This window comes from Saccostrea echinata, unplaced genomic scaffold (assembly GCF_033153115.1).
Source record: "Saccostrea echinata isolate AGI-Se365-2 ecotype Australia unplaced genomic scaffold, CSIRO_AGI_Sech_v1 ptg000056l, whole genome shotgun sequence".
Classification (NCBI taxonomy): Eukaryota; Metazoa; Mollusca; class Bivalvia; order Ostreida; family Ostreidae; genus Saccostrea; species Saccostrea echinata.
This window is the reverse complement of record NW_026889805.1, coordinates 20,893,082-20,965,170: the sequence shown is the minus strand read 5'-3', so window position 1 is coordinate 20,965,170 and position 72,089 is coordinate 20,893,082. Positions and strand designations below refer to the sequence as shown.

The 72,089-nt window shown below is 33.6% G+C and overlaps 2 protein-coding genes and 2 long non-coding RNA genes across 4 annotated transcripts in view; all 4 read right to left on the bottom strand.

Moving 5' to 3' along the window:
* The window catches only part of LOC133173950 (uncharacterized), a 108,427-nt gene extending 94,063 nt beyond the window's left edge, over positions 1-14,364 (bottom strand). The window contains exons 1-7 of the mRNA XM_061309014.1: positions 14,296-14,364; positions 10,228-10,332; positions 9,657-9,767; positions 7,995-8,163; positions 5,271-5,449; positions 4,576-4,698; positions 1,154-1,284 (exon numbers count right to left, since the gene is read on the bottom strand). Coding sequence (XP_061164998.1) covers positions 1,154-1,284; positions 4,576-4,698; positions 5,271-5,449; positions 7,995-8,163; positions 9,657-9,767; positions 10,228-10,332; positions 14,296-14,364 — 887 coding nt within the window. The remainder of the gene's footprint in view (positions 1-1,153; positions 1,285-4,575; positions 4,699-5,270; positions 5,450-7,994; positions 8,164-9,656; positions 9,768-10,227; positions 10,333-14,295) is intronic.
* A 9,616-nt stretch (positions 14,365-23,980) lies between these two features.
* Positions 23,981-39,049, bottom strand: LOC133173762 (protein SDA1 homolog). Its single transcript, XM_061308789.1, has 21 exons — positions 38,908-39,049; positions 38,008-38,112; positions 36,816-36,914; positions 36,444-36,626; positions 36,281-36,346; positions 35,992-36,084; positions 34,923-34,994; positions 34,680-34,784; positions 34,271-34,343; positions 34,033-34,136; positions 33,888-33,945; positions 32,325-32,383; positions 31,630-31,706; positions 31,009-31,106; positions 30,461-30,537; positions 28,436-28,565; positions 26,541-26,623; positions 26,138-26,310; positions 25,728-25,806; positions 24,471-24,629; positions 23,981-24,093 (listed from the first exon to the last, which is right to left on the bottom strand). The coding sequence occupies exons 1-21, from the start codon at positions 38,980-38,982 to the stop codon at positions 24,046-24,048; spliced, it is 2,016 nt and encodes a 671-aa protein (XP_061164773.1). The 5' UTR covers positions 38,983-39,049; the 3' UTR covers positions 23,981-24,045.
* Positions 39,050-54,500: 15,451 nt separating this feature from the next.
* Positions 54,501-55,101, bottom strand: LOC133173719 (uncharacterized). Its single transcript, XR_009719065.1, has 3 exons — positions 54,902-55,101; positions 54,699-54,799; positions 54,501-54,574 (listed from the first exon to the last, which is right to left on the bottom strand). It is a non-coding gene; the product is annotated as an uncharacterized LOC133173719 (long non-coding RNA).
* Positions 55,102-58,077: 2,976 nt separating this feature from the next.
* Positions 58,078-60,273, bottom strand: LOC133173358 (uncharacterized). Its single transcript, XR_009719031.1, has 4 exons — positions 58,716-60,273; positions 58,520-58,619; positions 58,255-58,352; positions 58,078-58,146 (listed from the first exon to the last, which is right to left on the bottom strand). It is a non-coding gene; the product is annotated as an uncharacterized LOC133173358 (long non-coding RNA).
* Between the last annotated feature and the right edge of the window lie 11,816 nt (positions 60,274-72,089).

Sequence of the window (72,089 nt, the reverse complement as noted above, 5' to 3'; positions counted from 1 at the left end):
AGATTTTTCCTATATATTCCTATGTAAAACTTTGATCGCCCATTGTGGCCCCTCCCTACCCGTGGGGGTCATGATTTGAACAAATTTGAATCTACACTACCTAAGGAAGATACCATGTACACATGTAAATATGACCAATCATGGCTTTGCTGTTCTTGAGAAGAAGATTTTTTTCTATATACACATGTATTCCTATGTAAAACTTTGATCGCACATTGTGGCCCCACCCAATCCCCTGGGGTCATGATTTGAACAAAACTTAAATCTACACTACCTGACGATGCTTAAATATAAATATGACCAATCATGGCTTTGCTGTTCTTGAGAAGATTTTTAAAGATTTTTTCCTATATTTCTATGTAAAACTTTGATCACCCATTGTGGCCCCACCCTACCCTGGGGGTCATGATTTGAACAAACTTGAATCTACACTACCTGAGGACCGTATAAACCGAGGTCCTGTGTCGCAGTAGGTGCTGGCACGAAAAAGACTCCTCACTGCTCAATGGCTGTAAGTGCCAAGTATAGAACAAAATTTGCAGCTCTCCACCGGCAAGTGGTGGTGTCTCTATATGAGTGAAAAATTCTCGAGAGGGACGTTAAACAATACACAAACAAACAAAAAAAAACCCAAGGATACTTTGTGGCAAGTTTGGTTGAAATTGGCCCAGTGGTTCTGGAGAAGATGAAAATGTGAAAAGTTTACGACAACGCTGACGACAGACAACGGAAAAATTTTGATCAGAAAAGCTCACTTGAGCCTTTGGCTCAGGTAAGCTAAAAACTGCAGGTGACCTTTTAAAGTACATTTTCTTTCCCTAGGCTTCACTCAAACATACCCCATACTAATACTGATTAAATTTATTGGGGCTGGTTCAGAGGAGAAGCTAAAATTATGATCAGAAGACATGGACAAAAGCAGGAAGCAATAGCTGAACTGAGTGCCTCTGGTGGCTAGAAATTAATCTTTGCACGAACTCTTCTTAAATAAGTCAATTCTTAACAACATCATTATAATTGTCCTAAACCTTCACTGAAATAGTTTGTTCTTAATTTTCCCTTTATAATATGGAGGGACCCTGAAAACAGCTGAGCATGATTTATCCTTGTAAGTCTAATTTTATTTACCATATCTGTATAATGTAAGGCTTACGCTAAAATCCCTGTCTCGATATCAAAATCATGCCTAACTACTGATTTCTTATCCATGAAGCAATCAGCGCTATCAAATCCAGTCTTCATTAATTGTCGGCTGTGTCTTTCCATCATGGGACTGGCTTTTTCCTAAAAAAAGAACACAATAATTGAGTAATGGGAAAAAGAGAAAACAAGTTTGCAATTTTTAAAGAATTCATAACCTTTTTATGTTTGAAAAACATATTTGTTTATATAAACATCATCATTAGTAGTAGGTAGTGACTGTTCCTTTGCCAATTAAGTAAACCTGCACCCACAATCCTTTGCAAATTGCATTTTGCCACAAACTACATTCTTGCAGTAACAGCAAATGTTTAACAAAAAAAAACAAACAACAAATTAATTATTATTTGATGAATAAAATTTGATCCATTGATTGAATGGATTTTGCAGATTAGAAGATTAAACATTCTTTATTAAAATTAGACTGTTCAGACTTTGTTTTGGTAATGCAACTTACATACGATGTCATGTGATATCAGATTCTAGTGTACAAAATGTCACATGTGGTTTGACTAGACAGGTCTAGATTAGAACTGAATAGATATATGCATTTACCCTAGCGTTTGAACCATCAACATATTAAAGATTCTGTGAAAGTCTTGCAAAAATTAAAATTTCATTCAATGATACAGGAGTTGTTGCAGCTAAGAGATGTGTATTCCCAATATTAAAGAAACTAGAGGTACTGTCAGCAATGAGCTCAAAAAATACCCTCTGCTTTGATATGAGTATAATGGGAAAGTCCTTTTTTGCTATGGGAAACCCCTAATATCTGGACAGGTCATAGGTCTGGAGCACAACTGCATGTTGTAATAAAGACTCTGTTAAAGTCTCATAAAATTTTAATCTGTGGTATAGGAAGAGTTGTGGATAAGAGAAGGGTAACCCCAATGTTATAGAAAGAATGGCAGCGTCAAAAAAAAAGAGACCCATGGACCACAATGCTCACCTGAGTAACTTTGGCCCTACTGTTCTTCACCAGATTTCCCTTATTGTGGCCCACCCTACTCCTGGGGGTCATGATTTGAACAATTTAGAATCAACACTACCTTAGGAAGTTTCCATGTAAGTTTCAGCTTTTCTGACGCAGCACTTGCTCTTGAGAAGAAAATTTAAAAGACTTTTCCTATATATTTCAATGTAAAACTTTGATTTCCTATTGTGGCCCAAACCTACCCCCAGGGGCCATGATTTGAACAATTTAAAATCTACACTACCCAAGGATGCTTTCACGTAAGTTTCAGCTTTTCTGGTCCAGTGGTTCTTGAGAAGAAAATTTTTAAAGATAATTCCTTTATATATCTATGTAAAACTCTGAGTCCCTAATGTGTCCCCACAGTATTTCCAAGGGCCATGATTGGAACAATTTAGAATATAGTAGTGTTGTCAAATCGGATGATTATTAGTAATTGGGTACTCACTTACTTTTTTCGATCGAGTAAGAGGTTACTTGGATGGTTTTTCTTTAGACCTCAAAACACCTTTTTTTGCAGTATAAATACTCAATTGTAACTGATATACATTTTGTATATGTAACGTTGTTACCATTTCTATATTTATCTCATTATTTATATACCGGTATATATAAAACACAAATGCAATGCTTATGAACTTTATTCTTAATTACAAACACACAATATTAAATATTTGTTAAGCTAATTTTTTTTTGTACTGAACATTCTGTAATAGTTTGTTATTTTGTGGGATGTCCTTTATGATAAATCACTTGCTTCAGATTTAAATTTCAATCTATAATAACCCCTGTATGTTAATTCCATTTCAAATATTTTACACCTTATGGATTTAAATTCAGTCATTCTTTAAAAATATTTTTATGCATATGGCGGCGTCCTCTTTAATCTTTTATACTGTAGACTAGCACAAATTTATAAGAGGTAATTATAATTAACTCAAGCCTTCAAACATTATATATCCAGTGTGTTCCCGTTTTGCACACATATGATAATTAGGTATAGAAAAATAAGTGTGAAATATGTTTTGATAGCAATTATAGTCGGATCTCTGTCTGGGGTTTACCTGGAATTACCTGTATTTCACCAATGCATCATAATATATATTTAAAGGAACAAAGTTTGAAAATTTAACTGCCCAATCCAACTGAAGTTGATAAATCAGACAAATATCGTCACGCCGCCGCCGCCCCCCCCCCCTTTTTTTAATTTCTTGAAGATAATATGAATGAGTTAATGAATTCAATCTTAATAAAAAAAAAAATTAACTTGCCAAGTTAGTATCATATGAATGTACATTGTAATTATAGTTTTGATTAGTATTTATGATATTTTTTATGTTTTGAAATATTTTTTTTTAATTTGAAATTACAGAAATAAATCAAAATAGAAAAAAATTAATGCAAAATTAATCATTTTTCTTCGTATTCTTGTCGTAGATTTCTTTTTCTCCAAATTCACAACTATGATTATCTTACCTGGACAAATTCCCATTTTGCACACATTTTTTCAATACCTGAAATTCAAATGTGAGCAAAACGGGAACAAACCATATATCCCTTGGCAATCAAAGCCTCCAATTAGATAATTTGTGAAATACTTATCAAAACAAATCGGTTCGTATTTGTAAAACGCTAGGTCAAGTCTACTGTTAAATAACGGTAATTAAATATAGAAATTTATGAACAAAATTGCATTTTTTATGCCAATTTCAATATGTTAAAATTACTAGTAACCGAGTAGCAGTTTTACTAACTGATACTTGCATCGTTCGACGGTTAAATGGGTACTCGATGACAACACTAGAATATACACTACCCAAGGATGCCTTTATGTAAGTTTCAGCTTTTCTGGCCCTGTGGTTCTTGAGAAGAAGATTTTTAAAAGATTTTTCCAATATTTCAATGTAAAACTTTTAATTCCCTAATTTGGCCCCACCCTACTCCTTTGGGCCATGATTTGAACAATTTAGAATCTACACTACCCAAAGATGCTTTCACATGAGTTTCAGCTTTTCTGGTCCAGTGGTTCTTGAGAAGAAGAATATTAAAGATTTTTCCTATATATTTCAATGTAAAACTTTGATTCCCTATTGTGGCCCCACCCTACCCCCGGGGGCCATGATTTGAACAATTTTGCCTTTTATTGATTTTCTCCCCTTGGGAGGAGGCTTTGCCCTTCAATTTAAGAATTTAGAATCTCCTTCACCCAGGGATGCTTTGTACCAATTTTGGTTAAAATTGGCCAAGTGGTTCTTGAGAAGAAGTTGAAAATGTGAAAAGTTTACAGACGGATGGACAGCTAGACAGCTAGACAGATGGACGGATGCCGGACACCAGGTGATCAGAAAAGCTCACTTGAGCTTTCAGCTCAGGTGAGCTAAAAACAGAAAGGATTCCTATACCCTCATGGATATTCTGGTAATGGTGTCCTTGACATGGGAAGAAACCTCTTTTGGAACAGCTGATGCATCAAATGGAATTATAACCTGTACAGGATTACTGCTGGCCAGAACATCAAACAGGGGCTACAAAAATATACACACATTTCTTCAGTCTGCAGACTGCATGAAAAATGGCTTACAATTAACAATCAATAACAAAGGGATAATGCTTTCAAATGAAAAGCAGACTAACATGTGATAGAGATGAAAGTCACAGTCAAAAACATATTCTCAATTTTTAAAAAAGAAAACATCTTGCTTCATTCTTCATGACTTCCTTAATTTTCTGATGCAAAAAAAAAAGTTTTTCTCCTTTTTCATCCGTCCTTTGGACCTAAATTCAATCATCATTAATACCTATCATTTACATTAGAATTAAATAATTCTAAACCCATGGTCATGGAGAAATTTTGCAGAGAGAAAAAATAATTTCCTTCTAATAAAAATACAGCTGAACTTTGGTATCTTGAACATTGCCATCTTGAATACAATGGATATGTTGGTTATTTGGAAGTCCTCTTTATTGGAGTATTTCACTCTAAATATCTCTAATCTCGATCTGGCTATCTTAAAGTTTTTTATTTATCCCATAGAGTTTGAGATGATGAGATTTGACTGTAAATTACAGAATAAACAGAATCTTGCCTTCTACTTACATTGTTCATGCTGACTTCATTAATGTTCAGTTTCCAGTCCTCCTCAAACTTGACAAGGGGGTAGTGATGGAGTCCCTCACTGGCTGTCACACTCCCCCCACTGAGGGAGCTGGCCAGGCTCTGTTTGACGCTGGGATGGGGAACAATTAGGACATTTCCTGTCTTGTTATCCAAGGTATCTGTACAAAGAGAAAAGAGTGAAAACTTTGTCTTGTGGCCTGTTCACAAGAGGAGTTTAATTCGGATTAAATGTAAGTTATTACAAATTAAATTTGAACCGCATTCACATGGGGTATTTAATGCGAATTAAATTTACTGTGCATTAAAATAACTGCATTTGCTCTGTGTGAACACTATGCAAAGCTAATTTGAATTAAATTTGATGCATGTGTAATGGAAAAAAATTAGGTAACATGCCACATAATGGTGGTCAGATATAGGTACTTATGCTATGTTTTAGTGAAAAAAAGGAAAATAATCACTGAAATGTGTACAGACACTATGACGTTTTGTCAAATGGATCTGCTCTGCACAATGTGACGTGATTTGCAAACAACGTCATAATAGCATTACTGAATAGCCTTACTGTAGAAATCAAATTTTCATTCACATTAGTTACTTTGCATTATTTTACTTCACATTAATTTACTGCGAATTAAACTCTCCGTGTGAACAGGGCATTATATTCAACTTTATGACAGTTTACTACGTTAACTTGTCCTTATTTTATTTAAACAATATTTTATTACAGTTGTCATATACATTTACTTGCCCTACCTCCAAAAGACCACCCTTCATTTTATTAATTAGAGGCCACTGGCTACAATACATGCATGAGCTAAACAAATTTTATCTACCGGGTAAATGAAGGAATTTTCTTTGAGACTTATCTGTCTATGGATTTGTATGTTCTAATCCTATATGGAACTCAAATTAACTCAAAGCAAAATGATAAAAGTTCATAAGTAATAGGAAAGGTCAAGGTCAGATTATGACACAGTTGAATTCACTGGGTGGAGTTTGTTGAATATTTTTAAAAGTGAAGGTCATTAGGAAGGTAAAAGTAAGAAAATGAAGACACATTTGAATTGCTCTGACCAATATGCATTTTTGTACAAAGTTTTATTAAAAATATTTTATAGTTTCTTTGAAACTGAGTTAAATGCTATGTGTGATAGAAAGATAAATGCAAGGACATAGAAGGCAAACATGACAAACTTTTAATGTTTTCACCATATTCATGGTGGAGCAAAGTCTTTTTTCTTAAAGGGTTTTTATCATGTATCTAAATTTCTTAAAAATGAAACACTATTATATTCTTGAAACATATAATTATCGTTTAATTCTGAAATAATGTTGAAAACGGCCATAATTAGACGATAAAACGCCCGTAAAATAGGGTCCTCGAAGTAAAAATCTCCATTAATCAGATAGGGGTCACGTGGTACTGAAACATCATAGGTGTCAATGGTCAATAGAACTCGTAAAGCTTATCTTAAGAAAAAATATATTGAATAGATTTTTACACTAAATAAATAGAATACACAATATGGCCGGTTGAAATTTTGACATCGACTATACTCCTTTGGTTATAGATGGTCAATCTTTTATGTATGAACGTCTTGCAGAGAGAAATAATCAGAAAATATGCCGAGAATCGGAGAGGTGACCGAAGACGAGGCCGTTGACAACTCGGGACTTCGACTAAATAGAACGAATTACTAAAGTTTAACATCGTAAATATTTATAAATATGGGAATTTTAAATTCTCCTTCATTATTATTTGAATTAATTATAAATAAATAATCCTGTACATCTTTTATCTGTTCCAGCGGTGAATATCATGTACTATAAATGACACTTCTTCAATGGCACCCTTCGCCATTACGAAATTCACAACATTCCTTCTACATTCTGTGCGACTTTTTAAAAATGCGTGTTTGTCATTTATCATTTTTTTAGAGGTATCTTTCCTTAAAACATTTTATAGGACAGAAAAAAATTTGGGAGCGATCGGGCATAAACGATTATTCTAAATGGAGATAAACTCCATCTCATTTGCAGAATATTTCTCGACCAAGCCCAGGAAATGTGGACAAAAAATTTCTTTCTTAAACCTTTCTTGTGCAGATTTGTGCACCCTAAAGCCATAAATTATACCTTACTAGCTGTCAATTATCCAATTATCTCTTAATCATTTTCTAGCAGGTTTAATAGACACAACAAATGAGCCCTTTTGTACACACAATAAGTACTTCGCTTGACCAGTATTGACACCTATGATGTCAGAGCAACGGCGCGTAACATCGGTGATCAAAATATGCGTATTGAGAAATTCAAACTTTGAATCGCTGAAACATCAAAAATATTAATTTTCTAGCAAAGATTTTTAAATATATGATTTTAATAGCATGTAAACTTTGTCATATCAAAATATTTTGAGACGTACGTGATAAAAACCCTTTAAGGAATTAGATATAATAAATTTGAACCCAGTTTCTGGATTTACACTGAATGAGACGAGGGATGGATATAATTACTATTCACTTGGATTTACACATGGAGAAATATGCATCATATTCAGTTGCTTTGATTAACTGCAGCCTTGCATTTTCACAAATGACAATTTCTCCTATTTTTCCTATGTTAAACTTGATATTTATAAATGTATCATTGGGTACTTACAAAGCAGAGGAACAAGGATAAATAAAATTTATATCTCACCTCCGATGTGTGGAAAAACTGGCGATCCAACCATTATTTTTCTTTTGAGTGTTGTAATATATCTCAATGATATATCTCTGACTGATATTCTACAAAGACCCTCCTTCAGCTCTTCACTGAGAAGTGATAGTCCAACATCTGTTACTTTTTCACAGGAGTCCAGGTTGACCTATAATAAAGCAATAAAACTTGTGATAATTTTGATAAAAAAATATCAAATGGTAAACTTTGTGTTGCAATGCCTACAAAATTTCTTAATAAAACCATGAAAAAAAAACCCAGAACACTACAAGATATATTGTATTGGTATTTAACTCCTCTTTTACAATATAGTGATTCAAATTTCAAAGTAAGGTATTGGGATTAAGCAATCTAATAGAATCACAGGGAACAAATGTTCAGTTATTTGTTGTCAAGAAGGTTCAGAAGTCCACAAGCAAAAACTTCATTGGCAACTCTGTATAGTATACTGAGTTACAAAGTCATTGAAATTGACAATCAAATAGATTTCTAAGAAGCAAATATCTCAATTTCATTTCAATTTATTTTTAAAATATGATGAAGTTAAAGATCTCTCCAATATTTAATTTGCATCAGCATATAAAGTTTCAAAAGAAAATCTTGAAACTGAGCTAAATACAAATTTTGAAAAGTGAGGTAAAAGGAAAGGTCACGGTCTAAAAATGTTGAAGCAGTTGAATGACTCTTATCAATATGTATTTATCAATGGATAAATGGCAACATAAATGATAAAGAGATTCTCTCTAACAATGAAAAAAATAACAACAGGGATGATACAGAGAGTATGTCTATCAATGAATAATCAAAGATCCACATGATACAGAGAGTATGTCTATCAATGAATAAACAACACAGATGATACAGAGAGTATGTCTATCAATGAATAAACAACAACACAGATGATACAGAGAGTATGTCTATCAATGAATAATCAAAGATCCACATGATACAGAGAGTATGTCTATCAATGAATAAACAACAACACAGATGATACAGAGAGTATGTCTATCAATGAATAAACAAAGACAGAGATGATGTAGAGAGTATGTCTATTAATAAATAAACAACAATACAGATGATACAGAGGGTATGTCTATCAATGAATAAACAACAACAAAGATGATACAGAGAGTATGTCTATCAATGAATAAACAACAACACAGATGATACAGAGAGTATGTCTATCAATGAATAAACAAAGACAGAGATGATGTAGAGAGTATGTCTATTAATAAATAAACAACAATACAGATGATACAGAGAGTGCGTCTATCAATGAATAAACAACAACACAGATGATACAGAGAGTATGTCTAACAATGAATAAACAACAACACAGATGATACAGAGAGTATGTCTATCAATGAATAAACAACAACACAGATGATACAAAGAGTATGTCTATCAATGAATAAACAAAGATCCTCATGATACAGAGTATGTCAATCAATGAATATCAATGAATAAATGATGGCACTAATGCTACAAAGATTCTGCCTATTCATATATTAACAATGACAGGGTTGATATAGATAGACCTAAATAGATATAAATTAACAGAGTCACAGATACAAGGACTTCTACTATCAATGAATTTATTTATTTACAGCTTCTTCTGTGAATAAATTAACAGAGACTTACAGAACTGACAGGGGCTCCTGCTATCACCTCAGCTAACCACTTCATTCCATGATCAGTTAACAGGTCACAGCCTCCCAAGTTCACATTCTTCAAATTCTTTAAAGTGGTCCCCTGAAAAAAAAAAGTGAAATAGCAATATAGATCTACCTTTGCTTATACTTCATTTTAATGTACATTGTGAATAATATGAGTTCAAATTCAATTTTCATAATCAAGACATTGTAAATTGCTGCGTAAAAATAGAGATGAATCCTGATACACAATTCACAATAGACAGTTTAGACAATTCGATCCTGCTTAAAAATGATCATGTTGAGTGTTGGAGGTGCAAACAAGAAAGGCTTGTTGGGATTATAAGTCTTTCAAAAAATAATGATTCAATGCTTAATTAGGATCACTAACTGAGAGACATATATGAGTAAATCAAAGAGAAAACAACTTCCTGTTCTTGATCCAGCAAATCTTACTAAGTTTGGAGAAGTAATGTAGTATTCATTCAATCAGTTGCATTTCTCATTATTTGTGGCTTTGGCATAAATTCTTATCATGTAAGGCTAGCATAATGATTTACCTTTGTATGGTCATGGATCACTTTGATCACGGCATCCGTGCAGTAGCCATTGCTACTGAAATTTATTTCTGTCACTTCATCTAGCTTCAACTCTGCCAAGTTTTCCTGTTTAAAAAGCAAGAAATCTTTAAGAAATCAAGTAGAAGCAAGCCTTTAAGAACTGGGGAAGCTGTGCCCCCCCACATTTTGTTAAACATTTACAAACTAAGAAGAATGAAACCTAAAGGAACCTAAAGAAAAAGGGGAGGGGGGCTGTGCAGTTGCTGCCCCACCCCACCCCCAAAAATTTTGCCAGTATATACTTTAGAATGGGAAAAAAATCTAATTTACAGTTGTACCCCTCAATACTTTTTCAAGCAATATACTGTACATAAAAAGCACAGCTAATCTATGGTTGTTTCTTTCTCTCCATCTTAACAAACTGTAATAAGATATATTAATGTGTAGATTTCACACTATCTAAACTATAGGAACTGAAAGTACTGAGCTCACAGAATGATACCCCTGCTTTCGTATAATGGCAAAGTCTATGTTTTGCATTGGAAACCCCAATACCTGTTTGAACAAAATGTAAAACAGAAGCTTTATAATTTATTACAGATTTTGTGAAAATCAGATTTAACTTTATTTAGCAATGAAGGAGGAGTTAAAAATAAGAGTGGTACCCCTATAAAATAACAGTGTCCATGTTTTGCTATGGAATACCCAAAATATTAATAAATCAGTCAGGATCAAATAAACCAGAAGTCTCTGATGAGATGTAGCTCTACTGGATTGTACATATAACAAAGGAAAAGTAGCACATGGATTTGAAACTTTGCAACAGCAATAAATAGAATTATTTATCTTAATGTAGTCCAATTGTGTGCCAAGTTATATTAAATTAAACCAAAACTGTAGGAGGAGGAGCATTTTGGAAGTATTTCACAGAAATGTCTATTTTAGTGACCATGGCAACGCCATTCAACAAAACCAAAAACAGATAAAGAGTATCATGTATCGTAGAGTAGACTAATTGTGTGCCATATTATATTGAAATCAGAGGAGTAACGTTTTAAAGGAATTTCCCAGAAATTTCTACTTTTAGTGTCCATGGCAACATCATTCATCGAAATCGAAACTTGTTGCACTAAATTATGTATCTTAGTGTAGTCTACTCGTGTGCCAAGTTATATTGAAATCAGGCCAAAACTGTAGGAGTAGGGTTTTGAAAAAATTTTTACAGACAGACTGACAGACAGACAGATGGATGATGGACACCTTACTATAGCATAAGCTCTTCCGGTCTCTGACCAGTAGAGCTAACAAGAGGCCCATGGGCCTTAACAGTCACCTGAGTACAATACAACAATTTAGAGGATCCATAAACTGATAAATGAAGCTTTGTTGCCCAAAAGTAAGAAATGTAGTATGATAAGCATCAACAAAATAATTGGTCTAGTATCTATCTGTCTCCCATTTATCATTATTACATGCAGACTACTAACAAAATGCCTATTTTTTTAACCCCATATTATTACCTCTCACATTGGCCTCTCTTGGCCTTAGAAGAACATTATTAAGGGGATGAAGGACACATGGTACATGACCCTGTTAAACTATGTCATAGTCTCCGTTTATATAAGTTCAAAACGTGTAAAGCATTAGTTCTTGTACATTTCTTTGACAATTTTTTTCTTTAATTACCATCTTAAATTAAAAAAAATTAAAAGTTTTAACATTCTTGCAAACATTAAAAAATTCTGAAAAAGATTGATCCACTCCTCTGTTTCCCTAAACTGCGCATCCAGCAAGAGGGTGACGTCATACACGATCTGTTAGTACAGCAAGATCATACTCAGTGAATGCAGGCGCGGTATTATTATGTAAAAACAGGTCGTAATCAGTATATGATGAAATATTTTGAGAAACGGGGAACACAAAAATTATTTTTGCATGGCTGATGACGGAAATCTTATGTAGATATATCTTATTACGCTTATTTAGCTTACGTGTGACGTCATAGTTGGTTTTTCCCGTACTTGAGAAATGTAAACATGACACGTTTTTGTCATGCTTATGTCTTCTTTAACGATGTCCTGTGCAATATTAAGGTCAGCTTCACCATTCGAAATTTTTACAGTTAATCAATAATATGAAGGACTTGCATTTCAACATAAATTAAAAAATATTGAATGATAGAATTTTTTGTAAATTACGTTTTTTGTTGTTTAGGTGGTCTTAAAAAGTTTGTAATTTTCCCTACCCAGATGCAGTGTGATAGAAGAAACTTGTTTTTTTTTAATTTAAAACCCTATGCATACTCTGAAATATTTTGAAAGATACATGTTCATTTGCATATTTTTTATATATGCTTAAAAATCCCATTATGGACAGAGTAATGAGCCCAGAAACATGGAGAATTAAAACTCCACTTAGATACTGTAGGGCATAGTATTTGTCAATCAATATCTCTAAAATAAGGTAAGAAACCTAACGATATAACTGCTTTTAGATATGTGGGACATACTTAGCTAGAAATATACAAAATATGAAAAAAATTGAATGACAAGTATTTTTTCAGCTCAAGGTCCTTCTTCCCTTTAAAAAGATAAGGTCTTTCTTCCCCTTAAAAAGATAAGTTAATTTTGTCTCATTTTTATTCATCTATTATTTCCAAGTCTACCTGATCATTAAAACTATGAAAGTACTTTTTGTATTATACAATAAATATTCTTGCATAATTCTCTCATTCTATTAACCTTTCAAATACATTATTTACAGTGATTAATTATCAAAGGTGAATGGCAAAGGGGAATAACTTTGCTCAGCAGAATACAAGTTAACAGAGCCCTAGCCAGGAGAACACAGGGTTCTCCACAAGGGGTTTTACCATGGCGGCCCACCATGGTTAAATTTATGTGCGCCATGGTTAAACGAGCTGCGCCATGGTTAAATTTTTGTTGCATTTTAGTATTTACACCTACTTTTTAATGACTTGAGTAGTTAATTGTGTTTATACTACGACTTCCATGCATCTGGCATGCCTCGAGGGAAAGCGGACTGTGCAAACAAACACGGTCGCTGATCGACGACTATGCTGGGAAGCGTGACAATGGAGGGTCAATCATCTGAAATCAATATCTTGACCGTGAGGGAAGTCCGTGACCAAGGGGCCATGAATTTCACAATTTTGGAAGAGGCAGTCTTGCTCATCATAACTATATACTTGGTTAGTTTATTTAATACTCAGGAGCAGAGAAGATTTTCAAAGAATTAATGCATTTTCATTATATAATCAATAAAGCCCCACCCTAACACCAGAACCTCTGACCCTGGGGCCATGAAATTCACAATTTTGGAAGAGGCACTCTTGTTCTTCATAACTATATACTTGGTTAGTTTAATACTCAGGAGCAGAGAAGAAGATTTTCAAAGAATTAATGCTTTTTCACTACCGTATATACATGTACTCGCCTATAAGTCGGTTTTTTGGGAGTTAAACTTTGATCCAAAACTCATTATCCGACTTATATGAGAGTTATAAAAAGACTGGTATTTTAGTGGTTCCATCCCTTCAATTTAAGCTTTAAGAATACATCCGACTAATAGGCGGACCAACTTATAGGCGAGTATATACAGAATATAATCAATAGAGCCCTGCTCTAACACCAGAACCCCTGACCCTGGGCCATGAATTTCACAATTTTGGTAGAGGGCTCAATGCTTATTATAATCACATCAACAGTTTGACTGCTTGATGTCCAGGAGTAAATAAGAAGATTTTTAAAGGTTGCATCAATTTTAGTGGTTTTTGCCCTACCCCTCAGGCCCCAGGGGGGACAGAGACCATGAAATTCACAATTTTGTTCCTCTTCACCCATCAATGCAACATACCAAAATTGGTTGAAATTGGTTCAGTGGTTTCAGAGAAGAAGATGAAAATGTTCAAATGTTAATGCACGATGGACGGCGACAGACAAAAACGGATAGCAGTAGGTCACCTGAGTGACTCATGTGACCTAAAAATCTAATGGAAAAATATCTTCCAAAGCAAAAACAACTTTCCTTGATATTTTCATGACTGACCTTAAACTTGTGTAAGGGTATCTGTCCTCGGAGGACCGACTCCTCCCTATCGTACGTTATCGCAGTCATCTCGGCTCTATCCTCATATCCTCAGAATGCACTTCTGTAAAGGAAAAAACACCATACATTGTCTATATATCATACACTTAAGGAAGTCTCCCTAATACTTACTAATTTAAATGTATAGGCATTTTAAATTCGATTAAATATTCAATGTAGTTATTCAAAACTCAAATGTTTTCTGCTGCTAATTTGAAAATGTAATTCTTATAAAAGGTTTTAAATAGTTTGTGCTGCCCCCTGTTAAGAAAATCTTGACCCTGTACATAATACGTCTACAAAAGCTGCATGCTTTGAAGCCATGCATCAATGACATAAAAAATGAAAACTTAAAATTATGGTTAATTAAAGATCTTTTGAGGAGACATGAGTCTGATTATTTGTCACCTGAAATCCAAGGAGTAAATCTTACTAACATGTTCTTGATTTTTTATTATAAACCTCGTTGAAAATATGAAACCCCTATACTGAGGCCTTGGCACCTGCACAAGAAGATAATGTATCAAACATAATATGAACATGCTTCACATTGTATAATGGTTGCCCTGTATGATTTTTTTCTCTCTTAATATTGCTGTGTAAAACACTGAACCCCTATATAAGGTTCCCTGGGTCCTGGTTTCAATAAATTTAAATAAATTATAAAAAAGGAACCTAGCTTACATTCAAGTTTTGACTCAGGTTTTAATGATATATGTAAGGGACCACCTAATACACATCTTATTTTCTTTTGAAAAGGTTTAATCCTGTTTTGATCATAGTGTATCTAAAAATCCTTAACCAAGGATTTCTTACGTACATTTTAAGTTAATAATTACCCCCTTGGTTTTGATATGAATGAAGTTGAAAATTTCAGAGTTTTAAGATGACATACAAACCTAATAATAGCTGCATGTCACTTTAATTATGTACATTGCTGTTATTATTTGATCAATACTCATGACTGCATGTACACAGTATTTAACATTAAATTCTAGAACTGTGGTTCTTATCTGAAAATTAAAGGTAAACTGTCCAACTTTCTAGAATTGATATAATTTTAGTCATGCACTTCAAACATAATTCAAATTTTGACCATGCAGCTCTTACTGAACCCCTGAGAACCCTCTCAAGACCATAAATTGAGAAATAATTTCCAATAACCCTCATTCACTAATCCATGGATGCGTTTATATTTAATTGTCACAACGTTGTTCTTGAGAAGAGAATGATTTTATTTATTAATAATTTTACTTTAATACTCTAAAAGAGAAACAAGAGGCCCATGGGACACAATGCTAAATTGAGAAACTTGCTGTTCCTCATCAGATTTTCAAAATTGTATATTACCATGAAAAACTGTGACCCCTTATTATGGCCCCACCCTTACTTCAACATCCACACAACATGGAGCTACTTGCCTATAAAAGTCGGTTGTATTTTTTGTGGTTATTTTGGAGGGATTTGCCACTGACCCGCTTATAAGTCGGTACAACTTTTTGCCAGAATCAGTTGACAATTTCAAATTAATCCTCTGATGTTTTAACCTGGTTTCAATTAATATTTTGAAAAATGATGCCGTTATTTAATTCTGATTCATTAAACAAATAAGGGATACACACTTTTGATAAAAATAAAATATTAAAATATGTAAATACTTGTACTTCTTGTATAATCTTAGTATACATATTTATATAATATACCCAGACTTTGTTAAACGATAATCTTCCGAAATGTTTATAAAATACTATACTTGGTTGTCCAAAAAACACCAGTTTTTAAAGACTGGCCTATAAGTCGAACATAGAGTTTTGGACCAAAAATAAACTCCCAAAAAACTGACTTATAGGCGAGTATATACGGTAAGCTTATATGAATAACATGGCTTTGAAGTTATGAAAAGGAAATTCTTTTCAGGGCTTATCTGTTCTTGGGAATTAGATTTTTAAAGATTTTCCCTATATATACCCATGTAAAACTTTGAATGTCCAGTGTGACCCCCTGGGATCATGATTTAAACAAACTTGAATCTAAACTTTGTCAGGAAGCTTTTACATAACTTTCATCTTTTTTGGCACAGTGGTTTTTGAGAAGTTTAAAAAAAAAAAAAAAAGAAACATCCAATTTTCACTACTGTGAATTATTTCTTATTCATAATAACTTTATTTTCACAAAATTATGGGACATTGTCTGCTCCCTAAAATGTCATTCTCCCATAAAATTATATAGTGCAACAACCAAAATTCGTAAGAAATTTGTTTTGCTATTTAGTTTTGCTTATATATACAAAAAAACAATTGTGAAGCAGTGGTTAGAGCATTTGCTCTAGAGTCATGGTGCTGATCCTTACATTGCGGGTTCAATTCCCACTGTGGGACATGGAGTCTGGTCCTTCGGATGAGACCATAGAAATAGTTAACTCTTTGTTATAAAACTGTTCAAGTACTAGATGGCCCATAGACCATAAAAACTAACACCCTATAATTCCATCCTAATGCTGGGGACCATGATTTGAGCAAATTTAGTGAATCTACTTGTAGAGTACAATTAGTGCCTCTTACATTAAAATTTAGTATTGCAACATTTGTACTGCATGCTGATCTGAAAAGATCTTTCCAACTGTATCCTTATGCAAAACCTCCACAACCTCTCTAAGGCCTACTGTGATCCCATGCTCATTCCATGGGACAAGAGTTTAACAATCTTAAATCTAACTCATGTGAAGAATTTCTAATTAATTATATCTTTTTCTTTCATAGCCCATATCTGAATTTTTTAGAAAAAAATATGCACTTGAGCCTTTGGCTCAAATGTTCTAACTAATTTCACTGATTTAAATCACAGTAAAATTTAATCTTTTACCATAATCATCATGATCATAGATTTGATTGTTGCATAGCAGAAGAGTCTATCATATTATCATAAAATTAAACACAGCATAAGCCATTAAACACAGCATAAACCTGACAATACAGGTTTATGAAGTTTGCATGCATGTTGAAAGTAAATAAGCCAATTTAAGCCATTTTAAAATAATGTTTACTCTTTAAAGTGTACTGGCAAGATACCAAATGTTCCGTTCTAATTTGTGTAACTTTAGTTCAGACATATCTTCTGGATTCTTGAACAAATTTTACTTGTAAAAAATAAACATACATTTTTCTATCTCAAAATATCATACATATTTAACAATACTGCATATAAATGCATTTTTGTCATAGCTGTTATCCTCGCTAAATGTAAATATACTATATATAGCGTCAAATTCGATAAATGCAGCACAAATTCAAGTTTTCCTTTTATATGTTATATTATAATTATGGGTATAATTGCAAAGATTAATAACAAAAAATAATAGAACTACCACTGACAGCAGGAATCCTTAACAATGTCCTCGATCAAAATATCATTCATAATTTTGATGGCTTCCATAGATACAATGCAACTTCCGGTGTAAATAATTTTTAAGTAAATTAATAATTTTACTACCACAGTAGATAATTCGGTGCACAAAGAGGAAAAACGTTACAAAACATTGAACAAACCTTTTTATATGTTACTCGGACGCTTTTCAGCTTCAAATTTTGTCATACACATTGTTTCCCATCTCTGGCACCTGTTACCAAAATTCCATGAAGATGGAATTCCAAACCCGATCAGAATTCAGATATTAAATCCAGCGAAATGGTTTTAAGATGATAATTTTTTTTACACATAAAGAACATTTCAAATTTTTCGTATTAAATGATTATTTCACATTTTTAGAATACTTTTTAATGAAAAATTTAAAAATCAGAGAATGAAAAGGATCTTTTCTTTCTTTTGAAATCATATAGGACTCACCCTCAAAACTGCCTCAAAACCATCAAGATAAGCTATAAGGGAAAACAAAAATTTAATAAACCTGGGTCATCAAGCAGCAAACTGACATTTTTACATATATTATTTCTGCATACACTTGTCAATTAAGTCAAAGGCTTTCCTTGACCTTTAGCTTTCATATGTTGTGGCATATTCCCCTTGTCTTAATCAAAATTTGTAGAAGTTTGTGGCTGAATTGCAAAGTAGCATTCTAAATTTTTGACAACATTTAGTTTTATTGATTCAAAGCTAGCAGGGAAATAAGGCAATTGCATGTTGACCTCATTTAAGAGGTATTCAGTTTTTCCTGGAATTTCTTACTGACCTCTCAAAATAGTACTAAAGAGTGATTTTGACCTTTACCTTCAAATTTATATTTTCCTACTGTCACTCACCATCTCTAGTAAGATTGAGACTAAATTCTAATTCACCAGTAAATCTAATTCAAACTGGACTTGAATATATCATATCCTTATTAATTATTAATAAGGAACACTCAATTTTATATTTTTATATTCATCTATTATTTACAAGTCTACATCTGATTCAGTACATGATCAATAAAACTATGAAATTCAAAGTACTATTTGTATTATACAATAAATGTTCTTGTAAAATTCTCTTTTTCTATTAACCTTTCAAATACATTATTTACAGTGATTAATTATCAAAGGCGAATGGCAAAGGGGAATAACTTTGCTCAGTAGAATACAAATTAATAGAGCCCTGGCCAGGACCAGAGCACTTGACTAAATGGTCTAGATGTTCAGTAAAAATACCCTTGCTTATTAAAACTTCTACTTTGTTTGCCTCCAATACGCGCAGGAGCAGAAAAGATTTTTTAAAAAAATGCATTTTCACTACAGATTTAAAACAGCCCTAACACCAGAACCCATGACCCAGGGTCATTAAATTTACAGATTTGGAAGAGGTGCCCTCATCCCTCATCATCATAACTATGCAATAAGATGATGATTTTCAAGGAATTCACACATTTTCACTATTGTATCAATGGAGCCCCCCTCCCCCCTCGGAGAAACACCAGAACCCCTGGGACCACAAGTTAAAAATTTTGTAAAAGTACCCTTGCCTTGCTCATCATAACTATACACTTGTTTCTTTGCTTTATAACCAGGAGTAGAAAAATAATTTGAAAGTAATTACGCATTCCCATGTCAAAGTGGAAGGCAGTTTGTTGGCAGTTATTAAGCCTTCCAAGTTTCATTTTATAAGCAGTTTATTAGCAGTACCTTAACCTTCCTTAGCCTTCCATGTCCCTCAGACAAGTTGATATAATTATTCATGAAAATAGGCAGTTCAAGGCAGTTTTTCTTAGCCTTCCTAGTTTTCAACCAGTTTTGAAGCAGTTAATTTTAGCGAAATATTTAAATGAGTTTTAAAAAACTGCTTGAAACTGCAAATGACTGCTTTAGAACTGTTAATCCATTTCCATTTATGGTTATGACTAATGAATATTCAAAGAATACAATGATGCTGAAACTGGTAACACAAGCATACAATTTTAAATTGAAACCCTGCCGAGATTTGGCTGAAATATTGCCGACTCACCGTAAAACAATAATATTAATCCATGAAATAATTAAAACAACAGAATTGTAAGTTAATCATATATTTATCATACTGTAGTTTATAACACATTATTTCACATTAAGAAATCAAATTGAATGCATGTTAAAAGAATGGTACCTACTTCGATCAACCCATTTTCCTTTATATATTATCAAAAATGCATTCATTATGGAACTTTTTCTAGCAAAAATTAAACACTGTACTTTGTACTTTCATTATATAATCGATAAAGCCCCCTCCCCCCCCCCCCCCACACCAGAACCCCTGACCCTGGGGCCATGAATTTTACAATTTTGGAAGAAGCATTCTTGCTTATCATAACCATGCACTTCCTTTGTTTTAACAATACCCAGGAGCAGAGAAGATTTTCAAAGAAATAATGCATTTTCACTATATAATCAAAAGAGCCCCGCCCTAACACCAGAACCCCCGACCCTGGGGCCATGAAATTCATAATTTTCGAAGAGGCACTCTTGCTCATCATAACAATTCACTTAATTAGTTTGTTTCATACCCAGGAGCAGAGAAGAAGTTTTTCAAAGAATTAATGCATTTTCGCTATATATTCAACAGAGCCCTACCCTAACACCAGAACCCCTGACCCAGGGGCCATGAAATGTACAATTTTGGAAGAGGCAGCCTTATTCAACATAACTATGTACTTGGTTAGTTTATCTAATACCTATGAGCAGAGAAGAAGATTTTCAAAATAATAACGCACTTTCACTATATAATCATTATAGTGCCACCCTAGCACCAGAACCCCTGACTCTGGTGCTATGAATTTCAGAACTTTGGTAGAGGGCTCAATGCTTATTACATTCATGCCAATAGTTTGACTTCTTGATGTTCATGAGTAAAGAAGAAGATTTTTAAAGAATTAATATATTTTTCACTATATAATCAATAGAGACCTGCCCTTACACCAGAACCCCTGACCCAGGGACCATGAAATTCACAATTTTGGAAGAGGCAGTCTTGTTCAACAAAACTATGTACTTAGTTACTTTATTTAGTAAGTTAGTTAGTTGCCCCAGGGGGCAGGGGCCATGAATTTCATAATTTTTGTTCCCCTTCACCCATAGATGCTATACACCAAAATTGGTTGAAATTGGTTCAGTGGTTCCAGAGAAGAAGCTGTAAATGTTCTTAAGTTTATGACCAATGGACAAGGACAGACCAGAACGGATAGCAGTAGGTCACCTGAGTGACTCAGGTGACCTAAAAAGTGGGTATTTTAATATAGTAAAATGAGTCGCAACTTGTAACCTCTTCAAATCAAATATTTCCTTTTAAGGTAACCTGAACATCCCCAATTGCTTTTAAGGTTGAACATTTTTACTTCATAAATATTAATTGTACAGAACATAACTTTTTCAGATACAAAATTCATTCCTAAAAATCTGTATAGATGTTAAAATAATTATCAAATTGAAAGTTTTTCTTTTCTAAAGCTAACAGAGCATTTTTAATTGAAATAATTATCTCCATTGGCTTTGTCTTCTAAATTGTAGAATGAATACATGTACCTCTTTAGAGTTGATTTGTTTTGATTGCAATTTACATCTGTGATCTGAAGGGCAATTATCTCTTCCCAACAAGAAAGAACTTAATTAATGACACATTCTTTCTTTTTTATTGATCAAACAACAAAGATTGAAATATAATAAATGTGTGTTTCATAGCTGAATAGACCTAAGATGGTTCAAACTTCAGATAAACATTAAACAAAAAATTCAAATTTTATATAATGATTAAAAGAAACAAGATTATTTTTATCAAGCCAATCATTTATTTGCTTGTAAACATTAACTTAAGATTTTGTATAATTGAAGGATTGAGGATATGTTTTACAATAAATAAAAGACAGTAAAATGGGGAGGTAGTGGTGACAATTAATATGCTATGAATGTGTATCATTTAAGGTCAAGATCTAGTAAATGAAAGGAGCCTACAGATTTTTCAAATTTGAGAAATAAATTCCTTTAATGATGCTTTATAACTATAACTTTGTCAAATTAGGTGTATCGGGGCATAATTTGAAGATAAACAAGATGAAAAATCATATTTTAATCTGTCATTTTCAATGAAAAATTAAGAAAACAATCACGATTATGGGAGTTTTTTTCCATATCAGACAAATGAAAGGTATCCAGATTGCCTACAGTCTCTCAGAAAACAGTAACTTGTGTGTTCGTAGCCTCCTCTTTAAAATAAAATCAAATTGAATATAGGTATCCAGATTAATTTTCACGATTTCAAATTGAATTCCATGAAAGTACTGTAGATTCCTTATTTTTGAGAGTACTTATTATCGCGAAATGGCTCTTCAACGTCAAATCACCAGAACAATAATTCGCGAGTGGACGGTTGATCAAGGGATTTTACATTGCTTTCAGCACCACAAAAAATAAAAGCGAGTAATTTTATTTCGCGAGTGGTGCTTCTCGCGTAATTACGCGATAATTAATTCCTCCCGTATATTTATAGGAATCTGAAGTAATTTATTTTCTACATAATTCTATTGGAGCCGTAAAGTACGGGAAAAATAAAGTTTAAATGGATTATGACATCATAATGGATCTAACACCAAAAAGACAGTCTAAAGTCATTTACTGGATTTTGGCCATAAAGTAATTGAACGTAAATGAAAACTGAAATTTTTTCAGTGTATTTAATTAAATTACAAGTAATTTAAAAAATGTTCAATTACAAATTATTTCCAATTACTTAAAAACAAAACAAAAAAAACAAGCAACATTTAAAGTTCTTAACTGCAAACTATAACAATCTTATCTGTGTTTTGTTTTTTACAATTTTAAATTCATTCCTTAAATCAAATAAGGGGCCAAATCTGACTGTTACCATACCTTGTTCTTATTACAGAAACAAGCATTCTGAGAGTATTGCATTCGCAATACTAGCCCCCTACCGGAAGTGTAATCTGGTTCCCGTTAAAAACTGAAAATGCCATAATTCCGTCAAAAATCAATGAAACGGAACGAAATGCAAACTTAATCTATAACTCATCATGGTAAAGTCATATACCAAAAATCAGCTCAATATCTGCAAGCTTTTAGAAAAAAAGTGCGGAAAACCCTGAAAAATTGAAAAGGTCGTAATTTTGTCAAAAATCATTGAAGCGGAACGAAATGCAAACTTGATCTGTAACTTATCAAGATACACTCACGTACCAAAAATCAGCTCAATATCTGCACGCGTTTAGAAGAAAAGTGCGGAAAACCAAGTGGGACAGACTGACAGACAGACAGCTAGACAGAGGGACGGGCAGACTCAGAGGAAACCTATAGTCCCCTCCGGTTTCACCGGTAGGGGACTAACAAGAATGTGTACCTTGTCTTTGGCCTTGAATCAATAAGCCTGTATCCTCTGTCATTTACTACATCTGTGTGTCAAATTTCATATAGGAATGCTCAAGAAGTACTCTATATTATTTACTTGTCTGATATTGAATAATATAATTAATATGATTCATGTTCTTTCAAAACGACATGTAATTACTGGTATCTAAAGAAAACTAGAAATATGTCCATGGGACATGAATGCCCCACCCAGGGTTCATAGAAATGCAACATGAAAAATTGTATCAGTGTATGAAGTTGATGAAAATATCTTGAATAGTTTCTTTAAAAACTAAGTTTAATACACCATAGTAAAGTCAAGGTCCTTAAGACAGTCAAGGTAAAAAAAAACAAACACATAGTTGATAAATTCTCATCAAATAATGTATCAGTGCATTAAGTTTCATTATAATATCTTGGAGAGTTCCTGCCACTGCCACACTGGGAAAATCAAAGAAAAAGAAATAAACAGAAAATTCATTATTTTGTAATTTCAAGAAGATGAATTTGGAATTTTCATTTATGAGATATGAACTTTCAACATTGATATCATAATATCATTACCCACTCATGAAATAACTTTTGTATCCAACAACAAAACATTGAATATCCTTTATTTACGATTTGCATTTGGCATTTCAATTCAGAAGAAACTATTTTCTAATATAAGTAAATAAAATACATTTACACATGTGCATATCTGTCATAATTATAAAATATATAGAGGATATTCAATGTTTTGTAGTTGGATATGGAATTTATTTCACGAGTGGGACAGAATGGCATAACATTATACTGCCCGTCAGTACACAATTAAATAGACAAATACCAAATGTAAATGCTTAAACAGTTTATTTACGGTAACAAATCTTTATATAAATAACAACAGAATAAGACTCTATCTTTTTGTTTTCTGTCTCTTTAGTAAAGAATTCCGTAATGCAATCTGTAATGAAAAAAGTTCTTACATACACAATATAGTTGATAAATCAATTACCTCATACAGTATATCCACTACTCCAAGTTAATATATTTACACTAGAGTATATTAATCTGTTATGCACCACAAGAGAGAAAACTTATTAATACTTTGTAATTATCATTTCTTTATCATATGGTTTTTAAGAGATGATTTCTCTTCTTTTGTACCAAAAAAGCCCCATTTTTTTATTTTTCAAGAGAAAAATAAAACAAAGTAAAGCATATTTTGCTTTCCGCTTTTAATGAAAGCTGCTTTCCACCTATGGCACTAAATAGAATACAGTGCCAGATGTAAGAAGTTAACAGTTTATTGGTTTTACCTAAGTGAGCACAATTACCCACCTGTTTATCACGGAAAGATCTTTTGACCTTTTTCTTCTGTACTTTGTGTTTAATCATCATAAATGCTTTATTCTTTTTCTTGTTTTTGTTGGTCGTACTCGCATGAGGATTCATTTTTTCATGATTTTTTCCAAACTTTTCCCTTCCTTCTCTTCCAGCCTGTTTAAAAATTAGGAATAAAAAATTGTTATGTTTTCTCAGCTGTAAAATATTATTAAAAAGCAAGTCAGAAGTGAAAAATTCTCACACAAATTTAACTAGATATCACTGAGATGGTGGCCATCTCAAAGGGCCCCGCTTTCAGCAAAGAACATGAAAATGTAAGATAGTGAAAAGGGTTTATTTTGAAGAGGAACATTTGTGTACTATTAAGGGATGTGTTGTTTGAGTCTAAAGGGCTTCTATGTCATCCTTGTTATAATAAAAAATGGCACGAAAATCACGAGTGCTCCATACCCTCTATCAAAAACCGGCAAAAAAATCACGAATGTTGCATATTCTCTATGAAAATTGTTGCATATCCTCTATCAAAATATGGAAGGAAAATCACAAATGTTCCGTACCCTAAGTCAGATGGGAAAGTTTGAGGCTGACTGGACTTAAGGGATAGAGATTATGCACCGAACAAAGATTCTAAACAGAGAGGCTATTTTTGACCTTGACCCTTGACCTAGAAACTTCGTTCAAAATCACTGCACATCCATTGACCAGTGGCACTCTGTGAATGAAGTATGAGCCACATTGGACCAAGGGGAGAGAAGATATGCTCCGGACAAGGATTTTTCATATGATTCTGCTATGACCTTAACCTTAGACCTAGAAACATGGTTCAAAGTCACTGCACACCCTTTACCCAAAGGCACTCTGTGGGTGAAGTATGAGCCAGATTGGGACAAGGAGAGAGAAGATATGCTCCGGACAAGAGATCTCAGATGGACAGATGGACGGAAGGGCGGATGGACGGACGGACGGACGGACAGACTGATCACTATAGGGCGCCCGCAGAGTGGGGCCCTAATTATCTTGAAAATATTATAGAAAGTTAACGATTCTATGAATGCAACTGTTAACAAATGAACTTATGCTACTGAAAGTTATTACCATACTCTCTATAAGTAGGAGTTATTGCTACACTCTCTATCAGTGGGAGTTATAACTATACTCTCTGTAAGTGGGAGTTATTACTTTTCACTCTACGTGTGGGAGCTATTACAATCCTCTCTCTAAGTGGGAGTTATTGCTATTCCTATAACTTACTATAACTGTTGATAATCTGCTTTCTTTGTCATGAGCTCTCTTCTTATGGATATTTTCTATTGTAGATAAAGTTAACGAACTGAAAGAAAGACAAAGTTCTGCTCAGTGAAAACATTTATCATACAGTGGTTAATGTTTGTCAAGATGCCTTTAAAAATAGCAACAATGGTTTTAAATTGGCAGAAGAAATTCTTATAATCAAGCATTTTAAAAAAAATTCTACAGTCTAAGTTAGATCCATCATTAACATACTACATAAACAGAGGTACATCTTGACATTAATAGAAAATAATTGTCATTAAAACATATTTCTCCAATGAAGCACGGTGTAAAAATGAAAGGAAAAAATCTTTCCCTTTTTTTAAAACAGTTAAGTGCAAAAAAATTCTGCTACCCCCGTTTTCTCTTACCCTTCATTATCATCTTCTTCCTCCCGCTTTCTTTTTCCCCGTCTTCCCTCTACCTCCTTCAAGGCCTGCCTCTTCTGAATCCTCTCAAATTCAGCTGTTGTAAGGATGCGACTACTAGACACGCTCTGTGCCTTCTTTAATTTTTCCTCTTTACTTATCTGAGGCTCTTCTTCCTGCAAAATGTTGTACAATTTATCAGCTGGTACTCAGTCAAATCACGAACAGGTACCCCACCCTTTCCCAGTCCTTTTAATCAAGCTTTGATATTGGTACAACAGAATTATGCCTTCAAGGATAAAGCAATATCCTTGCTCACTAGAATTTAGGAATATTCAGAATTATTCTTAAATTCATGTTCAGATACTCTAGAAACATGACATCATAAAAGAATTGGTAAGTCCACCTGTGTTTCCTCATCTGATGAATGATGAACATCTATCCATTCCCCCTCACTCTCTGACTCATCACTGCAGGACTCCCAATCATCTGAAAAAAATACATAGAAAAGATATTCCTTTAAGCTACTCATTAAAATCTTAATAAAGTCTAGTGATTAACGGGCTTTAGAGGTATAAGAAGAACAAGAGGCCCAGGGGCCACATTACTCGCCTGACCACTGTGGCTAGGAAAAAAGCAAAAATCAGTTAAGTATTGAAAAGCTTAAATGCATAAAACTTTTATCGTCCATTGTGGCCCCACCCTACCCCCCGGGGTCATGATTTGAACAAACTTGCATCTACACCACCTGAGGATACTTCCATATAAATATGACCAATCATAGCTTTGCTGTTCTTAAGAAGATTTTACACCACATGAGGATACTTTCATATAAAAAATGATCCAAATAAAAATGAATCTACACCATCTGAGGATGCTTTCATATAAATATGACCAATCATTGCTTTGCTGTTCTTGAGAAGAAGATTTTTAAAGATTTTTCCTATATATTCCTATGTAAAACTTTGATCATCCATTGTGGCACCACCCTACCCCTGGGGGTCATGATTTGAACAAACTTGAATCTACACCACCTGAGGATGCTTCCATATAAATATGACCAATCATAGCTTTGCTGTTCTTGAGAAGAAGATTTTTTAAGATTTTTCCTATATATTCTATGTAAAACTTTGATCGTCCATTGTGGCCTCACCCTACCCCCAGGGGTCATGATTTGGACAAACTTGAATCTACACTACCTGACAAAGATTCCACAAGAGTTTCATCTTTCCCAGCCTATTGGTTCTTGAGAAGAAGTTTTTTCAATGATGCAATTAATTTTTCGCTATTTCATAATTATCTCCCCTTGGAGGAGGGCATGGCCCTTCATTTGAAAAAAATTGAGTCCCCTTCACCCAAGGATACTCTGTGCCAAGTTTGGTTGAAATTGGCCCAGTATTTCTGGAAAAGAAGATGAAAATGTGAAAAGTTTACAACAACGCTGCCACCGCCGACAGACAACAGACAAATTCTGATCAGAAAAGCTAACTTGAGCCTTTGGCTCAGGTGAGCTAAAAAGAATACCAATACTTAAAGTGAATAATAAACTTTTCAGACTTCGAAAGACTCGATGAAATATCTCTATTGGAGTTCATTTTCATTAGAACTGTGAAGTTTTAGTAAAACCCTTTTGTATGAATGAAATTTACTATGAATGTTATAATGCAATATTAAGGAGAAATCTCTTGGACTAATTGATTGTATGTTGCTTTACATCCTGATCGAGAATTTTTAACTCATATAGAGACATCACCACATACCGGTGAAAGGCTTCAAATTTAGACCTTTACTCGGCACTCAGGGCCATTGAGCAGCGAGGGTTCTTTATCGTGCCAACGCCTACCGTGACACGGGGCCTTGGTTTTTAAGGTCTCATCTGAATAACCCGCAACTTTCATTTCAAAGTGCTGAGTGCTTGGAGAAGGAACAGTTTCTACCTAATTTTATCGACCTATTGTCAGTCGCGGCCGTGATTGGAACACACAACCTTCTGATCATGGAGTGAGCGCTCTACCGACTGAGCTACCGTGACGGCTGAAATCTCTTGGAAGAAGTTAGAATAAATCTAAGAAAAACCATTTAAACAAGAATCGTTTTCAATCTAATGGATGACCATATAATTATGTTGACAGATATATCTACCTGTAAATATATTTCACATCATTTAACATAATGAAAGCTGGAGGCAATTTAACTGAATGTGGATGTAAGGAGAGTTCCCACAGTGCATAGTTGTCTAAACTATTTTTTTTTCACAGATTTTTTTCCCTGTGAAAATATAAGTATTCTCTCTCTCTCTACCTTTTTCCTCTGACTCCTCTTTTGGTTCTTCCTCTTCTGGTAGAATTTCTGCCCCAGGGATAAAATCTTTAGCTAGATTTCCTCCATACACCAGAGGTTCTGCCTCAGCCATGGCCTCTGTTGGTTTTCCCTGGTATAGGATTTTTTGTTAAAAATCAGTATGATACACATGTACTGTTGTTTATTTTCTTTTCCTTACAAATGTTCCAATACACAAAGGACTAATTCAGTATTTTTGATGAATCTCACTGGCTCAGAGTTACCTAAATACCCATGCAATTCTGAAGTTTATCCTTACATGTATGTTTAGTGTTATCAGATATACATATTTATAGCTGGTAGCTACTATAATTTTTTTTTTTAAATTCAAATCAGCTAACTGTTACTGTCATCAAAATAATTTGCCGTACACCAATAATTTTAAAAATAACAATGGAAATAATACCAGTATTACATCACATACTTGTACAGAGTAATTCAAATCAGCTCCTTAAGTAAGATGAATATCACTCATTACTAACCAATGACAATATAAGTAGCCATTTTCTATTTATCTATAATCAAAGTCTGCTTTGAACAATTAGTATAACAAGAGGTATAGTGTTACAATGCTCCTCTGGGATAAATTTCTTTCCCTGAAAAATTAACAAAATCCCTTTTTGATTCTAACCTCTAACCCACTTGTTTTTGATCTCTCATAAAGAATTCAAAACAAAATTTACAGATCCCAGCCTTGATGTCTTTGATAAAAACTAAAAATATTCAAATGTAAAACTTTGACCTCCTAATGTAGCCCAACCTTGCCTCAGGAGCCATGTTTAGAACAATCTTAAAGCCACTTTATATGAGTATCCTAAGGGCTTGTAGGTGTCATAACAGTATTTCAGTTGAGGTTCACATCAAAACATGGCTGACCCATAACAATTCCTGAATCTCCCCTCCCGATTCGGGAATTTTTGCACGAGATTGGAACTAAATTTTTTTATGAGATGAAAAACTATATGTAAAATTCCTGTATTGACCAGATTCATTAAAATTTAGGGCATGCCGATTTTTTCTACATACTGTATTTGAGTGGGGAGTGATTAAGTCCTGAACTTGATTTTCAAGCACCTGCTTGACCGAAACAAACTTGTGTGCCTTGCTGGATGGTGATGTTTTTTTTGGTACTAAAATCTTTATAAAGAATTATTTTACGAGATCTGAAAATGAAACCTCTCAAAAATTTGTTTGAAATTAAGACCACCTACTCAAAGTTGTGCATTTTTTGTAAGAATATATAGCAAAATTTAATACTGTTGTGCAACCTGCATATCAGCTTGAATACCCCTTCACTTGCTATTCTTGTGAAGAAAATTTTGAAAGCATTTATCTATTTGAACTGTCATATTCCTATGTAAATCTTTGATACTTTTGTTGCCACTTCCAAGCCCCAGGGATCACAATATATTTTAATCTACACTACTGCACTACTGCTGTTCTTCAGAAGATTTTTAAAGACTTTTTCTTAAATATTCATTTGTAGAACTTTGCTCATTGTTTTGGCAACATCCTAGCCAATTGGCTGACTCCTAAATCTACACGACATGCATATGGTCATTGACTTCATATAAAACTGACTTATGGTTTGTAATTTTGATCGCTTTCATGATTCGTGAGTAGAATTTTTAAAAATGAAATGACTATACCATATACAAGTATTCTGTTTTTACTAATTATCTCCCTTTGAAATGGAGTATTCTTTTCATTGAAATAAATTTGAATCTCCAACACCACACTCATGGAACTCATGACTTTTAATTTGCTTTTAACCATATGAGATACACATCAAAATGTTGTGGATGTGATAAGCATCATAATTAGTTCAGAAGTTTACAACTGCACAAGGACAGACAGGTAACCACTGCAATGGGTGATCAGGTGTCCCTCATTTTTATCTAACCTAACAACATGGACTATAGGTCACTCAAATAAAGACAAAATCTTCACGTATTTCATTTCAGCAGACTCTACTACGTTAATTACCTTGTCTTTTTTACTCAGCAGATCAGGTTTCACTTTTCTATAGAGCTGCAGTAGGGCCCTTGAGCTCATCATGACACCTAGTGAAAAGAAAAGGGGATCAGGTGGAGTTGTCCTTAACAAATTCAGTCAAAATGTCTACAACTTGACAAGAAAAAATAGCCTTCACTGAGTTAGAGTTATCATCCCTGTTTGTTTTGCTACATTACAAATTTATCTAATGTAATACATACTTGTATTATAGTTTATCTTTGTCTTTAAGTTCTACAAATGGACAGTTTACCTTTGTCTCTAAGTTCATCAAATGGACAGTTTTCCTGTCTTTAAGTTTGTTTACCTTTGTCTCTGTTTGTTTACCTTTGTCTCTTTGTTTTTTTACCTTTGTCTCTCTGTTTGTTTACCTTTGTCTCTTTGTTTGTTTACCTTTGTCTCTTTGTTTGTTTACCTTTGTCTCTTTGTTTGTTTACCTTTGTCTCTTTGTTTGTTTACCTTTGTCTCTTTGTTTGTTTACCTTTGTCTCTTTGTTTGTTTACCTTTGTCTCTCTGCTTACCTTTGTCTCTGTGGGATTTGTACTGTACTAAATCTCCCAGTAAATCTGCAGACATGGCAAGGGGGCATCGAGCACATATCTCCTTTACAGCATTTAGTCTAAAATAAAACAACCTGCTGATGTACTGTATAAACGAAGATTTTTGCAACAAGAGATGTTTGTGAAACACTTATGCTTCCCCCCAAATAATTGGAATTTTTCTAAGTCCAAGGGGCATAACTCTGTCAAAAATTGCTTGATCGTACCCAAATCAAAACTTGACCTAGATATTTTATAATTGGAATTTTTCTAACTCTGTTAAAAATTGCTTGATCGTACCCAAAACAGAACTTGACCTAGATATTCTTATGATAAATCTGTATGCCAAATTTCATTTCTGTATGTGCAACCTCTGCGAAGAAACGAACGAAAACTGTTGGTGGACTGACAGACAGACAGACCGACAGACAGCAGCAAAGCAATATGCCCTCCCTTCTTCGAAGGGGGGCATAAAAATATCAGTAGAATTTTTGTCCAGTTACTGTTACAGTATTGTTTTGTTCTGATTGATCCCTATCCAATCTTTATTCCTAGCAGAAATTCAGTGTGTGAAATTAAATACTCAGATTAGTCTCTGCTTACCCAACAGCCATCACTTCTCCTGAATTTCTATCAGTGATGAAGTTATTTGCAACTGTTTTTAACAAGCCTTCAATCACCTAAAAATATAATTTATGTTACCTAAAAAAATGTCTTATAGTTGAATTAATCAAATGATAAAGTATATAAAAATTGTAACAATTCTCAGAGTTAAGGTCAAGATCTGGTAAATGAGTTTAGACTGTCTTTTTGGTGCTAGATCCATTATGACGTCATAATTGATTTAAACTTAATTTTTCCCGTATTTTACAGCTATTATAGAATTATTTAGAAAATGAAACATTTTCATGGAATTCAATTTGAAATCATGTCAAAATTAACCCCAATACCTATATTCACATTTATATCATTTTAAAGAAGAGGTCAAGAAGATATGAAAAACTGTTTTCTGAGAGACTGTAGGCAATATTGATACATTTTCTTTTTCTGAGATGGAAAAAACTCCCATAGTTATACATGACTTCCTTCATTTTTCATTGAAAATGACAGTGTAAAGTATCTTTTTTTGTTGAGTTTCCCTAAGAATTATGCCCCGATACACCTAATTTTACCAAGCTATATTTGTAAGAACTTGTTTCTCAAATTTGAGAAATCTGAAGGCACCTTTCATTTACTAGATCTTGACCTTAAGAACATTTAATACTGTAACTGAAAGTTATCATTACTTGAAAACTTACATCAGGTGGAACTAGTTCATGGCTGGATTGAGCGGCATACAGAAGTATTTTTGTTACTTCTGAAAAGAAAGATAATAAAATTTAATTACTCTGTTTTTTAACAGTATGCCAACTATGAAATGGACTTGAATGCCATTTTCGTGTATATCATGTGTAAGTATATACTCAGCTAAACTTGTGACACTGTGACTGACTGTGACATGAATAATGTAAAATAAAACCATATACAGTACAGCAAATAATTCAAATACTGAGAGTATTTTTGTTGGTTTTAAAGCTTTAAAATGTAAATATAAGTTTTTTTTTACTTTTGTAAATGTTATTGGTGTGTTAATCAAACAGACTTGCACACAGGGATATATTTCATGAAGTGATAGCATGCTTTATAAAATATGCCTTTGTGATAAGTCTGTGTAATTAACATAATAATAATTAAAACTCACAAAACTTAAAAACATTCCTAAAAATTAATATACATTTTGTATGTACATTTATTCATCAACCCAGTTGCATGAAAGGTAATTTCATCTTTTTAACATTTACTTTTCAGCCATACTATGTTATATATGAATTGATTGTTACACAGTTAATACACATCATGACATGTAGTTGTAAATTAGAGTTATATGTTTTATTGCAATTTAGTCCTAGTATCAAACAAAGCAACTCAGGTAGAAAATGCTACTTCATATGTATTCTCAAATCTCAACACATTGTCTATTCAAAATCTGCATTTTGGGCGAACCTGATTTACTTACACCTTTTACACCGTGTACACCTTTCTTAATCATGTGTAGGATGTAGACTTTTGGTGTAAACACTCAGTGTACACTTTCTTACACCAAACTTAGGGCATGTGTTGAAAGGTGTACACTGAATCCAATATGGCAGATAAACTATTTTATATAATTTAGTCAATTCTTAATGTATTATATATTTTTTTCACTTAAAAAAAAAAATCAGTCACACATTGGCAAGATACAAAACATATACTAACCCATGTATGCTGCACCTCGTAAAATGCACTTGATCATACAATACCACTTTTTATACCGGTGCACAATGGTGTACACCAAGTTAAGCTAAATCAAGCATGCCCTTTATAACAAAATATTTACTTCACATAATTCAAATTTTTATACAGTAAAACTCGGTTACAGCAAAGTCCTGGGGACCTGTGAATTTATTTCACTATATCCGTAATTCTAGTATTACTACCGCATACATTAGGGAAGCAATTATTACAAAACATACCTTAGATAACTAAGGTTTGATTATGAATTTAATTTTATATACAAATACTTAACAAAAATAAAATCAGTTTAACAAATCAAATTTTGAAATCTTTGAAAATTCGTTACAAAAGATGTAAATTTCATGATATTTTTAACCTCTACAGGACTCAAAATCAGTTCGCTAAATCCATAAATTTGACATAAGAGATTGTTATAACCCTGAAATTTTACAAAGAATTGTTAAGAATTTTGTTGGAGACCAAGAAAAACTTCGCTATATCCGTGAATTCGCTATATCCGTGTTCGTACTAAACAAGTTTTACTGTACCTCTCTGGTGGGGCTGCAAGAAGCGCTGGACAAATGGGTAGAAATTCAACACGAAAAGCTGAAAATTAAGAGATGGAATTTGTATTAAATGGTTGAACTTTATTTGAAAAAAAAAAATAAAGGGACACACAAAAAAAATGCCTACCTGATGTATTCCAATCAAGCGTGACGTCAAATCCATCATCATCAACTTGACTTCAAACCTCTCTGTTGTTTTCTCCAGCTGACTGAACAACTTCTCACACATACCTGATCATGTTAAAAATTTACATACACTTTCTGTTTTGTATTCTTAAAAAATGTTTATACATATTTCATGATTTACTTTTAGTAATCTTTGAAATACCTTTAATCAAAGGTGGGAATAATTACTGGTATTTTACCTTGTGGATCGTGTATGAGATGCAGAGCTGAATTATTGAAAACCTCAGCAGTTTTCTTTTTCTTCTTGTGTTTCTGTATCATAAATTGTATACATGTATCTCTTTAGTCTTCATTTGTATATTACATGTATTGTGTATACCCAGTTTATGAATACATGTAGTAGAAATACATGTACTACTAATAAAGCTCAAGTAATTTTATGCATATATATAAATGGTCTGAAAGTACTACACCTAGGACTGTAATCTGAACATTTTCTGAAGCCAGTATTTTGTATACTTAGATTCAACATCTATCCATCTCTTTGAATGTTAAGCTTGTCTGAACCTCTCATATGTTATATTTATATTCAATAATAAATATGTTCACTAAAAAGGAGAAGAGAAATACTACATCATAAAGCCTAACCTTTAATGCCTGCAGGGCTCTGTCTAGCTTTTTCTGCCTCTTCTTTGTGTGTTTGCCCACTCTGTGTGATAATCGGAGAGATTTCTCAGATTTTGGTGCCTCATCCTATAAAAAGCAACATAATTCATCAATCATTAGATCCCCATGTAAGATTTTCACACAAGTTATGCTCACGTAATATTCTTTCAACAAATGATTGCTAACCTGTAATTCATTAGATGTTTATCCACAAATTTTACATACCTCCTCACTGTCTGAATCCTCTTTTTCTCCACCTTCATGTCCCAAGAAAAATTGTAGAGCTGCCACCAGCACCTGTGTTAAGACAGTATTAAACACCATAAGGCCATGATAAAAAATTCCTGGATTCTCATCCGAATTTTTTGAAAAATCGAGGTGGGCGGGCGGATTTTATTTTACATTCTTTATTTTTTCCATTGTGCAGATTCTTTTGTTGAGTTGATCAATCGGTGCAGATTTAACTACAATGCCTGAATAAAAGTCATAGTGGATGTCAATTTAAATATGCATATCTCTTACTACACGTCTTCACTAATCTTTCACAACCAATGATCCTTGTTTAATACATATTGCAGCAATTACCATCTTGTCAGCTGTCAAAATCATGCCAACATTTGCGGGATTTAAAACGAAAGTTGAATGGTAGTTGAATACCAACCCTGATCAGAATTAAGATGAAGAAAAGCAGAAATAAAAAAATTTGAGGAGGAGGTTAAAAATCGGGCCGGGCGGGGATAAGAATCTAGGAATTTTTTTTATTATGGCCTAATGACACCATCCTCACAATGCAAAGGATCCTGAGTCAACACACTGCCATTAGACCCCTGGTAAATTTCATTCAATAGCTCGTGGGCTGACTGTAGCAATATCTTTTGGAAAAATTACAAATCTTGATTGTTTTTCTCATCTCTCAACCAATCACATTAAGCCATTCTATGATGAACAACTTGAAACAAATGCATTGAGGTGTCAACTGAATCCTTTCTGTTTACATTATCTAACTCGATATGAAAGCTTTAATTTGATTGGTCATTTTCAAAGAGAGAAGCAAGCCCTAAATTTGCCAGGGGTTACAATGTGGTACAACTCAGGACCCCTGGCATTCCGAGGATGTAATGACGCAGATCACTGAATGTCTGTAAACCAGTAAACTGCATGCATAAACAAAAAACTGTGGTATCTGTCTTTTCTGTTCTTCAAAAATAAAAGAATTAATTATAAATACTATCCAAACAATACAATGTAACACTGAATTTTTAATAAAAACAAGTGCCCCGTCCTCCTTCTGTACCTTTGTAACTTTGGAGAAACAACCTGTGGCAATGACATTGACTGTCTTAGCATCATTCCATATGTTTCTTCTGTACAACTCTATCATAACATCCTGAAACAATTTAGAAAATCAATCGTTAAGTTGAGTTTGATTTTTTCAGCTAAAGCTTCATATCTTAATAACTTAAAGCATATTTTGATCTGACAAACAGTAGCACTTGGAAGTCTAATGGTTGTTTTTTAAGGCATTCCTTAATATCCCTGTATTTAACCCACATTTGCAGTAAATTTCAGTATGTATCACCTACCAGTGACATTTTTGCAGCTACTGCATTGTTATCCCTCATCATAGTGTACATAAAACTTTGAAGAGTCTGGAAGAAGAAGAGATAAAAAATTAATACCCAGATATTTCTATTCAAAAAAAAAAAATCAATTAATCAAACTAAACATCTATATATGATTTCTTACCGAGTTTAATTTGGTATTTTTGTGTTTTTTGTTCACATTTTTAATGTCATTAACAATATAAGAGTAAAGTGTCTTCCTCAAAAGTTTATCCTGGCACCGAAAGAGTTTAAAAAATAGTTCCAGCATACTGCTTGCTTCTAACATGTTCTTATTCCTCAGGAGAATAAGAGCCTTGCAAAAAGTCTGAAATTGCAAAAATATAAAATTTACTTTTAAATGTTCCTTGGTAATGTAAAAACAGAAATTGTTATACTTGAGAGCTTTCAGCTTACATGAGGTAAAAAGCATAACTGAACAACCTCCTGATATTCACAATATTCTGCTAATGGACACTTGTAATACTTTAATATATTCCTTATTTTAATTCCCTACCATTCTCATACTTCTATCCAATCCATCACCATGGCAACTAAGTAAATCTCTTAGGTGTTCTGGGAATTTTGCAGCTTCTTCTGGGTAACAATTTGCTACCTTAATAAAGGGAAAAAAAATGTCACCATAAAAGCTGACAACTTAACATTAATTTTTAAATGTGTACATTATTCCTTCGTCACAAGATTAACTTCAATGTTGGTACATAGGGCCTTATTTGAAAAACATCTTACCTACCTGTATTTGGTTACAAGAAATAATAATAATGGGACTTATTTAATAAAAGTGTTTCATTTACTAATATTAAGGCCAAATAAAAAAATATATGTGGTTCCAGTTACCCGACTGTCCCTATTTTATCCCTACCCTAAACTTTTTTTTGGCAATTTTCATATTTTTTCCGGAATTTTCCCCGATTTCCATCAACAGCTCCGGTTTAAGTTTTAGTTTCAGCAATGACAGCCTCCTTGCAAAACATAGTGCAAGTGTTTAATAGTGTTAAATCCAAAGCAAGCTAGCATGTAGGTGTCCCCTACCAATATTGACTAGTATATTATCACACCACATCTAAATGCCACTTGCAAAGCAGTGATAGGTATTATTTAGAAAAATTAAGAAAATTATTTTGTTTTAAAAAAAAAAAAAAATCCCTACCTACCTACCCTAATTTTTTTGGAGGTGTAACCGGAACCACACATATTTTTTTGTTTGGCCTAATGATAAAATCAAGACAGGATAACTCTGATATCAGTATTGAAAACATTTTTTTTAATTCTAATTTGTGCAGTAAAGAGACATCAAAATATGTTAACTTCTCAAGAGTTAATTAAACCACTGGATAAAATAGAATTTTTATCCGACTAGATGCAATAAAATTTTTTTTGATTGATTGAGCTAGAGGTTCGGCCATTATGGACTACTATAGGTATCATTTTTATGAAGCTACAGAGAAATTTCACACAGAAAATCGACCGAACTTCGTTAATTGTACAAGAAATATGTGCACTAAAATTGAATCCCTGACGTCTACACAAATGCACCTTTTCTTTATTTTAATAAAAATAGGAATAAAAAAAGACCACCATTTGGTCAGAATATTTCGTTTCCGAAATGGGAGACTGACCACCAAACGGGAGTAAAATGACCGTTTGGTGGGCTGTGCCCAACCTTTTAAAAGAACAAATAATTTTACCTGAGCCACAAATAGCACCAGTTCTTCAAGTGTTTTGGAGTAAGTTGACGGTTTCAGTTGAAATATTTGAAGGTTTGATTCATAATGTCGATACTGCTGTAAAAACTAAGGACAAAATTGAGAATATACAAAATAACATTTCTGTAAAAAGCATGCTAAAGTACGGTCTGTTGACAGTTGAATTTATTGCATTTATTAAATCTATGGTGCCCGACACGTCGATTTACCCAAATGGACCCAAATGGAACCAAATGGAACCCAAATGGAAACACAAATGGACCCAAATGGAAATCAAACGGACCCAAATGGAAACCAAATGGAATATTAAATATATATATCATCGTATTATCAAGTTGTTACTTATTTAAAATGATGAAAATAATGAACTTACAAATGGAGAATGTTAATTATTAATTTCTAATATTGTATTTTAAAATACGAATTAATTTTCTATAGTATTCTATACATCGGCAAAATTATTGGGGGGGGGGAGGGGGGGAGTGCGCCTCTCTCGTGCCCCCCCCCCCCCGGTTCCTACGGCCATGAAATCTATAAACTTTAATATGAAATACTTCCATTTTGTATTCAATGATATGCAAAAGTTATTTCAAATAGGAAAAAATAATTCGTATTTTAAAATACAATATTAGAAATGAATAATTAATATTTTCCATTTGCAAGTTCATTATTTTCACCATTTTAAATAAGTAACAACTTGAGAATACGATAATGTATATTTAATATTCCATTTGGGTCCATTTGATTTCCATTTGGGTCCATTTGTGTTTCCATTTGGGTTCCATTTGGTTCCATTTGGGTCCATTTGGGTTCCATTTGGGTCCATTTGGGTAAATCGACGCACCCATGGTGCCTTTAACGATCATAAAAGCATTCGGTTACCTCGTCCCTGTATGAAACTGGATCTCTCTTTATTAGGTTTTGTAATTGTGGTAAGTTGTTTGGTAGTTTATTCATTTTTCCTTCAATAAACAATTAATCCACTGTACGAGAAATTCACCACGTGAAAAGAAAAAAATAATCAACGTTAACTGAACGCTTTGACGCTTTGAATTAAATTACGAAAACTGTTCGATCGGAATATAAAAATCCGTATTTCAGCATAAATATATAAATATATGATACTTTCATCCTAATTAAATTGACCGAACTGTGGTCTTCTTATTCTTGGTGAGATGTTTGTAAGGGTTTACCTATTCCAAAGACCTAAAGCTCCTATGCAAAACTCTTCACCCCCCCCCCCAACACACACCCCCTCACACACACACACACACACACACACACACTATTCTCTATTGAGAAGTTGATGGCTCGTTTTAATACTGCCCCTCGGGTTGAGGGGGAGTATAAAACTATTAAAAAGAGTCATCAACTTCTCAATAGAGAATAACACACTCACATGCATCACTGACCATTCGAGGACTATGACACCCCACCTTCCTCCGAGGACAATACTTCCTAACTGAGATCTTAGAACCTGTCAACAAAGGTTTATTTGAGCAGATATAACCTTATGATAGCAAGATTTCGTAACTTGGGGGCTGCCCCCTCCCTCCCCTTTCCATATTTTTCTTTTTAAATCTGGGATCCACACACCTTTTTCCTATTTTGGTAGTCTAATATGCACTACATGATACCGATTATGTAACCCTTTTGTCTCTTTAAGCTGTTTTAATATACATCTATATCGTTTTCGACTTGTTACATTATCGATATATGTAGAGAATATATATTATAGACTACCAACATCGGAAGAAGGTGTGTTGATCCCAGATTTAAAAAGAAAAAAAATGGAGAGGGGGAGGGAGGTCCAGCCCCCAAGTGCCTGTGTGTTAATCATGAGAGGACGTAAGCTTATCTCCCCAAAAGCAGGTGTATATAAACAAATTTAGGAAACACACTGCTTGTTTTCAATTATTCTTACGGTGTACTGAATTCAGAACATGCGCCGTGCGTGTTGGTAATAAGGGTCATCCTGCATTCTTCATACACGGGGGGGGGGGGGGGGGGTCGTCGTAGGACAAAAATCTAAATTTACATACTTTTTATCAAGACCTTCTTGACCCCTCATACACATAAAATATTCATGTAGACCGCAATGTTGTTCCACCAAGTAAAACCCTGACAAAAATTTACTGTAGTTAACTATAGTGAAAACTTTGATACGATGGTTTACTATGAAACTATACTCTGGTACTCTTTTAAGATTTCAAAGCTTAAAATCTCTTACAATACAATGACAGTGGTGTAAAATTTGAAAATAATATGTGAATATGAAAATAATAGTTCCATTTAATATATAAAATTTGAATGAATGAATTAGATAACATAAAGAATAACAATCTGATATCCATAGTGAAAATACTTTGATTTACTGAAGTAAAAACGTGGATACCATAGTTAATTATAGCTAACTATAGTAAACTTAAGTTAACTATAGTTACCTTTTTTTTTTCTTTGTGTGTGTGCGTGTGTGTGTAGGTGTGTGTGTGTGTGTGTGTTTATTTTTTGTTAGGGAAGTGCCGACTTTGTAGGGTAGAACCCACCCCCCACCCCCTCAAAAAAAGTATTTCCCGGAAAAATTGTTTTAGAGAGGGAATCCCCACGGAAAAAAAAACTGGCTCTAGAGAAAGAGAGAGGGAATCCCCACGGAAAAACTGGCTCTAGAGAAGGTTTTCTACTCAGGAAATTCCATTAAAATCCTTTTTTTTTCCAAAAGATCATACACAGATTAAAACCTATAAAGTGTGACTACCAATAAAAAAACAATTTTCTCTCTCAACTTAAAATTTAGTTTCCGTGTTTTTCTCGGCTTTTGTTTTTATATTTTTCTTAATTTTACGAAGAAAACCGGACTATAGAATGATGATGTCTCTTCAACCATTGTCCGTCTGTGTGTGTTAACAATTCTTTTTAATTGTGAAGTTCTGTTCCAGAATACATGCAAGAAATATTACCAAATAGCTTCCTTGATTTGGATACAAAAATGTACAACGAGATTCCACCCCTTTTCGCACAATTCCAACCGGGTTAGGAGAGGAAAAACATTTGTTTGCAATGGCCAGATATACATTTCCTGACACTGCACCGCAAGAGCTGTAAAGTGGTGCGAAGTATACAATTTATTGACAAGGTTTTTATATTAATTTAAATTATCTTTACGGAGACGAGAGGCATTCATAGAACAATTTAAAAAAATCTCCATTAAAATCCTAAGATGTGGTCCATCGTCGCAAGTCACGGGTTTTGTATTTATTTTTTTTCACAAACATTTGTTGAAAAAGAATGGACACAAAACCCATGGCTCGGCTTAGATTTGAAGATGGATGTGGTAAAACGTTGCTATTTTTTTCATCCGATTTGCATTCGATAAAATCAAGTTGTGTTGCAACTTTCACCCAATTCGAAATTCAAAAGTAAAATCGAAAAGTCGAATGGAAATCGTACATGAAAAGTTGCATCGAGTAATCGCACCATTAAGAGGATTTGGAACTCTTGCTGTGATAAACAGACTTTTGATTGGGACGGAAATAATTCAGAAAAAAAAAGTTTAGCTGTAAACAGTTTGCTAGGCCAAATTGTGCCACGGTATATACAAAAACTGAAATTCATTACTCCTGCCTAAGCAGTTCAGGCTACAGGTACTGGTGGACAGGACTGGTGTCACTAAACGACGCACATTTTCATCCTTTCATATATATATATATATATATATATATATATATATATATATATATATATATATATATAAAGTCAGCACACCAAAGAATTTGTAACATGTATATTTGTACTAAAGTATTAATAATTTAACATTATTACTCTTTTGCATTTATTTGGTTCTTTTTAACATTGTATAATTCACTATTTCTTATTTTAAAAATATTGATTAAAAAATAACCCAGCTTGATAAGCAACAGACATAATCCACAAAATTTTTTTTTATTTGTTTTAAAACTAATTTTTTTTTATTATTTATAGCAATATTCTCAAAAAAATCATGTCTATCATGTTTAAATAATGGACATTCAATCAGTGAGTTAATTCTCATCTTCTACACAATTCATGTCGCGCATTCTACAAATCCTTTCATTTCTTGCAAGGATGGTTTGGTGTCCTTCTGTGTTTACATTTTTTTCATATCTTCCACTTTCAATTCTGAGATTATGTGCACTTATTCTAAATTTACATATAATTTTTCTTTGTTCAAATTAAAAAAAAAATTTTCAATTTCAAAACTTCTTTCTACATAGAAATATGTTGTAAGTTTACCCGACAGACAACCCTCTTCTCCTTTTATAAACCAGTTACGAAGGAAATCCTCTCTAATAATTTTTTTCAGTTGTTTCTTTACAGGTATTAATTTCATTGATTTACATTTAGACCAAAGTATGCCCATTTTCTCACATAAATATGTTACATTTGAAATCTAGCTATTTATATTACAACTGTCCAAGATCATACTTTCTTTGTATGCATTGTATAACAAAGAATTCTCGGGCATGTTCTCAAGTCTATGCCAGTAAGAGATAATTGCTATAATAGAATAAATATTGGTTGTTTACCCAGCTCTGATAGAACTGCAATATTGGTACTTTTTTTCCCTGATCCAATGATAAATTGACAAAATTTCATATGAAGATTTTCAATCTCCCAATCTTTAAATGTTTCATATAGGCATTTATCTTTTCTTTGCATTGATGTTGACAATATCCTCCATATTATATATATATATATTGCAGTACGTAGTTAAAATACATTTCATTTTAAAAATTATTATGGCAAGTCAAACGTTGCAATATTCAATCTATTCCATTTGCATTGTAAAATTTTCATTTGTATTGTATAATTTTTATTTGTATTCTATAATTTTCAATTTGTATTCTATAATTTTCCATTTGAATTTTATAATTTTCCATAGTTTCCATTTGTATTGTAAAAAATATTTTGAATTGTATAATTTTTTATTTGCATTGTATAATTTCTTACTTGTATTGTTGCTTTTCTTATTTGTATTGTAAAATTTCTTATTTGTATTCGATAATTTTTCATTTGTATTGTATCCGGGGATTGTTTATTTATTTTGTTACGATTTAGCCTGTATGGTGTTGAAAATGAACGAGATGTTTCTGGTGCTCAAAGCAAACTGGGCCCCTATATAGTATATGTATTTGCATGCATGTTAGAGGACGGCCATTTAGATGAAAAGGGAGCGCTGGGAGATAGCAAATAAATAATCTGTCCTTAGAAATGTTGTCTGAGAAAATAAAAATTTGATCTTGACTGGCGGTACCTCAACCCCCACCCCACCCCAAAGAAATGGAGTTTTCAGGTTTGGGCAGATTTTTTTCGTTTCCTTCTTCTTCTCCTTGTCTCTGGTCATCTTGGACATAAATATTATCTCCAACAAGAGCATGAAAATAAATAATCTTATTCGACAAATTTTGCCAGCCCCTTCCCCCTTGAGAATTAAATGACAATCCCTTAGCACCCACGCAAATAGAGGAGCGCAGTTCACCCGAAACATCTCGCTTGTTTGAACACAATACTACAAAAAAGACTAAACTTGATCAATGAAATCCTTCGTAATGAAATAAATAAACAATCCTCGAATACAATACAAATGAAAAATTATCGAATACAAATAAGAAAATTTACAATACAAATAAGAAATTTAACAATACAAATGAGAAATTATACAATGCAAATGGAAAATATAGAATACAAATAAATATTATATAGTCCAAATTGAAAATTATAGAATACAAATGGAAAATTATAGAATACAAATGAAAAATTATACAATACAAATGGAAAAGATCCAATATTGCAACCTTTGACATGCCATAATATTGTTATATTTCTAAATACATGCATCTAGAAGTCAAACTGAGGGTTTTATGATTTATCACTTATCAGGCGAGTAGCTGCATATGCACAAATACGGACATTTTTTTCCAGAAAAAAATAGGGGAGAAAGAGAGAAAGATAGATTTGACTAAAAAAAAAACTCATTACCAACCAACAAATATTTGTGTTTCGGATTTATTTATTTGACATACAGCTTCGATTTGAATTTTATATTATGATGACTACATAATGAAAGAAAATGAGTGAACATGACAACCGAAAAGCCTATAGTGTGACAAACATAAAGGTGAAAAATTAAATCTCAATTATATCAAAATTTTCCTTGATATTTCATCTACAAATATAACATTAAAATTAAATATAATACATACGCTACAAAAAGAGTCATTTTCCCATGCATACTATGACACTGTTTTTCGATATAAGTGGGTATTCGCTCCATTTTTTGGAAAGTTAATCCTCAAAGTGTGCAAAAATATATACATTTTTGAGTTACCAAAAACGTGTTGCAAAGACCTATACCTTAAAAATATACTTTTATGACATAACATTCGCATCTCTTTGAGAAATAATTGAAATCACTGTTTATCAGGACTTGTATAGTCTAGTGGTTAGCGTGCTAGTCTCAAAAGAAAATGATACATGTACTTAGGGGTTCTATTGCTAGGGTTCGAATCCCACATATTTTTAATAAATGAATAAATTTTGCAGAGAAAATTTTCCTCACAAGGTTTTGTTTATCATAATTTCATAAATTTCAATAATGAGAACTTTACTCTAAATCATCAAACCACCATACTAAATATCTATAGGTGCATTTCAAATGCAAGGCTTGAATGATGCATGTAAAAGCTGTGAACCATGTTCACTCAAGCTTGATATTCTGTGCCCTGTAGATCAGACACAGCCTCATCTGAGCATGTATCAGACTGCAATCATTGATGCAAAATATGTGCCATGTCTTTACTGTCTTTAGTCTATATTTTGCTCATAATAACAGGAAATAAGCCTAATTTTTTCCCTAATCACTTTTACTTCTAAGACAAATTTTTATTAACACCACATGAAGCACACTAAAAAAAAAAAAAAAAAAACAAAACAAAAACAAATAACACATCTAAATTGTAACATCCATACACTAAGCTTTAATATGATGTTCAGTACATTATTTACATGCAAAGGAGAAATGTTTTGTATAATTTTTTTTGGATAAATTCACAAAATTAACACAATGGTTCAGATGCCACAAAGCAAAAAAAAAAATAATAAAAATTAGAGATATATTAAATCACATCTTTGGTACAAAAACGAAGTCCATGGCAAATGCAAGGGTTATGACATGAATCAACAATGGTCATCATTCTTGCAGACCTAAATTGAATATGGGAACAATTTCCTATTCATGGAAACCTCAAACTTCAAAAGAACTCGGCATATGAGAGAATTAGATAGAACAAATGCTTTTAAGCATTTATATCCCATGTGGTATTTAAAATGTCAAATTTGACATCAATGGGGGTCAAGTTTGATGTCCCTCAAGGAAAGGTTTCTGAAGATTTCTCCCTATGGCCCCAGAATTTTGACTTTAACCTTTGAACTTGTGATCTCAAAATCAATAGCAGCTAGTCATTTACTACTTATATAGGGAGTACCAGTCTACAAAATTTGATGTATGTCAAGAAAATGATTCTTATTTTATTTTGAGCTGGAAAAATCATCCTATGTCCAGATTTGTTTGAGCCTAGCTTGATCTTTTATCTTGTAACCTCAAAATCAATAAGGGTCATCTACCCTTTAAAAGTACCAATGTATCAAATTTGATATATGTTGATGTAAAGTTTCTCAAGATACTGAACAGACAATATTTTCCTATTTTCATAATAGTTTAACCATGATCTTTGCCACTGTAACCTCAAAACTCAGAGGCCATCTACTCCATAAGATGTATTAGATGTATATTGAGGTATTAAGTTTGATGTCTATTTGATGCTGACTGACCAATAGGTACAAAACCAATATACTTTTTTTTTCAAAAAGGGGGGGGGGGGGGTTAGAAAATTCAAAGTACCTTTTAAACAAACAAGTTATCTAAGGAAAACGAGAAAAACTTGAGACTGTTTGCATAAAAAATATAATCCCATTCTACAACATCACATAGTTTACAAACATTATACATTACACAATTGATAATTACATATCCTATAACTGATGATTATTAATTATTCACAATACACAGCTGATTTCTTCATTCTACAAAATATACATTAAAGAGGGATTCTTCTCATATTTAACATATTTAAAATTAATGAAATTTTCATACATTGAAGTACACAATGTCACAAAGGACCAGTATCACTTAGATTAAATTTGACCTATATTTCAGTTATTTTTATATGCTTCCTATATTTTAATTTTTTTCTTATTTTCACATGATAAAGTAGTCATTTAAAGATACAAACACCAAAAATATTGACCATTTAGTAAGAGAGAGAATTCACTTTTTACCAATTTTTTGCTCAAATCTGTTCCAATAGATTGCAAGCTTTCAATATGATATATAATCCAAAATGAGAAACAGCAATCATCATAGAGCCAAATTTAGAAAGAGGTAAGTCATTGTGACCTACTTTAGGCATATACATGTATTATATCCTCCTTTTCGATATGGTATGAATACAACTGAATCTGAACCCATGTCAGAAAGTCAACATATTCATGCAAACTAAAAATTTTCAAGAACACATGAATTCCATAAAAACAATATAAGTATGCACACACCGTTTTAGCATCCAAGAAAATTTCAGTGCATAAACATGTCATCTCACTGGCCCAGGTTTCTAATCCTTAATTATTTACATTATTTCCATAGTGGAAACTAGCAATTATGAAATTTGAGGGATATTTGTATGCTCTGTTTAATGAACACCAGAATATACAGCATAAACCCATAGCAAATGACATCAACTACCTAAAAGAACTTAAAGAAATGATGCTTATATAATCATGGCTTATATAGTTTTAAAGGTTGAATCAATATTTCAACACTTATTCATAGAAATACTGTAATGTAAACCCTTAGTTTCCCATAAGAAAACCCTTATCCTTCAATGTAGTGTAACAAATGCACACAACAAATGCTCAACATGCAGTTACTTGACTTTTTCAATGGCATGTACAGGTGTTGATTAAAGTATAAAAAGTTCCTTAATGTGGCAGGAAGCCTAAGCCCATGCACTATCCAAAAGGATGATATTGTTACATTGTACCCCTTATCCTCTCACAACCCCTCCCACCATCCAAATCCCAATACTGGGTAGATCCTCTTGCAACCCCTCCCACCAGCCAAATTCTAATACATGTACTAGGTATATTCTCTCACAACCCCTCCTATCTCCAAATCCCAATACTTGGTAGATCCTCTTGCAACCCCTAGCTCCCACCATCCAAATCCCAATACTGGGTAGATCCTCTCACAACCCCTCCCACCATCCAATCCCAATACTGGGTAGAAATAGCAAGTTTTAAAGGATTACCTCTAGCCACCATATATTGTCAATAATGTACATCCATTACTAAAATGTTACTTTCTTTTAACCTGATACTCGTGGCACAGTAGTCAGAGCATTTGGTCTAGAGTCACGGAATAAGGAGCTGATCCTTAAGTAACGTGTTCAAATCCAAAAGTGGGATGTGGAGAATGGTCTTTCGAATGAGAACGTATGAACAGAGGTTCCGTGTTGCAGTAGGTGCTAGCATGAAAAAGATCAGCCATCACTGCTCAAAGGTCCTGATTGCCAAGTGCAGATATAAATCTGCAGCTCTCCACTGGCAAGCATTGGTACATGTCTCAATATGGGTGAGAAATTCTTGAAGGGATGTTAAACATACAAACCAACAACACTGACACTTGTTTAAGAAATTACAATGGTCTCTTGTGTAAAGTAAATCAAATATCAGGACTATGCTTCATAAACCTGTATTTCTGATGGTCACAGTGACCTACAGTTTGTGTTACTGTGACTGTTCTCAACATCATGTGATTTATAATTTAATTATCCTAAAGAATAGATCACTGCACAAGTGTATTATGAGCAAATTAAACATTATTCATAGGTAAGCATATTCTAAAGTGTGGTAGGTCATTAAGTAACAGATTCAATGAATGCAACAAAAACAAAAAAACCTAATGTCCTCAAATGCATCAACTGTCAAAGATCAATAAGGCCTTGCTATAATAGTACCTGATGGCAAAATAAACAGGTCATTGTGACCTGAAATGAGGTAAATATACACACTATCCCCAGGATTCTCCTAAAAACAAGGTCCAATATCCAAGTCTTACAGTAGAAATAATTTATAATCCAAAATGGGAAAGAGCAATGAGCCAATTCTATAAGAGGTTATGAAGCCATTGTGACCTACTTTAGGGGTATGTTATATCCTCTGAGTTTTGATGTGGTATGAATAAGATCGAATCTGAACCCATGTCAGAAAGGCAACATATTAATGGTCTGCACAATTTCCACAGTGAAAACTGGCTCTCAAGAAGTGCATGATGCCAAATCAGGGCATATTATAGTTTCATGGCAGATTCAATATAGTATGCTTGCACATATATAAGCACCATGCATCTGGACTTGATGACACTAATTTGAAATGTGAGAACACAAGAGATGTTCAAATGAGACTGGTTTATACCCAAACCAGCCATACTATTTTCTTGAATACAATTACAGCATAGTATCTGTACCAGCACCAGAGTGCATGCATATAGAGTTTGAGAAGCTTAATACCATATATGTACTGTAATGTAAACCCTTTGCCTTTCCCCAAACAGGAATAGAGTTGTGCATAAAGATCAATATCCCATCACCCAAATACTTATAATCAAATACATGTAGTACTAGTACTTAAAAATGACCCCTAAGCAATGGGACAAATGGGGACATTCAAAAACTCAACAGTTACTAATGGCCTTTTTATCTGTACTCCCTACTCAGAGGGCCTCATAATCATCTGCTTTTTTTTAACTATTGAGTATAGTTGCTCAGGGAATTATAAGCCATCCCAAAATTGGATAGCAATCTGCTGATAATTCAGGAGTTACCTACAATACATCCAGGATACCCATACTTTTAAATATAACTTCTGTAAACCTTAAGTCCTTGCTGAATGAAATCCATTCATACAATGGATCTCACAGGAATGAAGATATTCTTCAATTTATGTACATTTCGGAGTCATTATGACTTATAATTCTGCCATAACACACTTTGTCCTCAACATTAAGTAACAAGGTCATTTACAGTAAGACTGACAAGTTAATTTACTAGATGACATGAAACAGCAATACGAGCTTAACTTTTAAATGGATGCAAGTCATTGTGACTTAATTTAAGGGTGAATCATGACCTCATGTTTTTTACTTCCATATGAATAGGGAGTATGAACCCAGGTCAGAAAGGCAACATATTCATGCTAGCTAAAAATTTTCAAGGACACAAACTCAAATCCACAAAATAATATGCACACACCGTTTTAGCATCCAAGAAAATTTCAGCACACAAACATGTTACCTCACTGACTCAGGTTTTGCACACAATTAATTTCCTCTGTGGAAATTTAAGATTCAAGAAATATGATGTATGTGCTCTGTTTAATAAACACGAGAATACAGCACAAAGCCAGAGCAATTGAAAACTACTGCTGTCCTCAGAGAAGTGATGCAGAATCTGAGGGCATAGTTTCAACAAAAACAGTGTGCACCAATTGTGCACATCTACACCAAATGAATATGATTACTAGAGATGTTTGAATGGAGATCGGGTACCAAGATGAGGTGCATCACTATCAGAATACGAAATGGTCCCGGTATCTGTACTAATCCCAATGGTGCTTTATTTATATGCCTTCACTTAATCATAGATATACTGTAATTTTATCCCTTCTCGTTTTTAGGTATAAAAAAATAGAAGTAGTGTATGAAGTTTGATATGCCTAATACCTAATCACAGAAATAGTACATGTATACTTGAACACTTAGCCCAGATTCACACCTCCTCCCAATACAATATTGTCATAAATACAGCACAACAAATGCACATACCAAACACTTAACTGTTACTTAATTTTTCAGTTGTACGTATGTTGAAGCAATATTAAAGGGTGCAGCACAGACCCTAGTTAAACTCAGTATCAATGGGAAACCTGACAGCCCATATTCTTCTCACAGCCATAGCATAAAAATTTGCAACAGCAAAAAAATCCAGAGATTTTATACTCTGGCATGCCAGCAACGGGTCCTAGGGGAGAGCATCAATTTAGTATGGATCATTTTTTTCTGCTCAACTTTAATGCCCTTAAATTATGTGATAGTTATTAACACAAGATAATGAATAGAACCCCTACTTCAAAATAAATCTCATAATGGAATAAAGTGCTTATGGTTTCAGACACAACTGTTTAAGTGTCTGTAGATGTGTTAAGTGACAAGGATTGAATGTTTAAATGAAAAAGGACTGAAAATCCTGACCCTCACTAAAATATCCATGACGAAATTCCAATACAACACTCAGATATTTGACTGAAGGTCAAGTTAACTCAGACTTAACCTTCGACACACATTGTTCCTAAGATGCATCAAATAAAAATTTCTCATAATCTTGGGCCTTATCAAATTATGTGACCCAGACAAAGATCAAGCAGTGACTGTGGATGGATCCCAAATTCCCAAATGGTGTCAATGGGTCTCTATTATAACAGGGATTATGACCCCCCCCCCTCCCCCCCTAATAGCTACTACAGGGATATAGAAAGGTTAATAAAAGGCCATATTATTTAACAATGCAGCAACAAAATGTGAAACTGTAAGGGCTAATACACCATTACGAGGCTTACCAAAAGCAAAATTAACAATAAACCTTACAAACTCATAAACACACACAAACATAACACTCTCACACACACATACACACATATATATGTAAGTTCGAGATGTATAATGTTCCAAACATTGATATTTTTCACAAAGTCCATCCCTTAACCATTATGCTTTCTTCAGTTCAGAGTCCTATCAGTCTGGTATACCTCTCATCCTCCTGTAAAAAACAACCAATCATATTCACTAAGGGTTTTTTATCCCTCCAATTAGGAATAGTACCAAAAGCGATTTAATTTGGAGAAATAACAGCAAAATATAAATATTGTAGTGAGAATTTATTGATGTCTATCAATTTGCATCCTGAAATTATAACAGGATTAAAATAGAAATAAATTAAATTCCATGCATGACAAGACCTAAGACTAATATATATCATGCCACCCAATTATGTGGGTTATATGTATTTTTTTTCAGCAACAGCTGCAACATTGATTCCCATACTAACAACCAAATAAAGCATTTTATTGTTTTTAAAAGTATATCTAAATTTCATGTTTTTCAAGACCTAAGCCATTTGGAATATACTGCAGAGTCAACATTCATGGGGGCCAGTTTTCCTGGATTGTTTAAATTGAACAGGTTTTTGGGGATGTAATTTCATGTATTTTCTCATACCGGGTATATTTAAAAAAGAAAAAAACTCTGAAACTAAAGGGTTTTTTTTCAATTCATGGAGGATGTAAATTTGTAGATGAGAGGAACCCAGAAGTCCACATATACTGAGCCACCATGAAATGTAATGATACCAGAGTATGCTGTTTACAACACGTCTCACCAAAAAATTTAAGTCTGCTTCCAGAAATCAAAGTTTTTGAAAACTTGTATGTTTCATACTTAGTGATTTACAATGTAGAATGCAGTATTCATTGAGAAGTTTAAAGAGGAATTTTTATTCTCATAATTTTATAAAAATCAATGTTTTTTGGCATTATCAGCACCAGTTGTATAAGGGAAAAAACAATGATCATATTCATCTTAAAGCATGAAAATTCGTAGTTTTATAAAGAAATGTAGCAATTCTGTGATATGAGTGTGTTGTCAAATCCTGTTCTTAAATAATTGAGACATCTGTGTATAGACTCAGGTGACCTACTGAGAAAGTTTGTGTATGGACTCAGGTGGCCTACTGAGAAAGTTTGAATATGGTCTCAAGTGATCTACTGAGAAAGTTTGAGCATGGATTCAGGTGACCTACTGAGAAAGTTTGAGCATGTACTCAGGTGACCTACTGAGAAAGTTTGAGCATAGATTTAGGTGACCTTCTGAGAAAGTTTATGTATGGACTCAGGTGATCTACTGAGGAAGTTTGAGCATGGATTTAGGTGACTTTCTGAGAAAGTTTATGTATGGACTCAGGTGACCTACTGAGAAAGTTTGAGCATGGATTTAGGTGACCTACTGAGAAAGTTTGTGTATGGACTCAGGTGACCTATTGAGGAAGTTTGTGTATGGACTCAGGTGACCTACTGAGAAAGTTTCAATAAGGAGTAAAAACTCTATCTTACCTTCTGGTGTTCTGGTCAAACCAATCTTCTGTCCTACATGTTCTTCTAAGACTGGTGTAGAAGGCCAGTCCAATTCTTTGTCTGTTAACAAAGAACAAAGGAAGATTAATAACAAAAGAATGTTCATACTTTATCTAATGGCAAAGAAATGTGAAATTTCAAGCAGAAAAAAAGAAAAATATGTGTTATACCTTACTTTTATGTTAGGCAAAAGTTCCTCCCAGTTTAAACATGAATGCTCTTGAACTGGATCCAGGCTAGCGTAACTCCCTGTTATCAAAGAATATAAAAAGATTAACAGAATTAAATTACTTAAAGATATGGAATCTCTCAGAATGAATGGATTAGAGCTTGTATATTACCCTCACTTCTACAGTGGGCTGCAGGCAATGAGTATTCTTCACACTTTTCCATCAACAAGAAGAACTGCTTTTAAACATTTGATGAAGATCGGCCTTGTCCCTTGTCTGTTAACACAGAATGTGTACAGATCAGTTAATAAAGGTACAAAGAATTCAACAGGTGAGAAATAGGGATATCAATTTACACAACGCAAGTAGTGGATCTAACTTTTTACCATCTCCTGCAGGCCATAGTCAATTCTGGGTCTCAGTGCTCCTTTAGCTGGTGTTAAACTCTTCCTAACCCAGAGAGTGGGAGACTGCACTCAAGGCCTCTGTGAACATAGATAGAGTCAAATATGTGTTCTAATTAGGCAGAAAACAGAAATCATGATAGTGCAACAAATGCAGCTTGTTTCTTACCACTTTGACTAATAAATGTCTGCTGATATAATGGACACCCTATACCCTGGCAATGTACTCCTCCTTACTGTGTGGCTATTTGGTATCCAGCTCTTGGTACTCTTGCTAGCAGGTGATGTTATCTTCCAGACCTTTGACAGTGTGAGGGTCTGGTTGTCCTTGTTTCTTTAAGACAGAGATTTTACATAAAAGAGGCCCCAGCCATAATCATGTGTGAAAGAGCACAAGCAATAGATTTTTTCTATCTTACCCTTTCTTCCATGGCTGGATGCTGTTGATCTCCCTTCCCTGAACTCCTCCTAAAGAGTGATAGATGTGTTCTCTGCCACAAAATTGAAGCTTGCCTAACCATTACTCTGTAAATAAAGAGAGTCAAGTGTACTGTGTGTCCTAATTGGACTGACTAAGAATAAAACATATCCATCAAAAAATGTAGCATATATGGCTTGTTTCTTACCACTTTGGCCAATGTTGGCCTGTTGGTTTAGTGGATACCCTGTATCCTGGCAATGGTCTCCTCTTCCTTGTGTGGTCCTCTTCTTCCTTGAGTGGTCCTCTTCTTCCTTGAGTGGTCCTCTCCTCCTCGTGTGGTCCTCTTCTTCTTTGTGTAGTCCTCTTCTTCTTTGTATAGTCCTCCTCTTCCTTGTGTGGTCCTCTTCTTCATTGTGTGATCCTCCTCTTCAGTGTATGATCCTATTCTTTCTCAATTTGGCATCTGTCCATACCCGCTGTCACCTGAAAAATTGTCAGAAAACAGTTTAATTATTAAGCTCTTAGTACTTTAGTTGTACAATATTGAGATTTTAGATAAAAGGAGACTCATTCTACATCAGTTAAGATGAGCACATAAAATGGACCCCATGTGTGAAAGAGCAGAAACCATGGATTCAGTACATTTAATTTGTATTTTACCCTTTCTTCTACGACTGGCTGCTGTGGATCTCGGTTCCCTGGACTCCTCGTTGTGAGCGATGGAAGTGTCCTCTACCATGAGATCAAAACTTTTCTAACCATTATTCTGTTAATATACAGAGTCCAGAGGTCAAATGAGTGTCCTTATAAAGTGGACTAACTAAGAATAAAACATAGCAATCAAAAAATGTTACATATGCAGCTTGTTTCTTACTATTTTGGCCAATGTTGGCCTGTTGGTTTAGTGGATACCCTGTATCCTGGCAAAAGTCTCCTCTTCCTTGTGTGGTCCTCTTCTTCCTTGAGTGGTCCTCTCCTCCTCGTGTGGTCCTCTTCTTTTTTGTGTAGTCCTCTTCCTTGGGGGGTCCTCTTCTCCTTTGTGTGGTCCTCTTCCTTGGGGGGTCCTCTTCTTCATTGTGTGGTCCTCCATATGCAGCTTGTTTCTACCACTTATGTCAATGTTGGCTTGTCAACATAGTGGATACCCTGTATTCTGGTAATGGTCTCCTCATCATTGTGTGGTCATCCACAATTTGGCATCTTTCTATACCTGCTGTCATCTAAAAGTTTATTTTAGCTTTTGATACTTCAGTTGGTTAGATACTGAGATTCAAGATCAAAGAGAGCTCAGTTTACAACAGTTGAGATTAGCAGAAGAAATGGAATCAGTGATATATACTTTACCCTTTATTCAGTGGTTGGCTTCAGTTGATCACAACTCCCTGGACTCTTCTTCAAAAGTAGTGTTGTCTTTTTTTGTATGGGGACTGAGATTAACTATAATTCTGTTAATATACAGAGTCAAGAGTCAAACTAGTACCAGTCTTAAATAAAGTGAAAATATTAAATCAAAATCTAAATTGCAACAAACGCTGCTCGTTTCTTACGACTTTGGCCAATGTTGGCCTGTTGGCATAGTGGATACCTTGTATCCTGGCAATGGTCTCCTATTCCTTGTGTGGTATCTGCTGCCATCTGTCCATCCCTCCTTGTGCCCTTAATAATGGTAGAAACTAATACAGGATTAGTACAGTTCCAAAACAATTGAAAAAGTACCTTTTAATGCATCATTCTTAAACAAAAACATGTGACAATTACATATTTAGGAAAGACACAAACATTTGTAAATGAAAAGAGCAAAAAAGTTTATGTTAGTAATGTAAGTAAAAAAAGGGAAGGGGAGAGGAATACATGCAAAAGACAAAAATACAGCTCACCTTATCTCTGGCTTACAAGATCAAAATACAACCTTTCCTTGGGCTCATTGGGTACCACTGGCTCCATTCTGTCTAAATTACATTTGTAAAATGTTTATATAAACAAATAAATCTAATTTCTAAAATAAAATGTTTCAAGGTACTTTATATGTTAAACCCACAACAAATGAAATTTATTTTGTGTTTTTTCTAACCTAATTAACTATTAACACATACATTAACTTATACATTTTTATATGTAAAGAATTGCATCGTCATAGGCTGTTCCTTGGCAGTTGAAATAGAAATATTTAGTCTCAAAATTGGGAAAAATTAACTTTCTGGCATTGGGAATGGTACAATTTATCAATACCAGTTCTTAGCACTTCTTGAAAAAACTTAACAAGATAAATATTAATGAAATTTTCAAATTGATTAATGCTAAATCAGAAATATTTATTATCACTAATATTGATGAATGCATTTATTGTTTAGTAAACATCATGGGGACTTCAAGTTTGAATGTAACATGACGTTTAACCCAATGAATTTTCAACAACCTTCTCAGAAAATAATTAGTTTACTTGTTATTGATTGACCCCTCCTTGAAATGATATTATGGACATATTTGCAATTTAGTTTTGAACTTTATTTTCTTATTCCCTGTGTTGTTAAAGAGTTGCAATAATTGAAGAACCTTTGTACCATTCTATGATGCCTGGAAATTTTGAACAACTCATCTGAATCAAATTTGTTAGGAAATATACCAGTTAAAAGTATAATTTTGTTTTCTTTTTATTAAAAAAACAAAAACAAAAACAAAACAAAAAAACACCAGGATTTTCATCACTGATATCTGTTCAAAACTCCTGTTAATGTGTGGTGATTTTTTTTTTTGTCCAAGAACGTGTAATGATATACTATGATTTTAAATCGAAAATTATCAGTGGGAAAGGTACATTGAAAGTAATGTACTTTTGTATGACCTTAAATTGAATACATATGGGTATCGAATTGCTTTTCACATATATATTTAAAAAAAGATATTTTTTACACTTAATTACCAAGTAAAATGTCTCTATGTCCAAGTAACCAAACAGCAGTTTTACTAACTGATACTTATACATCGATGTTTGACACTGGTTAACCAGGTGCTCAGTGACAACACTAGTACTAAGACTTAATCAAATGGCAAAGAAAAACAAACTTTCAGAGAGTCAAAGAAGAGTTTGCATCTTACCTTCACTTCTGGGTAAAAGTAAAGTTTGTCCTTTATCTTGGTTCTCTGCTTCAAGCAAAACTGATATCTCTAAAACCTGGGAACCAGGCAAGCCTAACCTTTTTCCTGTCAACACAAGATATGGAGTGGTCAACAAAACAGAAAGTTAAAATTATCAGACTTCATCTAATGAAAGTTATGAAATCTCTCAAAGTGAATGGAGTACAAAGAGCATGTACCTTACCCTCCTCTATAAGGAAGCTTGCAGTCAATCAATACTCATAACTCTTCTATAACATGAGAATCTACTCTTGAACATACATTGTAGGATCTAGGGTTGCCTGTTAACAATGTAGTCAGTAAATGTTATTTTAATCAAGTAATAAGAAAGAGTGATGCAACTAAAATACTAAAGGAAATGCAGCTTTTGCCTTACCTGTAGGATTAGCATCAGTCAATTTCAGCTCTACGTACTCTTGCTGGCAAGTGATGCACTCTGCTTAATCTTAGGATGGGTACTGTCTCTGAATGCTTCTGCAAAATACAAATTTAAGATCAAGAGAGGTTCATATCTACATCAAGTATGAAAGTGCACCATAAATGGAGTCTGCACAAGGAGAAAGAGAAGGTCTTTGTATCTTACCCTTTCTTCTATGGTTGGCTGCAGTTGATCCTAGCTTCCTTGATTCATTGCGACAATTAATTGAGTCTTTTTTGTAGGATCAAGGCTTGTCAAGTCAATAATCTGTTAACATAGAAATTCAAGGGGTCAAAAGAGTCCCTTATCTGAATCAACAGAAATCCAAAATACAATAAATATAGCTGGTTTCTTACCACTTTGGCCAATGTTGGCCTGTTCACATTATGGATACCCTGTATCCTGGCAATGGTCTCCTCTTCATTGTGTTTCTGGTTGCCATCTGTCCATCCTCCTCTGTACCCTTGGCAATGAAAGAAACTGATAAAAGATTAGTACAGTTCTAAAGCAATGAAAGAGAAAGGAGAAAAGATTATACCTATTTAAGGCTGCTTGACAAAGGTTCCATGTCTTGCTGCTTCAGATGGGCATTCTGTCAATTGAAATTCAAGAGGTTAAAGTGGGACTAAGTCTAGATAATTTTGAAAACGATTTAAAAATTAGAGGTACTGTGAACGTGGAGCTCATAAAAATGGTACAACCCCTCTTATATGTGTACTGTGGCAAATTCCATGTTTTGCTATGGAAATCCCCAATAATTTGCAAAACCAAAACGTAAAATAGTCTTAAAAATAATCTTTAAAATAGATTCTGTGGAAGTCTCAAATTTTATTCAATGGTTATAGGTAGAGTTGTGAATAAGAGATGGGTACTCCAAATATTAAAGATAGAAAAGCAGTGTCCACAATTACATATGGGAAACCCAATTATGTGTCAAATCAAAGGCATAATTGCACTTTGTAATATAAAGACTCTAAAAGTCTCACTGAATTTTATTCAGTGGATATTGGAGAAGTTGCAAATAAGAGATAGCTTCCTCAAAATGTAATGGATAGACAAAAGGAAGGACAGACAACCCTGTAATTCAGATAACCCTCACTTTTCAAGCTGGGGGGGGGGGGGGGGGTAAATAAGGAAATTTGCGTTAGAAGAAAAGAGAGAACCTTACCATATCTTTCAAGGTAGGCCTCAGTTTACACTCTTCTTCACTGCAGGGTCTAGGCAATCCAACCTCTTGCCCTGCTAAGGCAGAACAATAAATGCTTATATTACTGCAACTTTTTCTTATGAACACAATGTAAAAGAAATTAAGGAAGAGACAAACAAGAAGTAAACTTTGTATATTACCCTAGCATGGTTGGTTGTCGCAGTAAATCCTTCTGGTCTGGACTTTTTTCTGTCTAACTGGACAATGTAAAACTGGTGATGGTGGACAATCTAATACTCTAAAAAAATAAATGAAGGTCAATAAAAAAAGGAAGATTTCAGCAAATGAAAAAAAGATATAAAATCCCACACATTAACAGGTTGTTTTTCAAAAACAGATGCCCAGTCCATGATAAATTATTTAATGTTGGTACCCAAAGAAAGACCTAACAAGGAGAAGTCTTACCCTCACTTCTAGGTTAGGCCACTGTTCATCCTTACTCCTGGCACTCTAGTTGAATCATGACAGTCTGCTCTGAAACATGGTTTCCAGTATAACTCTCTACCTGTTCAAATAGAATGTGAAGAGGTAAACTCAGACATCATCAAGTGAAAAAAGTTTGAATCTCTCGGAGTGTATGGAGTAAATATTGTGACTTTACCCTTTTTAGATTTCTGTACTCTTGCTTACACTCATCTTAATCTTCGGATTGGCTACCACTTCTTTAGGATTGCTGCTGCTTGTCCCTGCTTCTGTAGGATTAAGTGCTGCTTGTCCCTGCTTCTGTAGGATTAAGTACTGCTTGTCCCTGCTTCTGTAGGATTAAGTGCTGCTTGTCCCTGCTTCTGTAGGATTAAGTGCTGCTTGTCCCTGCTTCTGTAGGATTAAGTGCTGCTTGTCCCTGCTTCAGTAGGATTATGGTTACTGTACTGCTTGTCCCTGCATCCATAAGATTAAATACTGTTTGTCCCTGCATCCATAAGATTAAATACTGCTTGTCCCTGCATCCATAAGATTAAATAATGCTTGTTCCTGCATCCGTAAGATTAAATACTGCTTGCCCATGCATCTGTAAGATTAAATACTGCTTGTCCCTGCATCTGTAAGAATAAATACTGCTTGTCCCTGCATCTGTAAGATAAAACACTACTTCTGTAAGGTTGGTTACTGCTTGTCCCTGCATCTGTAAGAATAAATACTGCTTGTCCCTGCATCTGTAACTTCAAATACGGCTTGTCCCTGCATCTGTAAGATTAAATACTGCTTGTCCTTGCATCTGTAACATTAAATACTGCTTGTCCCTGCATCTGTAACATTAAATACTGCTTGTCCATGCATCTGTAAGACAAAATACTGCTTATCACTGCTTTTGTAAGGTTGGCTACTGCTTGTCCCTGCATCTGTAAGATTAAATACTGCTTGTCCCTGCATCTGTAAGATTAAATACTGCTTGTCCATGCATCTGTAAGATTAAATACTGCTTGCCCATGCAACTGTAAGATTAAATACTGCTTGTCCCTGCATCTGTAAAATTAAATACTGCTTGTCCATGCATCTGTAAGACAAAATACTGCTTATCACTGCTTCTGTAAGGTTGGCTACTGTTTGTCCCTGCATCTGTAAGATTAAATACTGCTTGTCCATACATCTGTAAGATTAAATACTGCTTGTCCCTGCATCTGTAACATTCAATACTGCTTGTCCCTGCTTCTGTAAGATTAAATACTGCTTGTCCATGCATCTGTAACATTAAATACTGCTTGTCCCTGCATCTGTAAGATTAAAAACTGCTTGTCCATGCATCTGTAACATTAAATACTGCTTGTCCATGCATCTGTAAGATTAAAAACTGCTTGTCCATGCATCTGTAAGATTAAATACTGCTTGTCCCTGCATCTGTAAGATTAAATACTGCTTGTCCCTGCTTCTGTAAGGTTGGCTACTGCTTGTCCCTGCATCTGTAAGATTAAATACTGCTTGTCCATGCATCTGTAAGATTAAATACTGCTTGTTCCTGCTTCTGTAACATTAAATACTGCTTGTCCATGCATCTATAAGATTAAATACATATATATACATATATATACACAGTCAAACCTCGTAATCTCAAACTTAAAGGGACCAAATTTCAAAATATCTTAGGATTCCAAATATCTAGAGTAAAATACTGAAAGAATAGGGTAAAGACTTCCAAATCACTTAAACATATCCATGATTTTTGAGATATCAATGTTCGAGATGCCAAAGTTCAACTGTGTATTTAACTTTTTCTTAATTTTTTTTTGTTTTTTTTTTTTTGTATTTTTTTTGTATTTTTTTTTTTTTTTTTTTGTATTTTTTTGTATTTTTTTTTTTTTTTTTGTATTTTTTTTTTTTTTTTTTGTATTTTTTTGTATTTTTTTTTTTTTTTTGTATTTTTTTTTTTTTTTGGCATACATATATACATACTTTTTAAATATTTTCCTTATGTATAAGATGAACCCCAACACCATGATGTTGTATATACAACTAAACATCAATGAGTTGGTGCCCATCTCAAAGGGCCTCGCTCTTACTAAAGGATATTAGGATGAAAGGGCATTGCAAAGGACCTTGACATTTGACTTGCACCTTCAATCCAATGGCACTATGGTAGATGTATGAGATGAAGCTCAAGGAAACACAAAATAATGATCATGACAATAATTTCACACAGATGTCTGCTATGACCTTGAAACCTGACCCAAAACTTGGTTTAAAGCTTAAGTACACCATTAAACAAATTGGAACTCTATGGGTTGCTGAGTAAATATGAGCTGAATAGAGCCAGGGCTTAGTATAAAACAACACAAACCTCTTTGGATAAAAATCATATCCAACCATAAACCCTGGGAGATTTTATTATGTAAACAGAAATGTTGTTTACCACTGATCTTTGGTTTAAGGACTCTGCAAAGGTGAGAGAAATGTGCTCACTATGATAAAGATGACAAGACCTTGACTTCTGCCTAGAAGCTGTTCGCTACTTCACATCCTTTACCACTTGGCACTATATATAGGTGAAGTATAAGCCAGAAAGGGCTAAAATGAGAAAAAATATGCTCCAGATAAGGATTACATGCAGATGTGGTTTTTACTTTGACCTTTTACTTAGAAAAATGGTTCAAGGTAACTGCAGTTTAAACCAGATTGAGGCAAGGGGAGAGTATGTATTATGGGTAAACAATATCAGACAGACAGACAAACTGATCATTATCATAGCGGGCCCTAAATATTGAAAACAAAACCACTCACTTTACATCTACGTCTGGACAGAGATGCTGAGGCGAGGCGAGGGTTGTGGTGGACGTACAAACAGATGTGTGTGCAGATGAGACAATCAAACATTAATTAAACAATATTGAAAACAATAAACATTGGAATTTACACATTTACACATATACAAATACATGGAAAATACAATAAAAATGCACTTGTCAAAAAGGACATATACCAAAAATTGTAGAACACAGTACAAAATATGCCATAATTCAAATACTGCACAGAGAATTCTTTTTTATGAAAAAAAAAGAAAGCACTTAAATCTTATCTTTCTCCTGATCACATCTAAAATGTAGGTTAAATGCAGCATTCAATGACCATGCAGCAGATGCAACATTGTAAGAGGCAGCATGAGAGCCAGGAGACTATGCCAAAAATAGGCAATACAAGTGTAAAATGTAGGTCAGATGCAGCATCCAAAGTAAGCATCAGAGTCAACATCCAAACATATATGATAAAGAACAAGATCAGTTTGGAACTAAATCTAAATAATGAAAACAAACTGAACCATTGAAGCACGAAAAGTAGGTCAGCTTCAGTATCAGAGGAAGCATTCATAGAAGCATCAAGTACAAATTTGGTTTAATTATTGCTTATGAGAAGCTGAGGATAAATCTAAATGATAAGTTCATTAACCAAAGTAACTAAAGCATAAAAATACAGTTCATATGCATTAGCAAAGATATGCATCAAATGAACGGTTGATATGGTCTCTGACTGAAACAGACAGACAGGCATAGTGATAATAATATTATACATCAATTCATTAATACAGTAAAACTCAGTTTTAGCGAAGTTCTGGAGACCTGCGAATTTACTTCACTATATCCATAATTTGTTATATCCGTATAACGAATTACTTAGAGTATACAAAGTGAGTTCGCTTTTTTCATTCAAATATGTCTACCAAATGTATTTAACTTCCAGGAGACACAAAATCAGTTCACTATAACCGTAAATTTGCTTTATCCGAGTTCGTTATATTCGTACAATTTAAGAAGGAATTGTTATGAATTTTGCTGGGAATTAAAAAAAAATCGCTATATCCGTAAATTCATTATATCGGATATAATGAATTTATCCCTGTTCGTACTAAACGAGTTTTACTGTACTAGTGTTGAACAATATGGAAACTTTCAAAATTATCATCACTTATAATCAGTAGCTTTAAATTGATCAAGGATACAAATCGTCAGAACTTTCAAAAAAAAAAATTCATGGCTAGCGGATGCCGTGAGGAAACTGAAGGTAACTGAAGGAAACTGAAACTTTGTGTCCAATTTTTTTTGGGAAAACATGAACAAAACAAAGCATACAGAAATGTTCATTATGCAAAGCACACTACATTTCATTTTCTCAGCAATGTAATTCATAAAATTCCTAATGAAAGATTTGAATCGGTAAGCGTATGTCGATGGTCAACCAATTATCAGTGATAATCTTTTCTTTACTTATCATAACTTAATACAGTCATTAAATACATCAACCACATAGTATAATTAAACAAATAGTTATATCTCAGGGAAGGAACCTATAATTAAAGATAAGTAAATAAATAAAGAGTGAAAAGAAATGGATCCCCACCTTCAATCATAAACATTTAACTTTAACAGTAATCTTACTCCTAATGGAAAGATTTTATAAGGGAAATTTAATTATGAAATTTATTTCCTGAAATTGATACTGTTGTTTTAGACTTTATTTACAGAGAGAAGAAAAATGTCCTTTTTATTTTTACAAAAATTAACCTCTGAGCTTACTGACAAATTACAGATAACAGTGGAAAACTGAAATTACCAACGTATTTAACGATTACAAAATACTAATAATTACTTAAATCTTAGAAAAATAAATAATAAAGTGAAATTAAATCTCAGTTAAGCAATAAATAATCCAAATTTTAACTGAACTCGCGCAATCTTGGGGTTAAGAAAGGGAAATTTATAAGCTATGAATTATTTATGAAGTTTAGAATACAGGGAATCCATGAGATATACAAATTCACACAAACACATTGGTATAATATATCTATATACATTACAAATCAATAAAATTTTAACTTTAACATTGATCAAAGACACATCAGGGACATCTCAAGGTCATAACTAAAAATTACAGGTAAATGAATTAAAGGTAAATTAATGGAAATTATGCACATCACAATAGTAAGCCTAAATTAATTAAGTTAAATGTCTAATTCATATCTCCAAAAATTATTTCTGAAAATAAAGAAAGATTAAATTGAGAAAAAATTAGGAACTAGATTTGAATAATTAATTAATGGTAACAAATTTAAATTACTCTCATGAATGCAGTGGCTAAATAACGGTGTGTGCTTGAGTTGAGATATTTAACCACTAGCCTTCACGAGAAAATCGCGAGAGAGAATGGGGCCTCATTTTATCTTAATAATTAATTAGGTATTAAATCTAAAAATTTTACTAAGGACTGAAATAAAGAAAGGAAAAATCAGAATACTCGACTTTAGTCTAATTATAAAACAGAGGAAAGAAAGATAAGTTCTAACAATATGTTCTAATTAACCAAAATATTCAATGGACAAATGATTTATAAAGGACCCTTGAGATGCCCCCAAAAATATACAATGTATTTATATTACAATGTAACCTTGATCTTCAAAAATATTTCCATGTGTTTAAAAAAATTAGCTTTTACTTCCTAAAAAGTAATCCCAATTACAACTATAGCAACCCAATTACAACTATAGCAACCCAATTACAACTATAGCAGGGGTTCGAATCCCACTGTGGGACATGGAGACCAGTCCTTCGGATGAGACGGTATAAACCGAGGTCCCGTGTTGCAGTAGGTGCTGGCACGAAAAAGATCCCTCACTGCTCAATGGCCCTAAGTGCTGAGTATAGGTCAGAATTTGTAGCTCTCCACCAGCAAGTGTTGGCATCTCCATATGAGTGAAAAATTCTCGAGAGGGACATTAAACAATAAACAAACAAACAAACAACTACCGGTATAGCAGACCCGTGTAGAAAAGATTATAAGTCCTACTTAATAAACCAAATAAATACTTAGGTTTACAATCAACAAGGCCTATCTGAGATATACATAAAATGAATGCACAGTACAACATATAAAATACAAAATATCAAACAAAATACTGAACCCATCATGCACACACAGGAAGTAATAAAAATGGAAAAGAAACCCTCAATGAAAACTCTATAGATTTTACTTCTTTGCAGGAATTTAATGATTTTAGTTTCTCTTCTATGAAAATTTGAATAACTTTAATTTTAAAACCTGAAAAATTGAAATTGATGGAAAATAAATTTAACCCTATTTATCAATGAAAACAAGAAAGAGGGAATTAAAACTCAGTCTTAAGAAATGAATTTAAGCTTTAATTATAACTTTAATTAATGTCAATGCCTGTATGATGGCCGGTGATACTATGGTCAACTTTAAATGAACACAAAATCCAAAGGGAGATTGTAAAAATCAACCAAACCATTCAGTTTTTAGGAAAATTTAAAACTAATCACTAGTTACTGTAGTTTTAGTGAAATTCACAGCTGATCACTTAATTCTTGTTGTTTAAGGAAAATTTAAACCAAAATGCTTAGTTATTGTAAGTTTGAGAAAAAATTAAACCTAGTAACTCGATCAGTTTAACTTATTTTAGTCGCAGAAAAATTTAAACTTAATCACTAGTAATTGTATTTTAAGAAAATTCATAATTCAAATAACCTCTTGTTTAATTTCCTTAAGTTTTTAATTTTACTTTAGTTTAAGATTTGATTAAAATTAAAGAACAGGAGGAAAATGAAGCCCTTGGCCCTATTTATCAACTACCGGTAAATTAAACCTCAACATTTAGTTACTCTCCTGAATAACTACATCTAAATAACGGTGTGTGCTTGCATTGAGATATTTAGATGTAGTATCCAGGAGAAAATAAGGACAACTTTAAATTTATTTAAACTCAGTATGGTGTTACAAAATTAGAAAAAAAGGGGGAGGGTATATTTATGTTATTAACAAAAAGTTAATAATTCCTGAATTATTTATGTCTGAATGATATTGTGTATTGAGATTCCTAGATGGAAATTACAATATGACTTAGGAGAAAATCTAACTAACTCAAATCTTACTCAAGTTTTATCCTTTAAAAATTGAAATGAACGGAGAAAATTTAATAATATTTATAGTGAAAAAATTTAGGAAATTTAGAAAAAAAAATTACTCTTATTTAATATAAACATTAGTTTTAAACCTAACAGACTGAAGGAAAAAGGGGGAGATCAAAAAGAGGTGAGAATAGGGAAAAGAATACCAGTTACTAAAGAGACATCCACATTCCTAAACAAATGCTGCACCAACCCTCCTCCTAATGCTGCAAAGCCTCGCCTCACAGGTTCCCTCATGGGTGATGGCTGCTCAGGAGGGATCTCTGTCATCGGTGACCCAAGGCTAGAAAGCCGAGGATGACCCTCAACAACCTGGGGAGATGGCAGTTCCATCTCCTCAGTCTGCCCAGCCTCCTCCTCAACTAGAACCTGAGCAGGCTGAGGAGATGGCAGTGCCACCTCCACGGTCTGCTCAAGTTCCAGCCAAGGAAGGGCTATGACAGGCTCAGGGGATGGCAGACTCACTTCCTCAGGCTGAACAAGCTCTAGCTCAGGAGCTGCTATTGCAGACTGGGGAGATGACACAGCCATCTCTACAGTCTGCTCAAGCTTCTCCTGAGGTAGAGCCTGTACAGGCTCAGGAAGTGGCAGTGCCACTTCCTCAGGCTGCTGAAGAGCATCATCAACCTTCACCATCGGCTTCACTCTGGACCTTCGCACCTTAAAAGAGAAAAAAAGACCATATCAAAAACAAGAATAGAAATGATAAATATATATATATATATATATATATATATATATATATATATATATATATATATATATATATATATATATAAGGAATAACTGTCTAATTTTTTGGATTCATGATGTGATCAATCGAGTGGCTTGCGTGATAATTTGCATAAACGCCGAAGGCGTTTATGCATAAAATTATCACGCAAGCCAATCGATTGATCATTGTCATGAATCCAAAAAATCTGACAGTTATTCCTTATATTTACATGCTCCTGATTCTGCAAATTCCCGTGCTAATAGCCCCGCTTCTGTCTCTATTTGTCCCGCCCCGCACATGATTTTTTTTAACCGCGCCTATCGATGAACCAGTAGATTTATGTAGAAATAAAGTATTTTTACAATTTGTAATTTTATCTCGGACAAAGACATTGGAAATGTATATATATATATATATATATATATATATATATATATATATATATATATATATATATATATATATATATATATATATATATATATATAATTAACCAGAAGTCTCACCCACAAAAAAGTCTGGTCACATGAAATACACATGTGCAATATAGAAGCACCAATTGTTCAAAGCTATAGCCAATGCTAAAGTTTGGTCAAAGAAACTGGGAATATGCCTACATAACAACAGATAAAAACACAGGTAATCAGAGGTTACAGAGCTCACCTCAACAAATGTTGTCTTGTAAGGCAAACTCCCACACTAAACTAATAATCTAGTAATGTACATCCCTAGATGCAACATTTATGCAATTTTGGTCTGATAAGGCTTGCAGTTACTTGGGATTAATGGACTTATCTAAAAACTTAAAGCTGGTCACTCTCCCAGAAAATGCAAGTTAAACCCAGCATCGAAAGCAAGTTTGAGAGTGTTCATCCCTTGATGCATCCATGCAAGTTTGGTTCAGATAGGCCTTATAGTTTCTTGGTAATGAACCTGCTCAAAAAACTAACCTTGTCACTCATCTGGAAAATGTAGATCAGATTCAGCTTCTGAAGCAAGTTCAGTAGTGTGTATCCTTAGATGTATCATCCATGCAAGTTTGGTCAATAGGGCATATAGTTACAATGTACTTGGAAAACAGATCTGCTCCCAAAACTTAAACCTGTTCACTCATCCAGAAAATGTAAGTCAGATCCAGCATCCAATAAGCAAGCCTGGTAGTGAACATCCTTAGATGTATCATCCATGCAAGTTTGGTCAACATAGGGCTTACAGTTACTTGGAAATGAGACCTGCACAAAAAACTTTAACCTGCACCAAAAACTTTAACCTGAACCAAAAACATTAACCTGGTCATTTTTTGTGGAATTGCAGCATCTGAAACCTTGACTGGTACAAAGAAACATACAAGAAGCATCTTCCATGCATCTCTGATTAATGTATGGCACAAACGTACTTAAAAAGAAAACTGCACCAAAACTTTAACCTGGGATGAGGGTATCACATAAGCCCCCCCCCCCCCCAACTTCATTTAGGTGAGCTAAAAATGTCTGAAATCGACAACATTATTTTTACATGCTGTTTGGGATTACTTACACATACCTAGAACAAGTGTCTGAATGTTTGTAGCATATAATATGCCACAAAAGACATTTTTTAAATAAGTAACATGTCTTTCTAAAGTAATTTAATTTTTTTTAAGTCTATAAAAAAAAGAAATGAAAATCTAGAACTGGGAGATATTTATAGAAGTGTGAAAAGGATGGAATCTGGTTGTCCTGTTGTCTAACGTCAAAAAAAGTCAAGTGATTGGCTCCATAAATTTTAGCACTGCACAATGAAAATCATTGTATATTTTTAAAATTTTAGTTAATGGAACCGATATTTTACATACTTATAAACGAAAGATAAGAATTTAATCTGACATATGTCATTCTTCAAAGTACACAATAAATTTTCCGTAAATCAACGTCTGCGAACTTTACTAACAACTCTCGTACATTACACTAATTCTTGCATAATTCTTTTATTCAATTGACCTTTCAATGACATTATATACAGTGATAAATTATCATAGGTGGAGTAAAGAGAAATAACTTTTCAATGACATTATATACAGTGATAAATTGTCATAGGTGGAGTAAAGGGAAATAACTTCTCTCCCATTTCCCTGCCCAGCATGAGACCACTTCACCGAGTGGTCAATTTTTTTTTTTCAAATTTAGTAAAAATACCCTTATTTATTACAACTTCTTGTTGTTGGAGCATTGTAGAAGATTTTCAAAGAAATAATGCATTTTCACTATATTTAATCAATAGAGCCATACCCTAACACCAGAACCCCTAACCCAGGGGCCATGAAATTCAACACCAGTGCTTATCATAACCATGTACTTAGTTGTTTAACACCCAGAAGTAGGAAGATTTTTCAAAAAATAATGTTATGGACTTTGATGGTTTTTTTTGTTTTTTGGTGATTTTGTTTTCTGTCCTTCACCAACATGAAAATAAATAATCTGACTCAGTAAAATTTGCCAGCCCCCCCCCCCCCCCAAATCAAATGGTCGCCACCTAACCATGCAGGCATCTAGTTTATTCATCAGTGCTAAATATACATGCAGGGGGAGAAAAGCAGATTTTTAAAGAAATCATGAATTTTCACAGATCATTAAAGCCTCTCCCTTAACTTCAGAACCCATGACCCACGGGCCATGAATTTTACAACTTTGGTTGAAGATTCAATGCTTATTACAATAATGGGAACAGTTCAACAGCTTAAATTCCAGGAACAAAGAAGATTTTTAAAGATTACACTAATTTTGATGGTTTTATAATTAGCCACATGCACCCCTCAGGTCCAGGGAGGCAGGAACCATATTTTTCTCAAATTTTGTTCCACTTTACTCATAGCTAGATGCTTTATGCCAAAATATGTTAAAATCATGGTTCAGTGGTTCCACAGACGAAGCTGAAAATGTTCTAAATTAATGTTAATGGCTGACTCATGACGACAGACAAAAACAGATATATTAATTATAGCAAAAAGGTCACCAAAGTGACTCAGGAGGAAGAGGGACGTATTTCAAACAGAGTAAATATTTCCATACATGCTCATCATGGAGCCCAACCTAATTACAGAACTCTGTCTCAGAGGCCTTGAATTTCCCAATTTTAGAAGATGAACTCTTGTTTATCATAACCATGTTAAAAAATCATGTAAAAAGTATTTTAAATACTTAAGAGCATAGAGGATTTTCAAAGAATGATTGCATTTATTGGTTGAATCATGAAGGAATTCGGGCTTGTATATACCCCAATATGGCAACCAACGGGAAATGACTTTTACTAAAATCGTGTCCATCAAAAACTATCTATAGCCTAAGAGCTATAACTCTTAAACACCAGAGCCTGACCAAGGGCAAGAGGCCATGAAAATCACTGTTTTTGGAAGAAGCACCTTTGCTCATAATATCTAAGATAGTTTGTTTGGTAAATATACATGGGGCAGATGATACATTGGAATAAACCTGCTAAAAAAAAGATGAACCTATCATTAAAGGTCACATAAACATCTATTACTTAACACAATTGAATTTATAGTTCAGATCCTTTTACTTAACAGAATTAAATACTTAACGTGAAAAAAAAATGTAATGCCATATATAGCTTCCTGGTGTAAGAGAGATAATACAAATTACTCATTACCTCTGTTTTGCCTGGACTCAATATCTAGCATTTTTATGTTTTGTATTGCTGTATGTTAATGTGTTTTCTTGTCCTCTTGAGTGTTTACAAATCATGCTTACCCTACTTGTATCTCAATGTAGCTGCAATAATGCAGCCCTCTCTAATTTTTTGGGGGGGGAGGAGGGGAGTGGCCACAACTCCTTAGGATCTCTGTAATGGTACAAGTGCAGGAGTGAATCAACTCCCGCACTAATTTCGGCTCAAATTTTCAGTAAGTGGCTATTTTATTAATGTCTTATCTTAAGGTAATATCTTACCTGAACTCATAAAATGTAGTTAAGCAAGACATAAATTAATCCAAAAATATACAGAACAATCCATATATCAGTTATTTTTTGTGTATGTCAACATTACAACTTGAATTTATCCGCCATGTTTACTCATCTGTTGATCGATTTTATTTTGGGACAACCAATGAGAATTCGGGATCTAGGGAGCGGATTTTTTAGGATGTCCCTTAATTTAAACATAAATATTGCTGTGTATGAAAAAAATATCACATGGAATGCTTTTATTTAACGATGGTTAGTGATACCATACAACACAAAAATTTATCAACAACAACATTAAAATATTTTATCAAGTGATTCTACTTTCAAGCGCAAGTCTCAGTACATCACGCGAGAATTGTCATGGCTGCTGAGGAGAACGATTGGTAAACAAGCAGATTTATTTCACACGGTTTTCGTGTATAAAGGGCTATGTTGTTGACAGTGAATAAAATTTCTGTCTTATTGGAAGTAAGTTACATGTAAAAACAATTTTTGCCTGCAGTCGGCCATATCTAAAAAATATATTTGCACCATTACGGAGATGCAGTGGAATTGTAGCCCTCTCCTGAAAATATCAGATTAAAAAAAATCAGAGAGGGCTGCATTATTGCAGCTAGTATCTATGATATAAATAACATTTGTTACAAGTCAATCTTTTATATAACTTATCACTTACAGGAAAGTCCACGACGTAGTCGCTGAACCACCGGGGGCGCTGCCTAATTCTTGTAGATCGTCTTGGCTCCATTCTATAAAAATAAAAACTTTATTACAAAACAAAGTTAATTTCCTTGAATTTCAATACAGTAAAACAATCTTATTAGCAAACACTTATAATTCTGATGCTTACAAAAATGGAATACTAATCAAACAAAAAAGTTGCCAACTGACATTTTATTGCAGTAAAGGCAAACTGAAATCTCTTCCTATTTATGAATTTAATGAATTATTAGATTAAACATGCATGAATAGTACTATATAATTTTTTTTCGATAATTTTAAATTCCTTACTCATTTTAGCATTGAGGGTTAATTGATGCGGAATCATTCAATTGTCACACTTTATGATAACGAAATGCTGATCTATTGTAGTCTTTTAAGTACATTAATTTTTATACGCATAATGTTTTTATAGATATTGTCTAGGGTTACTCAGTGATGATTCTATTAGTTGGCCAATTTTAATATCTGAAATTTTTGGGGGGGTCGAGGGAGTGCAGAAATAAGGGCTTTATGGAGTCCTAAAAAGGTTTAAATGAGTGACAGATATTGAAGTTTGACAGTTTATTCAACAACTGTTACATCCTAACCTGACTGAATAAATCACCACGCCGTTGTAAGGAAGTCTGAATTATCCTTACGTTTGTGTTTACCTTACTTGGAGATAATTTAAAATTTAGTTGTAATACGTCATTTGATTGGATAAAAGATTTCGTTTATATCATATAACAAAAGTTGCCTACATCACAATGAGTTACATCAAAAACGTATTACTCTGCTTGATGTTACTTTTAAAATATGCTCAATTTGAAGCCATTTTTGGAGGAAAAATTGTCTTATTGTCTACACTAAAATTAAATTATAAGGAATGAAGCTTATTTTAACCTATGTTATACGATATAACTAACTTGGGGTAGTTTATGCTTTATTATAAACCGCCTTGTGGTTTATAAAGCGTAAAATGCCCCAAGTTATGTTATAACATAGGTTAAAATAAGCTTCATTCTTTAAATAAAACCAAACGTCTGAATGATGCAGACTAGAACAAAACACAGACTAAACAACTTGAATAAACTACTCGGACAGAAACGGACATGGATCGCTGCAAAATTAGAAAGTACTGATACTGTGTACACACTCATACTCATGCTGTGTACATGTAACAATGTGTGGAG

What these genes read in the sequence shown, in the direction of transcription:
- LOC133173762 (XM_061308789.1), bottom strand. Translation starts at nt 38,982, where the DNA reads ATGAATAAACTACCAAACAACTTACCACAATTACAAAACCTAATAAAG. An exon ending in TAGCTGCAAAAATGTCACTG is followed by an intron (nt 36,085 to 36,280) that starts GTAGGTGATACA and finishes AAATTGTTTCAG; the next exon opens with GATGTTATGATAGAGTTGTA. An exon ending in AGGATTCAGACAGTGAGGAG is followed by an intron (nt 34,785 to 34,922) that starts GTATGTAAAATT and finishes TGCTTTTTATAG; the next exon opens with GATGAGGCACCAAAATCTGA.